The sequence below is a fragment of the Dasypus novemcinctus genome, chromosome 5 (assembly GCF_030445035.2).
Source record: "Dasypus novemcinctus isolate mDasNov1 chromosome 5, mDasNov1.1.hap2, whole genome shotgun sequence".
Classification (NCBI taxonomy): domain Eukaryota; kingdom Metazoa; phylum Chordata; class Mammalia; order Cingulata; family Dasypodidae; genus Dasypus; species Dasypus novemcinctus.
In genome coordinates, this window is record NC_080677.1 from 84,916,961 (window position 1) to 84,989,049 (window position 72,089).

A 72,089-nucleotide genomic window follows, 5' to 3' on the forward strand; every position below is an offset into this window, starting at 1 on the left:
CAGAAACCTAAATACCTCTGAATTAGAGAGAGTTGAAGAAAATGGCCAGGGATTGGAAACAAAAATATTCTATCCATGGCTGATCTGATTGGCTTCACTATGGTTGGATTTACTTATGTGCATTTGAGTTCTTTGAAATATATTAGCACATACAAATTGTAGCTGAGACAATTTGACTTAATGATAAATACAGACAAAAAATAATTGATTATTCAGAATTAATAAAGAGAATGAGAGAGGTCATGGTTTGAGGGGTCAGCAGAGTGCTAGGACACTGTACTAGCACTGAACATCTGGTAGTCCCCTAAAATTTACTGAGGGGATTATTAAAGTTTAGACACTTTTAAATAAATCAGATTCCATATCCTTACATTTCATTTACAGTCTACTATAAAAGTAATCAGCCTGAAATGTGTCTACCCCTTTAAAAATGTCAGTTTAAAAAATAAGATCTGCATGTATCTCAAAACTCACAAGTATATGGTTTGATGTATAAAAATCTCCAGAATGTTAAATAAATGAAGATTTCTACAATCACTTCAATCAAGCCACCTACAACATCTCATTAAGAAATATGTTTAAAAACATTGCTTAAAAATTTCATTTTAAAAGTTTAGTATTTATTGAAATTTATAATGTATGTTTACTGTTTTAATAACTATCTACTATTAAATACAGTAAAACACAATATAGAAGATATATAGAGTCTTAAAATATTTAAAAAGAAAGTATTAAAGTATAAAATCATATTACATTAAGATAAAATTATGATTCATATTTGGAAAAGGAATACAAGTTCAAGGAGACAGAATGAATAATATAAATTTCCCTATTATAAGTAATAGCTTATTTGTGCATTTTTAAATAGGTGGTGGTGGTATCAGTTTATGATGGTTTTTATACTGAATCGGTGTCAATATTTAAATTACAACAATTCTTATGGCAATTCAAATTATTTTCTAATCTTTAAACTTAATATAAAAAATTTAGATGTCACTTGAAATGTGTGAGGAATAAGATGGTTTTTAAAATTCTTTCAGGGGTAACAATAATGTCTGGATACCTGTGTTGCATTATTGAGTAAAGTATAAGATTGACAATTCTAATACAATATTAGCAATAATTCAAAAATTGATGTCCTGATAGCCTGGTTTATAAAACATTTCAGACATATATTTCATTGCAACCTTCATATAATGAGGTAGGCATCATTTCCCCAATTTATTAATGAGGTAACTGAGCACTGGAGTAATAGGCAAGTTTCTTGCTCAGAGTGATATACCTTGAAAGGTGGAGCCAGGAAAATAATCCTGTGATTAAAATGTTTACTCTTCCTACCAATCTTCTGCCTAAATATTAAAAATGATTGAACATAGGTTAACGCCATGTACTAATTTCATTTTGCTTATCTGTATATCATTTTTAGGGCTGAAAACTCCTATAGAATTTTATGAAATCCTGTGTTTGGATTTCATAAAAATAGCCCAATTTAAAAATCTTTAATATTTGTTATGTGGTAATGCCACGTGTTTCATTCCTAGAACCCTGATATCTTCTTACTGTTCTTCTGCAATTAATTTATGTCACACTTTCAGCTTTTGTTAAATTACTAGTGAAGCCCCAGTGGATTCAATGTCATCGAATCCAATGAAGTTGTGGCTCATAATTCTTGAATTATTTCTGAATTCATTGGGGGTATTAACACTTAAAATCACTTTTATTTCAAAAAAACACTCTAAATTACTTCAGCCAAGAGAAAGTGATACAATATTTTGCATTTGACTAAAATGTTGCCATTGGCTGTACTAAAAGAGAGTGTCTAAACTGCCAAAAATATTTGCTATGTTGCAACTATTTTGCTTTCACATTTCTTTCTATCCAAAGGTATCAGAATCAGCCTTCATTTTGATAACTAGGTATTCTCAAAGCTCAAACCAATACCAGCATGCAAAAACCCTTGTCGATCACTGTGACTTTAAAAGGGAATCTTGAGTGTTCAAGTGTCAACCATCCTCCTTCCTTTTGCCTTCAAATATCTATTAAGGAGTATTATTAAGTGATGAAATAGCATGCATTGGGGAAATGAATATATAGTACTCAGAGTTCCTATAAATGAACTCACTGATTTAATGTAATCAAAACCATCAATTTCTATATCTTAAAAAAATGCCCCTTCTGGGTACCTAAGTGTCTTTGGGTCACAGGATCATTATAGTTCAGCACTTAAGGAATAACAAAGCTCTTCAATTCATTTTAGGCATTTCTAATATTTATGCACATGGCATAAGGAGTAAACAGCTCTTATAACTGGAAAATATTTCAAGATGATTTATTCCATTTTATCATCCTAGAAAGGCACGCTTAAAACTTGCTATGTCATTACTGGTCAGAGAATATAATTTTTAAAAAATCATCACTCTTTTCTCCCCAACACTAGGTAATTTTATTTGTGACAAGGAGCTTTTTCACACACAGAGAACGTGAGAGACTTTAGTGTGAACAACATGCTGTCTACATTTCATATCACTATCAAATAATGTCAGTTGAAAAGTTATGGAAGCCTTTGTTTTTGTAAGAAATATTTTTTATTTTTCTCATTTAAGTAAAGAATGCTATTTTGGTTGTAGCAAATGAACAATATAAAAATTATTACATATCTGTTATTAACCAGTTATACATTATCCCTGAAAGACAAGTTTAGACAATGTAATGATAAAAGATGTCTAGAAAAAGAAACAGACAAGAGCATGTGACTGTTTGTAGTTCTTTATGAATTTCAAAAAGAAAAAGATTATATTTTTTAACTAATCCATTCCTGTGGGTATGAGATCACCTTTTTTGATTGGACTATGTCAGTGAGGTGTGACTCAGGTTGAGTCCCCATTCTCTTACTGGAGCTGATAAAAATGGATACACAGAGAAAAACAGACACACAGAGAAAAGGGAGCTGCCCTATTATATTGATCCTGCCATGTGAGAGAGGACAACAGGAAAACAGAAGCCCCAGGTGATTGAGAGAGGTCCTGGAGTCTGGAAAAAGCAGAGCACAGAGGCAAGGAAAGAGGTTCCCGAGGATCTGGGCCCACTAGCAGCTCAAGAAGAGATGAGCTATATACCTGATAGCTCATAGCTAAGCTCAGGAAGAAAGTGAAGCAGTCGAGACTGAGAGAGGAGGCCTGGTAAGAAACAAATCCTATTTCTGGTTGACTACAGCTGAGCTCCAGGAGATGGTAGATTCTGGAGGGAAGGCAGAGACTTTAGCAGAGTTTGGCAGCCATCTTGCTTCACCACATAGCAGGACTCTTGAGAAGGCATCTCTGGTGATACCTTGATTTGGACATTTCATGGACTCAGAACTGTAAGCTTTTGCCTCACCTATTATAAAAGTCAACCCATTTCTGGGACTTTGCATCAGCAGTCCTTTGGCAAACTAAGACAGAATGGAAGAAAGAACCCTTAGGTGAACACTTGCCCTTTGAGTGAACCTGGGTAGTAGACTTGGATCACAAGATTGAATGAGGTGAAAAGTATTCTCTAGAATAGTAGAGGGGACCTTTTTCTACTTATTATTAATCATAGTAATGTTCGTGACATTTTAAATCCTTAGAGTAGTAGGAATTCATAATAAATTCAATCACTTTTTAACAATTATTCAGCCAGAAGACACCTACATGAAGGCATTTTAAAAAGTTCAGAATGGAGTAAAATTCACTTTCTAAATATTAAATAATTATTTCAACTTCAATATTAAAATAGTCCTTCGTAATTAACCAGAATAAAGGCATCTCTTCAACAAACTCGGTAAATGTGTTTATAAGAATTAGGGTCCTATGTTTTTATACAAAAACAATTCATCTAAGGCTCATTGCATTGCAAGTATAGTCAATTGCTTTTTTCTTGGTTACACATTTTTGGCAGGAAGTCTATTGTGGCTGCAACATTTAGGTTTTACAAGCAGGCATGTTTTATAGGAAGCACTGGTCGTATTTTTAAAGAGAAGCTATATAATGCATTTTAGAGTCTCTGAAGGTGAAGATTTATTGTATGCAATGGTGCCAAGAATAGATAGCATGGGCTGGCAATATACAAACATGTCCATGGTCATGATACAGTAGTCCAGTGTCAGTATACAAAGTATCTCCTATTTCAACCCCTGGTTCCTCAATGGGGATTGGCAGTTCAATCTCATACTAACTCGTTCATATATGAGGCACAGTTCTAAAATATGAACCTAACTATGCAAATAAAAATCTAAATGTATTTAGGAATATATGGCTTCTCTATACAAATTGCTTAATATATTGAGTTCAAATAATACGTAAATGGAAATTCATGATTTTATTTCTCTTTTATTAATTAACTAATGACCACATGTAAAATATTTGCTTGAACAGCATCTGATAATTATCTTAGAATTGATGTTTTCAAAATAATATTTAATCAGCTATTGGAAAATTTTGAGCTTTAGTGAGTAACTCAACTCTATTGTCAAATGCAATTAGGTCAAAGGGCAAAGATAGGACAGAAATATTAATGATTGCAGTGAATACGAATTTAAAAGTTGTGACAAGTCACTTTAAGTCTTTTAATAAGTATTTTATTTGCTTTATTGTGTAATAGAACATAGTAGTAATCTGAATTATCAACACAGAGAAGACTGTTTGATACCTAGTTGTGTTTACATAGAGAATTGAATGAAATTGTATGTTGTTTAACAAAGTTTTTAGCCTAGGAGAAAAGTATGTCATTTCTAACCAACTATATTAAAATATAATATCAGGATGAAGATATTAATTTATGCATTTGAGCATGACTGATACTATTAGTTACTTGCCATACTAATGATCTCATTAATTAAAGAAAATATAGAAAGTACAGAAGCAAGAATAGCTCCATGACTACTTAACAAAAGGCTCAAAAGCATTAGATCCTTTGAAAATTGGAACATATGTGTTAGCATATTTTCCTTTATTCAGTCTGATTGAAGCATGCTACTTTTATAGGTATATATAATGGATGAATGGATGAATAAGTAAATAAAATGAGCTACCAAACAAGTTCCATAGATCAATTAAGTTAGACAACAATATTTTGACTAATTTATTACATTTTCATATCTGCTTGACCCTGGAACAACTAATTTGTAATTCTCAACCTAGATTCAAATTACCCTTAATCAAAAATATTACTTTACATAACAAACCTTGTGAACCAAATTCATATAAAAGTTTTCCTCATATCAGTAAACTTTTGAATTAAAAACCTGCTGACCCATTAACTGCTGAGATGTGCATTTTGAAGTTCATTTATAAAGCAACTTTTATTGATTAGCCTATAATAATAATACCAATTTAATTATATTTCAAACTTGTGACCTGCATTGACTAAAATACAATGAAAGATGAGTTGATGTGTTAGGTTTTACTATTTTTGAGAGAAAAAACAAATGACCTTGTTATTAACTCATACTCTATCATTTTGAATTTCTAACTTTTCTTCCCCAATCTATGATATTTAGACATCTAGCATAGGCACAACACACATATTATAGCTACCCCCATTGGCAACATTTCCTTTATCTCAAAAAAAAAAAAAAGAATCATATGTCATTCTGTACTGCATATGTCATTTTTAGTTAGAATGGTGCTATATGTAGGGCATATGCCTGCCTCAAATTATGTCAAAATTTTAAATTTCAAATGAAAAATCCTTCAAAATTTTGCCAGTGCTGTACAGAGTTAGAAAAGTACAGTATTGTTTCTAGATGAACCATATGAAAATATATGATAGGCATTGGACAGGATATTTTAAAATTAGATCATGCCTATATATATATATTTTAATACAATACCAGGAATGTAGGAAATGGCTAATAGGTGTTAATGCTCATGAATTTTTTGTGATTTAATTTTGAGCACACAGAAGATTGTATTATTTAGGGGACAAAATTCACTTGTAATAATTCTTTTAATAGTCAAATACGGACAAGATGATTCCCTAAAAGAAAATATTTCAAAATTCAAATTCTTTCCAATACAAATACATGATGAAGATAAATAGGTATTGATTAGTAACTTGGAATTTACTAGGAAAAATAGAAATATATGTGTACATCAAACTATTTCTATATTAATCAAATTGAAACAGATGGCTTAAAATTCAATGAAGACTTTTTAAAAGGCTTTAAAATGTCAGAGCAGATGTAATATGCACTATTTTACATAATAAATTAATAGGAAGAATATGAAATTCTAAATAGAAAATTTAGAAGGAGGGACATTTGGCAAATTATTTAGAGTCAATTAAGTAAAATTTTTGGCATACTACAAAATTATTTTTATAAGATCTTACTAAAAACAAAAAAAGACAAAAGAAAAAGAGACAAACTATTTGGAATTAAAAATTACTTTTGAGCAAAAAATAGAGGTTATAAGATATAAAAGAATAAAGAAAAGGCTCTTGATAATAAAAGTAGGGCAATTTATGGTGGAAAAACAATGCAATATGCACAATGACCAGCATCTAATAAAATATTAAAACACATGAAAAAGCAGAAAATTTTATCCAGGACTAGATGAAAAGTAAATCAATAAAAATGATACACAAATGATTGAGACACTAATACAGAACTGACATAAATATATTTCAGTATTTAAAGGGAAATATTAACATCATAAGGAGAGGTGAAATTATAAATATTACAATTTCAACAACTGAAAAAAAAATACAATACCAAAAAAGAAAAATTCACTGCATAGGTCTAGGAAATATAGGACACTACAGAACAAAATATTAATGAATTTTATGCCAGGGCAATAGAAAAAATCCAAACTGATATTAAAAAATATATATTTTAAAGCTGAATACAATGACTGGAGCTTTAGTGTCCTGTAGAACTATATCAAAGAGTTTAATATATATGTGATTTGAGTTTCAAAAGAGTGGAGCACAGAAAAGGTATTTCAATAAAAGAATGCCTAAGAACATACCAAGTTTATTCAAAAATTAAATTCAGAAATCCAAGAAGCTCAATGGACCCAAAATAATAGGAAAATGCAAAAAACAACACCAAGGTATATCATAATCAAACTGCTTAAAGGCAATGATAATTGCATAATCTTAAATATAACAAGGAAAAGAAACATACACATAACATAGAATAGATAAAAGAATACTGTAGACTTCCTATCATAAACAATGCTAATCACAAGACAGTGAATTGATGCTGTGAAATTGCTGAATAGAAAATAAAATGAACTGTCAACCTAAAATTCCATATCCATCAAATATAATGTTGAAACAGAATGTAAAATGATGACATTTTCAGATAAACAGAGCATGAAATAATTTATTGCTAACAGAGCTGCACTACCTAAAATGTTATAAGAAATTCTACAGTCAAAAGGTGAATAATTTTAGAAAGACTTTCGAAGGAATGCAAGGATATGAAGAAAGCAAAAGCATATGAGTAAATATAAAATTTGTTTCCTTTGAAATTTTTAAATTATAAATATATCATTGGCCACTTAAAGCTAGTAGTAATGTATTCTGGAATTTGTAACATGAAGAAGTTAAGTGTCTGACTAAAGTATTAAATTTGATGAATTAAAAAGATAGAAAAAGACAAAAAATCTTAATATTTGAAATAAAAGAAGGTTCACTATTATAAATTCTTGACAAATTAAAAGGAAAATAAAAACTTTTATCCCACTAAAATCTACCTGGATGAATTGGGCAAATTCTTAAAACATGTGCATTACTAACTGAAACAAGAAAAAAAAATAGAAAATCCTACTGGATATCTCTATCTCTATAATACCTATCTCTTAAATAAACTGAATTTAATTTAAACCACTCTCATTTTTAAAAAACTCCTTTTCTATGTCAACTGATTTGGAGTTTAATCATATTTGCAAAATATAACTAGGTTAGTGTTTGCCTGACTTACTGGGGACTGTAGCCTGAAAAAGTTAACACATAAAACTGACCATTCTCATACTTAATTTCCAAATAATGATGATAAAAATGATACTTCTGCCTAACAGGATACAATTATCCTGCATACAACCAAAAAACCTGTTAACAGTTTCCTCAGAAGAGGATGCAAAGTTCTTGGGTAACGTTCACCCTTCTCCTTTGGTATCCAATAAATTAGATGCCTGATATAAAGTTAACTATTACTAATACATTTATGCTAAATGATAAAGGAATTAGATAGACAAGAAATCAATATATTTGGTATATATATATATATATACACACAAACATGTTCATAACAACATAAGGAATAGATATTTATAACTATCACAGTTCACAATTTTGCAACTGATCACATGGTCATAGCTACCTTTTTCAACTATCCATTTCATATTCCCTTTGCCCTCAGCAATCACCTCAATGGGCTGTGGTTCTTTGCCTGATAGGTTGACTCAAAACTGCTTTCATGTATGGTCTGGGCTATTTTAAGTCTTGCCCGAATTGAGTCACTGTAGTTTTTCATTGACTTAATCATGCAACATAATAGTACTAAGAGATGCCTTATGGGTTTTCCTATATTTCAGACATACTCTTCCTTATATCTATTATATTGCAGTAACAAAATTTCCCCTTGGTAACCAGAATAAGTCATCCAAGACAGCACAGTAACTACCTTCTTTGCCTGTACCTTTTTTGGTTGATTGGTAAATGAACCAGAGTAGCACACCAAATGAGTAATATGTTGCTACCTAAATCTAAAGAGATATAGTAGGCACTGTGCTCATTTTTGACCATAGGAAGAGCCAGGCCTAACTTACCCTTCATTTAAGAGGGATATCTTAACATGACCCACACCACTGGCTTCTTGAAAATTTCACGGACGTGGAAGTCTCCTGAATTTTTGTTGAATGAATTTCCTATTTTCTGGAATGCAAATGTATTACCAATATGTTAGAGAGGTTGCTACTTTTTGCTCATCAGCTCTAATCAGCATATTATCATCAATAAAATGGGCCAGCATAAAGTCTTTTTGAAGGAAAAGGTGATAAATTTTCCTGCAGACTAAACTGTGACATAAGGCAGAGAATTGTTGTATCCTGAGGCAAGACAGTGAAGGTGTATTGCTGGTCTTGGCAACTAAAAGCAAACTGCTTTACTAACAGGTATTGAGAAAACATATTGTCAGTTCAAAAGTTGCACACCAGGTATCAGGGGGTGTGCTAATTTGCTCAAGCATTGCAACAACTTCTGGATGAGTAGCTGTAATTGGATTTACCATCTATGATTAAGTTAACAATAATTCACCACTATTCTCTAAGATCCATCTGTTTTCTGTGTAGGCAAAAGAGGTGAGTTGAATTGAGATGTGATAGGAAATACATCTTTCAAGTCCTTGATGGTGGCAATAATTTTGCAACCCCTCCAAGAATGCAGTATTGCCTTTGGTTTACTACTTTTGGAGGTAAAGGTAGATCTAGTGGCTCCTACTTGGACTTTACTACCGTAACTCTCTTTCTATAAATCAGGGAACCAATGTTGAGATTTTGTCAGTTTTGAGTATAATAATTATGCATTCTGGAACTGGCAAAATAATCACAGAATGGGTATGGGGACTTATTGGATTCACTGAGAGATGACTTAACTAAAACTCCATTGATTACTTGACGGACTTCTAAAAACCCCTGGTGGACTAGTGACATTTTGGCAGTCCTTGATTAGTATTAGTTCAGAGTCAATGTCCAGTAATCCCCAAAAAGTCTCATTATTTCCTTTTTTTCCCAATGCACAGCTACCTGGGGAAAAGTCCACTGGTACCTTTGGGGAAAACTGGGAGAAAATAACCAGAATAAATTTTGGCAGCATAATAGGCTGTTTCCTTTTAGAGGCTTTCCCTCACTAGGTTTGCAATAATTAACAAGCTGTGACTCAGTTCCCCTTGACATGCATTGAGGAGAGACAAGCCCCTTCCCCATAGCCTATGTATCTAAAAGCACAGCACTTCACCAAAGGTTGAACAAAGAAACCACGTGGAAATGGGAATAAAGGGAGATAGAGATCTTCACTCCCTCCAGATCAAAGTGCCACCTGCTCTTCCAGCATTCCAAGAAAAATAACTCCCTAAGCCACTACCCTCTAGCCATACAAGGGAAAATTTTCACTTCTAGGGCTTCCTATTGGACCCTGCTCTTGACCCTCAGACCCTCAATACCCTTCCACCAACTATCATTTCCTCACCTAGGAAGGTAGTGTATAAATTCATAGTCCCTCTTTCAGGGTCAGGCTGAAATCTATTCTTCAGACCCCTTCCACTGGCAGAGCTTCCCAATAAACTTTCTGCCTGCAATCATCAGTCTCCACATTCCAGTGAGCCCCACCTTTTCTCCAACATTTGGTGTGAAAACCTGGGACTGGGGGTGTGTTGAGACTGAATGATTAGTGAGTAATCCCCCCTACTGCCACTGCTGAACTCCCATCCAACACCAGACATCGGATTTTGGCTGGGTGAGTTAAGTATTTCTCCACCAGAGGATCCTGTTCTCTCTCTCTCCTTTTTTCTGTTGTCCAGGACAACCTGCCAAAAATCCTAGTGCTAGGTCAGTGATCCCCACTGTCCCTGAGGGCCATGGTGGGTGGAAGACCTGCATTCTCATAGGAAGAAACCCCTTGACTCCAGAGATGTCTGGCTCCAAGTGCAGTTTCCTGTTTCCTTGGAGATTTCTGACTGATTCAGGGATGGCTCTCATTCAGAATCTCCCCTGTTCTAGAGATCCTTAGTCTCACCACAGCCACCTAAAATGGGAAATTCAATTTATGCACCCCCCCCCAACCGCAAAACCATGTCTCTGGGCTCTCTCATTCATAACCTTAACACTCTGTACCCAGAAGAGACATCAGGCCTAAAAAGCTCATTTTCTATTTGATCTCTGTGTGGCCACAATACAAACTGGACAATGAAAGTCAATGGTCAAAAAATGGCACTTTTGGTTTCTAAGTAATCCAAGACTTAAAGAACATTATCCAGTACAATGGCAAATGACCAGATATCCCTTACATTCAGTCCTTTTTATGTTTACAATCACTCCTCTCTTTACCAGTCCTGTTCTTCCTATCAAATTCTTCTTTTGCACCAGAAACCTGCTCAGAAATCTTCCTCCTCATCACTTCCACCCCCTAAAACTTCTGAACACTATAAGCTTGGTCCCTCAAGTCATGCTCCCCTGTACCTTTTCATATAATCCTCCAGTGTTATCTCTGAATTCACCTCCACCCCTTCTTCCTACCCCTTCATCACTTCTTCCTTCTACTCCTCCCTTCTTCCCTTCCCATACTTATTCATGGGGACTACCTCCCCCTCCTGTACTACAGCCCTCCACCTCGATCAGCATGCAGGCTCCTAACTCCACCAGATGTCAGTCCTCTCTTACCCCTCCAGGAAGTAGCAGAAGCTGAAGGAATAGAGTACTCTTTCCTTTCTCACTCTCAGATTTACATGAGATAGAGAACCAGTTAGGTTCTTTCCTGAAAACCCTGCTACATACATTAAAGAATTTCAACACCTCATTCACTCATATGACCTCACCTATCAGGACACATGCATTATTATTACTTCCTCCACAACAACAGAGTTAAAAAAAAAAAAAACACATTTGGGCTATAGCTACCACTTTCACAGATTCCATGCATATCCAAGATCCCAATAGGCCCCTGGCAGGCCCCACTGCAGTTCCAACCACTAATCCTCCCTGGAATTATCAACCAGGCTCCACTGACCTTGCTCATATGGCCCATTTCTTAACCTGAATAATAGAAGGCATGAAGAAGGCTGCCCTTAAAGCAGTTAATTATGATAAAATTAAAGAGATCTCACAGAAACCTGATGAAAATCCAGCTGCCTTCATGAATAGATTAACTGAGTCTCTCCTTAAATGTACTAATTTAGACCCTTACTCAGATTTTGGTCAACTGTAGTTACACACCCACTTCATCACTCAATCTTATCCCAATATTAGAAAGAAACTACAGAAGTTAGGGTACAGCCCTCAAATCCCTTAGAAAGACCTAATTAGAGTGGCTGTCAAGGTCTTTAACAATGGAGAAGAGGAAGCCAAATTGGAAAAGCATAAGTGAGATCAAATTAAAGCCTTTATCCTTGCTGCTGCTCTCAGGGTCATTTCTTGAAGACCCAATTCCTCTTCTTCTCTTCTGCCACCACCTGGAACCTGTTTCAAATGTGGAAAGGAAGGACATTGGGCATATTTCTGCTCTGATCCAATCTTTCCACCAGGGCCTTGTCCAGTGTGTCAGTACAAAGGTCATTTGAGGTCGGACTGTCCTGAAAATTCTGTTTCCAGAAAAGTTCCTGCAGGTCACCCTACAGATCCAGAGCCAAAATCTTCCTTTCCAGACCTTCTCAGATGGGTGAAAGAGAGCCGACAGTGCCCAGGTTCAGAATGGCCCCTCATCTCCATCAGTAAGTCCAAACTGAGGGTTATCATTGAGGTTAGAGGTAAACCAATCTCCTTTTTAATTGACATGGGGGCCACATACTCAGTCTTCTTAGAACATTCAGGACTTTTATCTACTTCTTCGATCTCTATTATTGTTTTTATATTAGCAGAACTGGACAGATAGAAGAAAATCTTAAGGTCTTGAAAGAAAATATAGAAATCATTCATAGAGCGTGAGATAATGACTGGGAATCAATCATGGCTATCCTCATTCCTTTCTTACTGTTTTTCACCCTTAAAATTGATCCTTTTACCCATTATAACACCATTGTTGATAGTATTGCTACTTCTCCTTATTGATCCTTGTCTCTTACAGTTCATACACTGAATTGTACAATCAGCAGCCCAGGAATATGTGGATAGTGTCTTCCTGATACATGACAATCAATATTAACCCCTGCAAGACCTGAAACCACAGCCTACTGGACAGAACAAAGGGAGCTTTACTTTGCCCCTTGACAGCAAAAAGTAGCCAGATCAAACTGACACCCCGAATCCCCTCCCCCTCCCATCCTATGAGTACCCAATACCCAGGTCCCTATATATATATATATATATATATATATAAACAAAGAGTTAGGAATGTTAAAGGTTTCCTCTCACTAGGTTTGCAATAACTAACAAGCTGTGACTCAGTTCCCCTTGACATACATTGAGGAATAACAAGCCCTCCCCCATAGCCTACATGTTTGAATGCATGGCACTTTACCAAAGGTAGAACAAAGAAACCACGTGGAGATTAAAATTAAGTGAGATAGAGACTTTCACCCCCTCCAATCAAAGCATCACCTGCTCCTCCAGCATTCCAAGAAAACATAACTCCCTAACCCACTACTCTCTAGTCATATGAGGGAAAATTTTGCCTCTAAGGCTTCCTATTGGCTCCTGCACCTCACTTGGACTCTCAAACCCCTCCCACTGACTATCATTTCCCCACCTAGGAAGGCACTGTATAAATTCATAGTCCCCCTTCCAGGGGCAGGCTGAAGTCTATTCTTCAGACCCCTCCATTGGGAGAGCTTCCCAATAAGCTTTCTGCCTGCAATCATAAATCCCAGCAAGCAGCAACTTTTTTCCAACATTTCCTAAAAGGGACTCAACCTCCTTTTCATTAAACTGTAATCTAGCTCAATTCTGAGAATTTATTGATTCTGTTTCATTGAATCCAGTTAGAATTGTGTTCACTTGACCTAGAACTCTTCTTTGTGTACAGATAAAGGAGAAATTTAGTAAACTTCACATCTGTTTCTCTTCAAGGGACACCAGTATCAACAATCCAAAGCCATAGTTCTCTGTTAGGCAGGCTATTCTGATTATGTTTGACTCCCGTCCATTACAGTAACTTTTGATGATTAAGTGCTGCATAGTTGGCCCCTGCCATTCCAATATCCTGTTATCTCTATTGTATTTAAGGATCATAGCTCAAAGGCAGTAATATCTGACCCACAGTAATATCTGACCTACAGATAATAACAACCACAGAGATTTTCATGGATGCTGGGGATCTCTCACAATTTTTTTTTTCATTTTTGAGGTGAAAGGTGTGTCCTCAGGACCATCTTGGGATGGATGATTAGGTCTTACATGCTAAATCTACTCTAACATCCCAGTCTCCCTAATGAGGCAGGCTAGTAAATTAGGAATCATAAACAGATCTGGAACCTGCCAAAAAAACTGCTGCCATTAAACACATGGCCCTTAGTACCCCAAGATGGCTGCTGGAAGAACTTGTGAGAACTCCCATTCATAAAGAGATTTCTCCAGAAGCCAGGAGAAGTCCCAGATATTCTCCAGGGGCATTACCTCCACCGCCCCCCCAGGGAGACTGAGGCATAGGATAACCAATCAAAACAGCAAACAGCTGGGACTCCTCCCCTGTCATTAACAAAGGGGCAGAATAATTAATGTTTTAAAAGCAAGTGCCAAAGCAAAACCCCCTGTTCTGGCCTTCTCCCCACCTCCACCCCCACCTGGATCAGCATGCAAATAAACCCGGGGATTTGTAATCTGTAATGAGAAATTATAATCTGTAAATCAGCCTTCTTTATCACTTTTCAGTCCCTTCCTCTCTACCTGAGACCCTTAATCTGTTATTTTCTCCCATTTCTTTTCTCTCCAATCCTTCATAAATTACTGGCCTAACTAACCTGGCTTGCTCTTGAAATTCACTTCTTGTAGTTTAGCCAAGAGCCTAAAGAAAATCTGACAACACTAAGACTTTAGATACCTTCTTCTACATCATACCAGGACAATCCTGGCATTTCTACTTCATTTGCATAGACACAATTTGGTCCATGTAACAGCCCATATTAAAGCATTGTCCAACTCATTGAGCTATAATATTGAATCCAGAATATATGCTTAGTGGGCCTATATCATAAACTCAGCCTAATTCAAATTTATGTTCCTTCCACTATTATTCCATACACTAATATCCATCACCACACATGTTGTCCAGATTTCCATCTACATAAATTCAAAAATTCATGCATTTCTTTTGCAGTGTAGTACATCTCCTAATGGTCACACTTAGTACAACATCTTTTGGGGCCTGCTGGTACTTAAGTCTAGATACATGTCTGGAAGGAAAGAGGGGTAGTGAGTGTGGGTCCTGAGATAGTGTCTTCAAAGTCAGCTATCTCAGAGAATGTCAATATAGATTTATTAAGCAGAATTTAGGGATTCAATGTCCCCAGTTTCATGAAGACCTGCGCATAAGTCCCCACTTCAATTTTCATGGTCTTATTTTGTTACAATAATGCCTTCACTTTAATAGCAGATCCTCTGCAGGGTTCCAAAGTCAATTTGCATTGTAATTCAGCCATACACAGGGAGAAAATCTGGGTTTGGTTTTCAGAAATCTCAGGTCTGTTAGTTACAGGAGATAAGCTTTTTGTTTTGTTATGTTTTGTTCCTTTTTTTTTTCTCATGGCAGCTATAACTTCACGTCATGTATGTTGAAGCCCTGAAGTTATCCTTTTTTTCCCCCAGTTTCTCTTGGATGGTTCAAAGTAACCAGTCAATCTCATTATAGTCAAGAGTCTGGAAAAAAAAATGCTCTAAAGCATCGAATACATGGTCAGCCAGAACTTTGCCATTTTAAGTATTTGATCAGGAGTAGCCAATGGTGATATTTTGCATGTTTCCATCGACAAATCATGCCATGGACTGTCAGTGCATTGTTTTAATTTATACTATTACAAAAAATAAATGTTTACAGACTAATAAAGGGAAACAGGGTAGATATTTTCTTTAGGTAGAATGAATTTTCAGTGGTTGAAACCATTAACTTTGAGTATCATACAGATAATAGATTTCCCATATTTAAGTGTTTTTTTTTTCTCTCTTTAGTGAAAGAGATCTCCGTAGAGTCTTTTTGGGATACCAACAAATGCCATTATACAAATGTTTACGGTTGTAATTTATGCATTGAGATTATCCCAATACAATATTTAAATTCCAATTACATTGCCTTAAATTATAAGCCAGTTGATGAGTTGATAGGAAACATAATGACTTTCTTTAATGGCGCTAGAAGAATAAGGTGGACAAATGTCTAATACAAATGATATTGCCCAAATTTTATTTTCTTGTTCTGTTTTCAGCTTTCTCATTCCCATATTTGTATTACATAAAACATGGGAACTATGATTCACAGATTTCATCCTTACTATGTCTTTTAACTGAATATACTGTGCGTTAATTTATTCAATACACATTTATGTTGCACATATTTCACAAGCACCTCACTAACCCCTGGGGATAAAAATTAGATGATCCCTGCTTTGGGTCTTTAGAAAAGGTAGACATTGTTCAAATAATCATATAAATACAAAACTAAAGATGATTAAGTGTTATGAAGGGGAAATAAAGGGAACTTTTGGAATTTATAATTGGATAGGTGACCTATAATGAGCAAAAAGGCAGGCTTCTTTAAGGAAGTGGCTTTTGTGGAGAGATTTGAAGGATGAGTAGGAGTTGCCTAGGCAACAAGGTGTAGGGAAAATCATTCTAGGCAGAGGGAACAGCCTGTGCAGACATAGCAAATTATGTCATATTTGAGTAACAGAAGAAAAGTCCGTGTAATCATGGGACAAAAGTAAAGATGAAGTTGGATGATGGTACACGTTCAGCATGTTAAGTGCAATGGGAAATCATGAAATGTTTTTCAGAAGACTTGAAATTTGATATTTTGAATATGAAGGCCATCCATATAGAATGTCCAGTGGGTAATTGGGATATTAATCAGGAATTTGGAGGATTCAGTGCTAGTTACTTCCTTCTCTTACCAAGTTTCAAACACATGAAGGAGACAAAAGAGATCAAAATATCACTTTTATCCCTAGGTAAGCAGATTTGTCTTTGCTCTATGGTCTAGCAGCCTTGCTAATATTCCACCCCCCACACAAATTAGATAACAGTATAACCATAATTCTGGTACATATATATGAAATGCACAATCTATATGTATATATAGTATACCTTTATGTACATATATAAGAAATAAATATGCAAAAATATTATCATTGCTTATTTTTACATTAAAGGTTTTTTTTTTTTTTACAAATTGCATATATAACAGAGGCTTGATTTAGTACCCTGGAAAACACAGACTAACACTAATAATAAAAGCTAAAAATTTTAGATAGAGTTTTCTTTTCTTCCTTATACATACTATACTTTACAATAATATACACAACTACTACGATTACTTTCAGAGTATAATATTGTGAATAAAAAGTAAATAAATCAACTATTGGCTAATGTTTAATCTGCAAAGATCACTTTCAAATCTATACATTATAAAAATCAAAATTTCATGTAACCACAATATAAAAGTTATTATATTATGAAAATAACATAATGCCAGCATTCTCAGATTATAAGTTTGTTTTTCAGTTTTCTGTATCAGTCAGTAATTTTGGAAGGAGTACAGTTATCCCTTTAAAACATAATAACTATGAAGAAGGAGGTAGTGGCACCATTAGACCAGAGAGTTCCTTTGTTGGTGAACTCTTTCACTACTTTGCAAGTACATCCTATACTTTTACATTTTAATGTGGTCTGAATTAGTGCAGTAAAAAGGAAGGGAGCATATTATTTCTGTCTTTTATGCAGTGGCCACATTAAATAGAAGACATCTCTCACCACCATTCTTTTCAGGTGTGGACATTTACTCATGAAGCAATAAAGGATGTGGGTGTCAGAAAGACATCTTTACTAGCCCTGCTTTCAACCATTGAGCTGGTTGCCAGAGACCAGAATCATAATTATTTCCCAGTTGTAATTGCTCTGGTTAGAGAATTGCATCTGCCAATATAAATGAATCCAGTTTTGACTTCTGGGGAAAGTTTACCTGATCTCAGGCAAATTAACCTCCACTAACAGTGTTCAAATTCCCAACCAAACCAAGGTATATTTTTCGAGTTCTACAAAATAATTTTGTTTTGTTTTGTTTTGTTTTGTTTCCTACAAGTGATATACACTGTATGAACTAGATGCACTTTTCAAATGCCATCAAGCTTTTAGTACAGACACATGAGTGCAAAAGAAGAGCAGGGCAAATAAAATAAAGCAATATAGTTTTATAGATAATTTGATAAAGGTTCTTGCTTTGGAAGAATTTAGGAAAATAATGATTTACCAGGAGGTTTAGTTTTAAGGAGCAAACCCATTTACAATACAAATTATACATACACAATCCTTGAAAACATTTCATTTATCCACCTAGAACCCTTTTTACTATTAGATCAAGCCATATGTAACTGGCATTTCTGTAGTTATACAAACTGGCTTATAAAGCAGATGGATATGTGAATTTTTATAGGGTGCAACTTCATAATTTGCCATCTTTTATCATGGTGTAGTAAGTTACATTGGTTTAAGTTAATTATACTACTTTTTACTTACAGGAGCTCCTCCTTTTTTTCTGCAACAATTTGTATTAGATTAAAATTATATTTGAGGAAGTTTTAGGGAAATGAACCTTAAGTCATTTTGAATGACTGCAGTTTTTCAATTTATCCCCCTGATGACTTTATATTTGCTAGTCAGAGTCCCAATATAGGAGTTGCAGTATGTTTTACATTTTATTTTATATTATTTTATTCATTATTATTTTTAATAAACTTTTATTAAAGTATGCCATTCATACATGAACAAGTATGTAATAAAAGTTATGAAATTACTAGGGAAACATGTATATAATCATTCAAGTCTCCCTTACTTCACCCCACCACCCACACCTTACATTGTTGTGAAATATTTGTTACAAACTATGAAATAGAATCATCAGAATATTACGACTATGTCCCCATGTTTCTGAAAAGTAATATGGGGAAGCGGACTTGGCCCAATGGATAGGGCATTGCCTACCACATGGAAGGTCCGTGGTTCAAACCCCAGGCCTCCTTGACCCGTGTGGAGCTGGCCCATGCACAGTGCTGATGCACGCAGGGAATGCCGTGCCATGCAGGGGTGTTGCCCGCATAGGGGTGTCCCCCGCGCAAGGAGTGCACCCTGTAAGGAGAGCCGCCCAGAGCGAAAGTTCAGCCTGTCCAGGAATGGCACCGCCCACACGGAGAGCTGACGCAGCAAGATTACGCAACAAAAAGAGACAAAGATTCCCATGACACTGACAATAACGGAAGCAGACAAAAGAACACGCAGCGAATGAACACAGAGAATAGTAACTGGGGTGGGGTGGGGAAGAGGAGAGAAATAAATAAAAATAAATCTTTAAATAAAAAGAAAAGAAAAATAATATGTACATGGGAGGGGGTATGTAATAAATATTATTTCCAACCAAAAAAAAAAAAAAAGGAATATTACTACTAACTAAAGCCCATATCTTACATCTAGTGTATTTTCCCCCCAACCCACCTGATTATCAACACCTTGTATTACTATTATACATTTGTTATAGTTCATAAGAGAATGTTCTCACTTTTGTCCTGTAAACCACAGTCACTCTCCTCCACTGGAGTCCCTGTGTTACTGTGTTATACAATCCTATACTTTGTACAGTCCATTCAAAGTGTATGCACAGTGGCTCTCCTTTTCATTACAGAGTTGTGCTGTCACCTCTGTCAATTTTAAAATGTTTTCATTACTTGAAAAGGAAAAATCCCATACACCTTATATCCCTCTATGGTTGCCTCTTAGAATTGATATAGTATCTTCTTTACTATCACTAAAAAAATCACAATTTTACTATTAGCTCTCCCATAAGTTAAAATAATTGTAATCTTCCCATTTATCACCATATACTTAACACTTTGTAAAAGAATACCATTCTTATAATTTTATTATTTACTGCAATTTTCATCCACCCCTGAAATCACTTATTAATATATATACCCTAGTTTATTCTCTATTTTACTTTCAGTTGACGTTAGTGTCCACAGTCTATCGCTTTTTGCCACAATCTCATTTATAAACCAGCAGTGTTAATTATACTCACTATAATGTGTTACCATCAACTCTATTCATTTCCACACTTTTACAATGATGTATTAAAAATTCTATATACGTTAATCATCAACTTCCATTCTCAACCCACATTCTATTTCCTTGTACCCTATACTCTAGAGTTTACCTCTGTGAGTTTACTCATTCTATTTAGTTCATATTAGGGAGATCATGCAATATTTGTCCTTTTGGGACTAGCTTATCTCACACAACATAATATCCTCAAGGTAATCAAAGTTGTAATATGCATCACAGTTTCATTTCTTCTGACAGCTAAATAGTATTCCACTGTATGTACCACATTTTGTTTAGCCATTCATCAGGTGATGGATACTTAGGCTAGTTCCATATTTTAGCAATTGTGAATAGTGCTGCTATGAACATTGGTTCATGAGCAAAGTCAGTTTACATCCTTGCTTTCAGTTCTTCTGAATATATTCCTCATAAAGGGATTGTTGAATCACATGGCAGTTCTATATTTAGCTTCTTGAGAGCTGTCTTCCACAGAATCTGCACCATTCTACATTCCCAAAATCAGTGAAGGATTGTTCCTATTTCTCCTCATCTTGAGCTCTTGTAGTTTTATGTTTTTTATGTTGGCCATTCTATAAGGTGTGAAATAGTATCTAACTGTACTTTTGATCTACATTTCTGCAATAGCTAGTGATGTTGAACATATTTTCTTTGTCTTTTCACCATTTGTACTTCTTTTTTGGAGAAATGTCTAAGTCTTTTGCCCATTTTTAAATTCGGTTGCTTGCCTTTTTATCATTGAGTTCTATGATCTTTTTATATAACATGGATATCAATCCCTTGCCAGATATATAGTTTCCAAGTATTTTCTTCCATTGAGTAGGGTGCCTTTTTACTTTCTTGACAAAGTCTTTTGAAGAACAAAAGTTTTTTTTAATTTTGAAGAGGTCCCATTTTTCTATTTTTTCTCTCATTTCTCATGCTGTGTGTGTAAGGTTTAAGAAACCACAGCCTACCAGAAGAGCTTGAAGATGATTCCCTACATTTTCTCCTAAGAGTTTTACAGTTGTCATTTTTATAGTTAGGTCCTTGATCTATTTTGACTTAATTTTGTGTAAAATGTGAGATAGGGGTCCTCTTTCTTTTGGAAATGAGCATCCATTTCTCTAAGCAACACTTGTTTGTTAGATGTTCTGTTCCAGCTGAGTGGGCTTGACAATCTTGTCAAAAATCACTTGACCATAGATGTGAGGGTCTATTTCTGAGTTTTGATTTGGTTCCATTGATCAATATGTCTATCTTTATGCCAGTATCATACTGCTTTTGCCACTGTAGCTAAGTAATATGCTTTAAAATCAGGAAGTGACAGTCCTCCATCTTTGTTCTTTTCTAAAAGATATTTTTGGCTATTCAGGGCCCCTTACCTTTCCAAATCAATTTGATATTTGACTTTTCCATTTCTGCATAGAATAAAAGATTGTTGGGATTATTATTGGGATTGCATTGAGTTTGTAAATCAGTTTGGGTAGAATTGACAACTATATTTAGTCTTCCAATCCATGAACAAGGAATGCCTTTTTGTTTATTTAGGTTTTCTTTGGTTCCTTTTAGGAATGTTTGTGGTTTTTAATGAATACAGTATCTTTATGTCCTTGATTAAGTGTATTCCTAAATATTTGATTCCTTTAGCTGCTATTAACAATGGGAATTTTTTTCTGACTTGCTCCTTTAATTGTTCATCAGTAACATATAAAAACGTTACTGAATTTGCATATTAATCTTGTATCCTACCACCTTGCTAAGCATATCTATTAGCTCTAGTAGCTTTGTTGTGGATTTTCTAGATATTGGATCATAACACCAGCAAATAGCATTAGTTTTACTTTATCTATTCCTATTTGAGTGCCTTTTATTTCTTTATCTTGCCTAATTGCTCTAGCTAGAACTATTAGCACGATATTGCAAAAATTGTTGACAGTGAGTGTCCTTGTCTTGTTCCTGATCTCAGCAGGAAAGCTTCAGTCTTTCACCATTGAGTACATCATTGAATACAATTCTCATATATGTACTTTATGTGAAAAGCTTCCTTCTATTCCTATTTTTTGGATTCTTTTTTTTTTAATCAGGAAAGGATGCTGTATTTTATCAAAAACCTTTTATACATCAATCGAGAGGATCATGTGGTTTTTCTTCTTCAATTTATTAATGTGGTTTATTACACTCATTGATTTTCTTGCATTGAATCACTCTGGGATAAAACCCAGTTGATCATGGTATGTACTTCTTTTAATGTACTTTTGGATTTTGTTTGCAAGTATTTTGCTGAGGACTTTTGTATTTATAGTCATTGGAGGAAATTGGTATATAATTTTAATTTTTTTGATAGTATCTTTGTCTGGTTTTGAAATTAAGGTGAGGTTGCCTTCATAGAAGGAGTTTTGTAGAATCTGTTCCTTTCAATTTTTTGAAAGAGCTTGAGCAGGATTGGTACTAGATCATCTCTGAATGATTGGTAGAATTCACTTGTGAAACTATCTGGTCCTGGACTTTTCATCTTGGAGAAGGTATTTTATTTCTTCTAAGGCCAGTGTAGGTTATTCATGTGTTTCTAGAAGTTTGTCCATTTCATCTGCATTGCCTAGTTTGTCGGCATACAGTCATTAATAGTATCTTTGTAAGATCTTTTTTATTTCTGCAGATTTGGTCGTAATATCTCCCCATCTCATTTCTGATTTTATTTATTTGCATATCCTCTCTTTTTCTTTGTCAGTCTAGCTAAGGGTTTGTCAACTTTGTTGATCTTCTTCAAGAACCAACTTTTGGTCTTATTGATTCTATTGTTTTTGCTGTTGTTCTCAATTTAATTTATTTCTGGTCTGATCTTTATTATTTCTTTCCTTCTGCTGGTCTAGGATTAGTTTGCTGTTATTTCTCTAGGTTCTCCAGCTCTTCAGTTAGGTCTTTGATTTTAATTGTCTTCTTTTTCAATGTTAGCTTTGAGGGGTATATATGTGCCTCTCAGTACTGCCTTTGCATAAGTTTTGATACGTTGTGTTTTCATTTTCATATATCTGAAGATATTTACTTTTCTCTTGCAATTTCTTCTTTGACTCACTGATTATTCAAGAATGTGTTGTTTAATCTCCATATATCTGTGAATTCTCTCTTTTTTCCATTTGTCATTGATTTCCAGCTTCATTCCATGATGAGCAGAGAAAGTGTTTTGTATGCTTTCAAGCTCTTTACATTTATTAGGACCTGTTTTATAATACTGCATATCACAAGATAGGCAGTGCTCATGGAGAAAAATCCATGAGAACTGCAACTGCTGTTTTGGAGTGTAATGTTCTATAAATATCTGTTCAGTCTAGTTCATTTATCATTTTATTCAAGCTCTCTGTTTCTGTATATATCCTCTGTCTAGATGTTCTATCCAATGCTGAGAATATTATATTGAAATCTCCAACTATTATTGTAGAGACATCTAATCCCTTTCATTTTGCCAGTGTGTGCCTCATGTATCTTAGGGCACCCAGGTTAGGTGCATAAATATTTATTACAACTATTTCATCTTGGTGAAAGCCTTCATTTATTAATATATAATCACCTTCTTCATCTCTTATAAGAGTTTTGAATTTAGTCTATTTTGTTTGATATTAGGATAACTCCTCCAGACCAATTTTGATCACTCTTTGTGAGGAATATTTTTTTCCCAACTTTCACTTTCAACCTGGTTGTGTCCTTATATCTTGTTGACAGTATATAAGTGGCTCATATCTTTTTAAATCTATTTTGTCAGACTATGTCTTTTGATTGGGAAGTTCAATCCTTTAACAGTCAATGTTATTGCTGTAAAAGCATTACTTACTTCATCCATTTTATCCTTTGATTTTCCATTGTCATATCTTATTATTGTCTTTTTACCCTTTTAGTTACTCTTACTAATACTCTTCATTTCTACACTTATCTCCTAGTCTCTCACCCTTGGTTTTTCCTTTCAGACTGTAGAACTCCCTTTAGTATCTCTTATAAATCTTACCTTTTGGTAGCATACTCTCTGCTTTTTGTCTGTGTGGCAGTTTGATAAAATTGATGAATTCAAAAAGGAAATACTGATTATGTTTTTAAACTGGTCTGTTCCTCTGAGCTCTCAATAGCATTTGATTATATTAAATCCACAAGCTTCACTTTTCCTTGATTAAATTAATATTAGGGCTTTGATTCGGTAACATCAGTAGGATGATGAGTCCCCACCCCCTTGGTCGGTGGATGCTCACACAGAAAACAATGTGGCAGAGGAGAGAGCTGAGTTTTGATGCTGGAGCCCCAGGGAGAGAGCTTAGCCATTTGCCTCACAGTTTACAGCTGGCCTTGTGGAGAGAGTAGAACTGCTGAGCCTGGAAGAGAGACACATCTTATGTTAGCCTATAGCTGAGACCAGAAGGAGATGGGACCATGGAGCCCTAAGATGAAGAGGAAGGCTGAACCCTTGCAGGAACTGGCAGCCATCTTGCTCCAACATGTGGCAACAGACTTTGGTGAGGGAAGTAATTTACACTTCATGGCCTGTGACTATAAGCTTCTACCCACATAAATACCTTTTATAAAAGCCAACAGATTTCTGGTATTTTGCATCAGCATCCCTGTGGCTGACAAATACAGTATGACCTGTACTATTTACTGATGTCTGGGCCTCTGAATATGTTGGTGAATTTATTCTGATGGTTACTTTTTCTCTCTTGACTACTGATTTTGTTTCATGGCTCTCCTTTATTTTTTATTCAATTTATTCTAAGTTTTTAACATTGCCTGGCTTAATTTATCAAAATAAGACTAGTGCCTCACTTATGTAGTGAAGACCAGATCAAGGACAGTGGGACAGCAGACATCTAAAAGCAGTTTTTCTCTTTGCAGTTCCCCAGCTGGCCATTAGATGGTGCTCATCATCAAATATTTATGCAGCGGTGTCTCAGCCTCCACCTGCTGAGGATTCTGGTATAGCCGGAGCTGAGATGCAAAGCAGGATCTGCTGGCCAAAATGACAGAAGAGAAACCACTCTCTCTCTCTCGTCTCACACTCCTTCCTGGGGAGGAAGATGCCTGTTCCCCTCTCAGTTGGCTGTTATGAGCCATGGGTTTTATCCAGGTTGTCTGTCTAGAAGGTGGTGAATGGGTGCTGTACCTGTGTATGGCAACTAGTAACTCATGGATTTATTTTGTTTTCCTCTTCTTTGCCCTCCTGGGAATGTGCAACAATCTCCTGATCTCCTGCAAAGTCCCAAAGCAGGTTCCTAAGATAGCTTTCTACTCTTTCTCCTTTGTTTTAGAAAAGGAGTTGAGCCCTGCCTACGTATTCCAATACCATCTTCCTTAAAGTCCCTTGGGTTACAGTATGCTACAAAAAAACTCTGGCTGATCACAGCATACTAAGTTTCTGTACTGTTCCTACAATTATAAATTGTAGTGATCATGAGACAATAGTCAGATAAGTTTGAAAATGCAATGTGCCACTTTTCTAGGAGTTTCCAAGATGCAAAATTCAAATCCCATGTAAGGTTTTCAGCTCTCTCCTCATATGCACTGTGATTCTCATGTCTCTTTCACTGCTTGAAGAGTTGGCAGTCAACTTGATATTCAGCTTTGTTTACTTTTATCCCTTTGAAACACAATTGATACCCAAAAGGAGAGATGGAGAAGCAAAACAGAGCATGCAATTTAGTAACACCTGACTCAAAGGGCAGACATACAAACAAACTAGAGTGGCTTTGGTTTGGGAGGGACCCTGCTAATAAAATATTCCCAATTGCTTTCACCAAAGTGGAGTTTTCAAGGTCACAGATGGGTAGGGGTATAATCACTTTACAAGATTTTTTACAAAACCTTATTTTTGTTTTAAACTCCATCATCTTCTTCTCTTCATCCTTCTTCTCCTCTTCTTCCTTCTCCTCCTCCTTCTCCTACTTTTCTTCCTTCTGCAGCTTCTGTTGTTGCTGCTGCTTCTGCTGCTGCCTCTTCTGCTTCCTCCTCCTTTTCATCTTTTCTTTTTCTTCCTCTTCTTATTGTTACTAAAATCAGTTTAAATAATTTACCCTTATTTGTCCTTAATATTCTTCTCTGCAAGTACATAGCAAATAATACTTTAAAAATAATGATTTATTGAACTGAATAATATCAGTCCTCACCTTGGTTTGACAAGCCCTGTCAAAATGACATGCAGTGGACATAATGATGCACTTATGCTGTAGCAACCCATGATTGGAGGCTTATTTTGCCATTTGATCTTTCTATCTGCTAGGTCTCTGCTGAATTTGAGTGAAGGATTCAAACTGACAGGAAGAGCAAGTTGGTGGCCTTGCATTTCAATGGTAGGTAGCACAGTACCTCTGCCTGGGTGTTTGTACTGGTTTGAATCTTGATGTGGTATTGGCAAGAATCTGCCACAACATATGCTCACCTTCCTTCGATATGGTTTTCAAATTTCTGATTTGTCACTTTGACATTTGGCAGAGCCAAGGAAAAAAATAAACAAAACTCAGTGACAGCTAACAACTTTCTCTTCTCTCAAAGATTTTGTATGTTTGCCTGAGGAGACTTGAATTTCAGCTATTTGATTGTTAAGCAGAACTGCTATGTGAACAACTACAAAATCAAAACAGACATAATTTGGTTTATGTCATCTCATGTTTGTGATTGTTAGGCAAAATCATCAGTTTACTGCAATTAATAAAGTATTGCTTCAAGGACTGTAGAAGTGATTTGTCACAAAGAGGAAGAGTTTAACTGTATCCTAACTCCAGATTTTTATATCAAACTACAGAGGAGCAGTAAATTTAAATGCTTATATATGCAAACAAATAAAACCCAGACTTCCCTTAACAGCTCCCCTTAATTGTGATTATTTTAAAAGAATGCCCAATTAAACTGATAGTCAAGCATGGAAATATGGCATGAGGATATCAGATAAATACTTTAGTTTTTTAAGATAAGTTAATAAGAAAACTTGATACCTTTTCTGGAAATTTTCCTAGCCCTTTCATGGAAAAACGGTTCATGATGAAGACTGAATCAACTATGGCTAGCCATCACTGGTGATAATTACTTATCACCTCCCTGGAAATGATGAAATTACATAGGGAAATAATAAGAAAGCTACTGAAGCAGCTGAGCTACTGAAGAGACTGAGCACACTTCTTAGATATATTAATCATAATTTCATCTTGTCCAGTTCTTAGATTAAAAGCTGTATTAATCATCCAAAAGGATGCTGATACCAGAAATTGGTTGGTTTTTATAAAGGGCAGTTATTTGGGGTAGAAGCTTGCAGTTACCAGGCCATAAAGCATAAGTTACTTCCCTCACCAAAGTCTGTTGCCGTGTGTTGGAGCAAGATGGCTGCTGACATCTGTCAGGGTTCAGGCTTCCTGGGTTCCTCTCTTTCTGGGGTTCATTTCTATCTGGGATCATCTCCTTTGTTTTCTCCACAAGGCTAGCTGTAGACTATTAGGCATATGGCTTGTTTCTCTTCCTGGGGCCTTCTCTCTTTCCTTAACACTAAGCTCCTCTATGTGCTTACTTCCTGGGGCTCCAGCTCAAGACCCCAGCATCAAAAATCCAACTCTGTCCTTTGTCATGTCTTTTATCTGTGAGTCCCCACCCACCAAGGAGTGGAACTCAACACCCTACTGATGTGGCCCAGTCAAAGCCCTAATCATAATTTAATAATGCCCAGTTTACAAACATAATCTAATATTTCTTTTTAGAATTCATCAATATCAAACTGCTGCAGGACCATTATGCCTATAACTTTCTTTGTTATAAAAGTATAAATATAGTTTTAAAAAGTTATCCGGTCCCCCCACACACACTGGTTTACATTTGTTTTCTTCTAATGTCTCATTTCTTCATTTTACTACCCTGTTTTCAAATGTATAGTCAGACATCAAAACATCACTTCTTAGTCATTGTCTATTATTATTAATCATTTAGTATGTATTAGAAAGCATGAGGGTCTACTCGTTAATATGTGGGTTTTTTGCGGTCTTTCTGACGTATACCTCTTTCAGCCACTCACTTTATATTTCCTCAGTATGTTTATTTAACTTATATATTGTGAATTTTCATCGATATGTTCCCACTGTGTTTCTAACTATCTTTTTTATTTTTTTCAGCTTCTTTAATAATAATAGCCATCATTTTCTGAGATAGGCCCTTTGTTAAGTGCTCAATGAGCAAAAGTTCCTCTCATTCTTTTAATAGTCTCTGTTTCATGGATTAGGCACAGAATAGTTAAGAACTTGCTCAAAACCACATACCTAGCAAGTGGCAAATGGTTGAGTCAGGATTTTGAACCAAGTCCCCGGCTTCTTGACCCTACACTGTGCTGCCTCCCAGCATACCTTGCACTGCAGGGGTCTAGGCCTTACTAATTAATGGCTTGAATTAACAGAGTTTTCCCAATCCAGGGAATTAGGGCTATGATCTCTTTTGTCCACCCCTTCCTTTAAAAATATTTGTTATATACCACATTCCCTTCAGATATTTTTTCAATATTCTCTTTCAACTAATGTACAATAGCTCATCACAGCTTACAGGATAATGGGGTAAGACATTTGCATTTATGCAAGAGCCCCTTGGAAATCATTACTTAGTCAAAATGAATGACTGTAATGGAAATATTTCAGGTATGCCTTTGATAAAAAGCTACTGTGGGCATGGAAAACTTCAAGAAAATATCACATTATGATGGCAAGCTGCTTACTTTATTTTTATACTGGAAATATGCACAGCTTTTCTCTGTCTCTCTCTGTCTCTATTGCCTACTATTGTCTTGATTTAACCAACACATTAACACAAAAGAATTATTCTATTTGTCTGATATCTAGTTGCAAATAAAAATATCAGGATTCAAAAGGTCATTGAATAAGCCAATTTATGTTATCTATAGGTCTATTTGTAAAAGTGAAATTGATGTGTGTATTCAAGATGAGAGGAAGAGTATGCTAAATAAGGATTATATACTTTTCTGTCTTTGGTACTTCTCCCTTTAACTTCCTTTTAAATATCATTGTCCCTTATATTTCTTGCTCCAAATGCCCTTAATTATAATATCTACAGAATGATCTAATGACACATATTTATATCTTCATCTTCTTTCTTAAACTATACACTCTTATTACCATAGACTTTGCAAATTAATATATCAAATAGATCCCTACACTCTCCAAACATTTTCTTTTCTATTCTGTTTTCACCTACTCCTTCCTGTCCCTGCCTATTATCATCTTTCTCCTTAATTCTGACAATACCCTTCTTATTGATTCCCTGCCCCCAGCTTTTAAGACTATTCGACAATCATCAAACACACTAACTACAAATTATCTCTCCAAATATATAAATGTTATCATGTCACTCATCTTCTCATACTTGAGTCCAAACTCCTCAGCAATGCCATAATATAGAGTTATTCTACCTAATCTCTTTCTTAATTCTTCCTCATACTTTTGAAGATTACAGAAGGCTTAATACCAATTTTGTTGTATTGAATGAATGTTTTTCTTAAAGAGTCATTTGGTAAAATTTATTTTTTTCCTTCCAAAGCTTTGGTTGTCAAATACCTGAAGTGGCTTGTTTATTTACTTTTACCACTTTTTGTGACACCAAACATTTTATGAAAATGAATTATCTTTTGATATATAGAATTTTAAATGTGCAAGGAGGAGAACATCTGCAAAATTTAAGTGGAAAGAGAATGAGATTCATGAAATGAATTAAATCAGAGGGCACCCTTTACATGTCAGATCTAAGGTCTTTCTAAAATAACTGTAAGTCATAGTATAAAATGGAAAACTGAGCAAAAGTGCTTGTCTACATTTCTTTCCAATATCACATTATATTATTGTGTTTGATTAAAAATAAATAAAATCTGATTCCAGGTTCTTTCTTCCCCCAACATTGCCCAGTCAAAATCAAGGTACTAACGCCATGGCTCTTAGAGCTATTCAGACTAGCAAGCAAGTTCCAGATGAACGGAAGTATCACTTTTTTTTTTTTTTTAAGATTTATTTATTTATTTATTTTCCCCCCTCCCCTGGTTGTCTGTTCTTGGTGTCTGTTTGCTGCGTCTTGTTTCTTTGTCCGCTTCTGTTGTCGTCAGCAGCACGGGAAGTGTGGGCGGCGCCATTCCTGGGCAGGCTGCACTTTCTTTTCACGCTGGGCGGCTTTCCTCACGGGCGCACTCCTTGCGCGTGGGGCTCCCCCATGCGGGGGACACCCTTGCGTGGCACGGCACTCCTTGCGCGCATCAGCGCTGCGCATGGCCAGCTCCACACGATCAAGGAGGCCCGGGGTTTGAACCGCGGACCTCCTATATGGTAGACGGACGCCCTAACCACTGGGCCAAAGTCCGTGTCCCGGAAGTATCATTTGAACCCACTAGTTCCAACATGGTCCTGGATAAGGTGTTAAAGAGCTGAATCTTATTGATGAGACCACAAAAATGCTATCACAGTTTGTCCTGTTCATCCCAAATCAAAACGTGAAGGAGATTGCTTCCAACATTTTCAAGTACCCAGAGGTATCAGTATTCAAAGTAACCCTCAACATAAAATGAGACAAGCCTAGTGTTTTAGTTTGCCAAAGGCTGCCAAAACAATATACCAGAAATCAGTGGGATTTCACAATGAGGATTTATTAACTTATAAGCTTACCATTCTGAGGCTGAGAAAGATGTTCAAATCAAGGCATAAGGCCAAGCTCTTTCCCTACAGACATAGCTGCTGGTAATCCTGTCACATGGAAGAGCACAACAGAGGCATCTACCAGTCTCTACCTTCTCCTCCAGGCTTTGTTGCTTCCAACTTCTGGTTTCTTCTTCTGTGGTCTCTTTCCCAGGTTCTGCTGATTTCAGTTTCTTGCTTTCATAGCTTTCTTTTTCAGCTTCTATGGGTTCCTCTCTGAGCTCCTGGGTCTTTTCTCTCTGTCACTGCAGGCCCCTTTCTTCATATTCATCCCATTTAGAAAGGACTCTGGTAAGAAGATTAAGACCCATTCTGCTTCACACATTACTGAGGTAAACTAAATAGTCCCACCTATATTAGATTCATGCCCATAGGAATGGACCAGTTTCAAGAACATGATTTTCTGGGGTACATAGTCTCAAACTACCACATCCAGCAAGCCTCTAGATCATTTGTAATGAACTAATTATCACTGTACAGAAAAAATTATAGTAATATAGTGTCAACATTACCTTTTGGCATAATTTGAACCACCTAAAACCAAACAGCTCAGCTGAAATGAACATTTATGTGCTTTCCAACATATGTAATACAAACCTCTTTGCAATGGCATCTCAGAGATAAGCTAAAATAGAGAGATAGAAAGAGAAGAAGGTAGTGGCTAGCAAGTTGCTTTCATTGAGATATGCTATGGAATGTGGACAAGCCAATGTTAAATTGTTTTGTGAATATTACATCTTCATCTCATCTTGGAAGAGATAGGGAGCATTGACAAAGAGATAAAAATCCTGAGAAAGAGGATTTATGAAGTAGGCATCAGCTTTTCACTCATCTTGTTAGGACAGATCTTCAATTAAATCATTCATTCTTACCTGCAAAATAAGCAATTCAAGTAGGGTATTTGGAACTGGTTGTTTAAATTAGGGAACTATGGAAGAGAGTGACTAGTGTGATCAGCATCAGAAAAATGGAGCATTGCCAAATCAGGAAATAGCACAGAAGAATACAAGTATAAAAGGGTGATAAGAAGGTAGAGATACTGTGAAGGGGTCTGTAATTGAGTTTATACTTGTGGTCCCCTACTTCTTAGCAATAAAACTCATATCAAGTATTTTTGCTCTTTAAAAGAAGCAGTAAAATGTGGGTTAAGACTGAGTTATAGATAGATTAGAGGCAATATTGAGTATATTGTACAACCTTCATCTATAACCTACTAATTTGAAAAGATACCAACTTAGATTCAATAGCGTACACATTCTCTGCTCCCAAATCCCTCTATTTCCCATCTTTATGTTGCTTTTCTCCCACTTTACCACTTCAGTTCCACTATAAGGAAATACGTTTTTTCTCCTGTTCAATTGTATTATATTCTGACTCATAGAAATTAAAGAACAGAGTTGTATATTGATGATACAGTGCTATTTGGTTTTAAATTTACACTATTAGTTACCCTTACTGATAATCTTCATTTATTCAGGGTACTTTAAGCCATTGTCTCCTGGTCTTTTCCTTTCAACCTGCAGATTCCCTTTAGAAATTATAGTAGGGCAGGTATTTTGTTGAAAGACTCAGTTTTTATTTATTTGTGAATATTTTAAACTCTCCCTCATCTGTGAAGGATAGTTTTGACAGATAAGAATTTGAGCTGGAATTTTTTCTCTTTCCATACCTTAAATATATCATACCATTTCCTGGTCACCTCCATGGTTTCTGATGACATATCAGCACTCTCATTGAGGATCCCTTGTATGTGGCAAACCAGTTTTTACTTGCTGCTTTCAGAATTCTCTATCTGTGAATTTGACATCCTGCTTAGATTTTGGAGATTTGTTTGCACTTCTTTAATTAGTTGTTTCAAATTCTGTGTTTCTCTGAAATTTTAGTTTGTTTCCTTTACTGAGTCATATATTCCTGTTTTGCTTGTAAATTTTTTCTGATATCTAGACATCTGATTATCTTGATTAAGTTATCCAGATGGCCAGTTTTCCCCTCTTGTGTAGAGTTTTTTTTGCTGATTGGCTTTGTGTTAAGACTTTCTACCATTGGTCCAACTTATTTAGGCAAGTTTAACTGATCAGATTTTTCTTAGCTCTCCTTAGCTGATTCTTACCCTGGATATGTGGTAAAATTCTTAAGATTTCACTTTTTTTGGGAATTTTTTTTTAACCCCAGGAGAAAGCTTCCTTTCCTCTATTCCTTATATGGAAATTTGATCTCTTCTGTTTGTTTTTGTGCAGAATCTTACCCCTAGCCTCTACTGTTTGTTTAAATTATCTCCCTCATTCAGTACCCCATGTTCCTTACTCTTTTCAGCTCCAGTTTTACAGCAGTTCAGTATAACCAACCCTTTTTACTTCTCTGTGAGGCTTTTCTGCCTCCAAAGTGCTGAAAGAATAAAAAGACCAATGGGGAGACTCAATCAACAATATGGCAGTAGAGTAAGGAGCTCCTAGAGTCAGCTCCTGCTACAGGGAAGCTAGTAAACACCCAGAAATATCTGGAGCTAGCTGAAGCACCTGTTTGGGGGCTTCAGGAGACCAGAAGAGCAACCGGTAACATCCTTGAAGGAATGGAAGGAGGAAACTGCCCATCTGCAGAGAAGATTCATAAGTAGAGCAATCCATGCCATAGAGGCTGTTGCCCATCCTCCATTGGAGGCACAAGCCACCTCAGGAGCTCTTCCATGGATGGTATTGAAAGCTCCACTTCCCAAAAAAGGGGGAGGAAGAGATAGTCAGGCACTAACTACAGCTATTGATGAGGAAATTAGGCTGGCTACAGTATAATTCTGAGAACAGCTGAAGTTTGAACCTGTCCAAGTCAGAAAGAGGCCAGGAGCCACCATCTTAGCTCCATGCCTGGTATGAGGGGAAGTGGGGCTGCCTGAAAATCACAGTGTTTTTAAGGATCAGCTTCTTCCCATCCAGGTCAGATTGTAGCTCTAGCATAAGTCCCAACCCCACCTCTGGCAGGAAGAAAGCCCAGGCTCTCCGGGAAATTACTGGCCAAGCATGGAGGCCAGTGACCATCCTAATTTGACAGCACAAGCCACCTCAGGAGCTATTTTGTGGCTGGAATTGGAAGCTCTATTTCCCAAAAACAGGGGAGGAGGAGACGGTTAGCTAACGATTTTGGCTATTGATTGGTAGTGACCTAGGTTAAGGTATAACCCTAGGAACAGCTAGGGTGTGAATTTGTCCAAGTTGAAAAGAGGCTGGTAGCCACCATTTTGACTCAACCCCCAGCATGAGAAGCCTGGCTGACTGAAAATCACAGTGATGGTAGGAACTGGTTTCTTTTGCCCAGATGGCCTGCAGCCTGAAGCTAGGCTTCAGCCCCAACTCTGGCAGGGAAGAGACTGGTGGGCCCTGCACCCGCCCATCCAGGTAACTTCAGGTACATTTAGCTGGCACAGACTGAATAATAAAAAGTCTACTGGAGAAACTATGGTCATCATGGACTCACTGCATAGATTGCTGACCATACCTCTAGTTCCACTCCACCCCAGACAGAAGAGAAAGGGGCGTGAAGCTTTATCAGACTCTTTGGGCAACTACAGCCTAGGCCTGCATTACTTGGATTATTCCACACAGCTGTGACTCTGTGCCAAACTCTGGCAAAGGAAAAAGGGAGAAGCTTCATTGGTCCCTGGGGCATTGAGGACAGCTTGAGCCTCCACACCTTATAGCACTAACTACATCCTTGGCTCCTACTGCACAACCAGCAAGGGAGAAAGGGCAGGAAGCCATAAACTAAAGAGAAAAGCTGCACCCAGAATAAATACTCTAGTAAGTCAGATGCCAAGACACCAAAAAAATTTACAATCCACACCAAGAAACAAGAAGATATAGCCCAAATAAGGAAGAAGATAAGCCTCCAGATGACATAAAGGATTTGAGACAACTAACCATAGATGTTCAAACAAATCTCCTTAATAAATTCAATAAGATGACTAAAGAGACTAAGGATATTAGGAAGACATTGAATGAGCACAAGGTAGAATTTGAAAGCATACATAGAGAAAGAGCAGATCTTATGGGAATGAAAGGCACAATAAATGAAATTTTAAAAATATTGGAATCATATAAAAGCAGATTTGAGGAGGCAGAAGAAAGGATTGGTGAGACTGAATGAACATATGAAATAACAAAATAATGATGAAAAGTATTGAAAAAATTGAGCAAGTTCTCAGAGAACTAAATGACACCAAATGACATGCACACATATGTGTCATGAGTTTCCCAGAAGAAGAGAAGGGAAAAGGGACAGAAGGAATATTTGAAGAAATAATGGTAGAAAATTTCCCAACCCTTTAGAAGGACAGAGATATTCATGTACAAGATTGCACAATGTACTCTAATTCAAAAAAATCTGAATAGACCAACTCTGAGACACACACTAATCAAAATGTCAAATGCCAAAGACAGAGAGAATTCTGAAAACAGCAAGAAAAAAAACAATCTTAACATGTAAGGGATACCTAATAAGATTATGAGCTGATTTCTCACCAGAAACCATGGAGGTAAGAAAACAGTGGTATGATGTATTTTAGATACCACAAGAGAAAAACTTCCAGCCAAGAATCTTTTATCCAGCAAGATTGTCTATTAAAAAGGAGGGTGAGTTTAGAATATTCACTGTATTAGTCAGGGTTCTCTAGGGAAACAGAATCAACAAGTGATATCTGTCAATAGTATGCATTTTTATAAGTCTCTCACGCAGCCGTGGAGATGTACAAGTCCAGGTTCCACAGGCAGGCTGCAACCACGGGCTCCAATGAAAGTCAAATGAAGGTTCTTGACAAGTTCTGGGAGATGTTGACTGTCCAAAGACAAGCTGGGAAATTCTCTTTCAATGCTGAAATCACTTCCCCTTTTAAGGCATTCAGCTGATTGGGTTAAGTGTCACTGATTGCTGATGGCAATCTCCCTGATTCATGTAACTGTAATCAGCTATCTATGAATTACCACTGCAGTAAAGTCAATGGTGACTAAAGTCCATAAATGCCCTTGTATTACAGTTAGCCCAGTGCTTGCTTGACCAAACAATTGGGCACAATTTCCTGGTCGAGTTGATACAGTAGTCTATCCATCACATTCACAGATAAACAGAAACAGAGATTTTTAACCAGAGACCAGACATTCAGGAAATACTAAAGGGTGTGCTATAGCCTGAAAAGAAAAGACAAGAGAGAAAAGCCTGGAAGAGAGTACAGAAATAAAGATTATATTTAAAAAGTAACAAAGTGTCAAAAGAGTGGTGAAAATAAAATATGACCGACAAAACTCAGATAGTCAGGAATAAACTTAACCAGCAATGAAAAGCACTTGTATTTAGAAAACTGCAACCTAATGTTAAAACAAATCAAAAAAGGCCTAAAGAATTGGAAGAACATTCCATGCTCATGGATTGGAAGACTAAATATCATTAAGATATCAATTTTACTCAAATTGGTATACAGATTCAATGTAATCCTGATAAAAATTCCACCAGTATTTTTTTTAAACTGAAAGCACTATTATCAAGTATATTTGGAATGTTAAGGGGTCCTGAATAGCAAGAAACATTTAAAAAGGAAAAGTGAACTCTCCTCTCTGGACTTTAAATCATATTACCTAGCTATAGTGTAAAAACAGCATGGTACTGGCATAAAGACAGAGACATAGACCAATGGAAACAAAGTGATGGTTCAGAAACAGACCCTCATATGTATGGTGAAGTGATTTTTGACTAGCCTGTTAAACCCACACAGCTCAGGCAGAACAGTCCATTCAACATATGGTGCTGAAAGAACTGGATATCCATAGCCAAAAGAAGGAAAGAGGACCCCATCTCACACCTTATCCAAAAATTAATTCAAAATGGATAAAAAACCTAAATTGAAAAGCAAGAACCATAAAGCTTCTAGAAGGAACTGTAGCGAAATATCTTCAAGACCTGGTGGTAGGTGGTGGCTTCTCAAAGGAGATAAAAGGAGGACTGAGATGGACTACTGATATTTAATGTATGTAGAAATTTTAATTACCTTTAATGTAAAAATATGGAGATATATAGAGTGGATGGAAACACATAGTGAGTAACAGCTAGTTTATAAATAGGAATGTGGCTGAAAATGGTAGTCTAGGTATATAAATGCCAATTGACAGAATGCTAGAGAATAATCTAGGAACTGAATAGCACAGTAAACCAAGAGGTGGATGAGAATTGTGGTTGATGGTACAGATGCAAGAGTGTCCTTTGTTAGCTAGAGCAAATGTACATCACAATTGCAGGGTAGTGGGAACGTGGAGAAGTATGAGAAAAATACAACTGTAGTGACCTATGGACTTTGGTTAGCAGAAATAATATAATATTCTTGCATCTATGCCAAAGATGTACTGTGTTAATAATGGGGCAGTATGGAAAATGCATGTCAAATGTATATATGGACGTGGTAACAATCAGATGATATTATCTTACCTGTAACAAATATTCCACAATAGTATGGTGTGTTCATACAGGGGTGTTGTTTGGGAATTCTGTCCACGTGCATGATCGTTTATAAGTTTACAACTTCTGTCACTAAAATATATTTTAAAAATAATAAAAGGGTGATTTGGGGGAAAAATAGATCCAATTGTAAGATGAGAACTATAATTAGAAGTAGGATTTTGACAATATTCTTTCATAATTTGTAACAAACATCTCATGACAATGCAATGTGTTGGTGGAGGGTTGATGTATGGGACCCCTGTATGATGTTATGCACATTTGCTTTGTAAGTTCACAACTTTTACTATACTCTAATTGTTTATGTATGTTCATATATAAGTGATATAAAGATAATAATAGGGTGGGGAAAATACTTTGTTTAGTAGTAATATTTTGACAATGCTTTTTAATCATTAGTTATATATGTTTAACAACAATGCAAGGTATTGGTTGTAGGGTGAGGTATGAGAGTCCTGTATGATGTTATATATGTTTGTTTTATAAGTTCACAACTATTACTATATGCTTATTGTTTATGTGTATTTGTGAATGAATGATATACTTCAATAAATTTTTTAAAAAAGCAAAAAAGGTCACTGGATAGTTCTTTGATCAGTAAATATATTCTTTAGGAATGAAGGCACTAAACATACTTGTTTTCTTTTGTTAGAAAAATTTTAAGAGAATTGGTCAACAATATACCTTTTTAAACAATATGTGAAAGAAAGCTCTTCAGGTTTAAAGAAATGATGACTTCAGTAATTAAGAGCATGATAAATGGTATATATAGAAGACTATCTGCAAAGTATGTATAAACGTTTGAAGCAAGTATTATATTAACATCAGAAAATGCATTGCATATAAACTTAATAAGTATGACAATTAGAATATAAAGGAGAGTTTAGGTGGGAATATATATATATGGTTGTATGTTTTTCACATTAAAAGTACAGTAATACAATATCACCCACCAGCCACCCAGCTAGATGAAACAGTCTGGTGCTGGAAGAACTGTGTATCATATCCAAAAGAAAGAAAGAGGACCGCTATCTCACAAATTATATAAAAATTAACTCAAAATAGATAAAAAACCTTAATATAAAACCTAGATCCACAAAAGCCCTAGAAATATATTTGAGGAAACATCTTCAAGACCTTATGGTAGGTAGTGGTTTCTGAAACCTTATACCCGAAGCACAGGTCATGAAAGGAAAAAAAATAGAAAAATGGGACCTCCTCAAAATTAAACACTTTTATGCTTCAAAGGACTTTGTCAAGAAGGTGAAAAGACAGCCTAACAATGGGAGAAAATATTTGGAAACCACATATCAGATAAGGTTTGATTTCCATGTTATATAAAGAGATCATGCAACTCAATGATAAAAAGACAAGCAGCCCAATTGAAAAATGGGCAAAAGACTTTAATAGATACCTTTCCAAAGAGGAAATACAAATTTCCAAAAAGCACATGAAAAGACGTTCAGCATCACTAGCTAATAGGGAAATGCAGATCAAAAGTACAATGAGGAGGGCAGCGGATTTGGCCCAGTGGTTAGGGCGTCCGTCTACCACATGGGAGGTCTGCGGTTCAAACCCCAGGCCTCCTTGACCCGTGTGGAGCTGGCCCATGCGCAGTGCTGATGCATGCAAGGAGTGCCCTGCCACGCAGGGGTGTCCCCCGCGTAGAGGAGCCCCACGTGCAAGGAGTGCTACCCGTAAGGAGAGCCGCCCAGCGTGAAAGAAAGTGCAGCCTGCCCAGGAATGGTGCTGCACACACGGAGAACTGACACAACAAGATGACACAACAAAAAGAAATACTGACAATGACAGAAGTGGACAAAGACAATGCAGCAAATAGACACAGAGAACAGACAACAGGGGTGGGGGGTGGCGGGAGAGAAATAAATAAATAAATCTTAAAAAAAAGTACAATGAGATATCATCACACAACTTATAGAATGGCCATTATTAAAAAAAAAAAACAGAAAGTTGCAAGTGCTGGAGAGGATGTGGAGAAAGAGGAACATTCCTTCACTCTTGGTGGGAATGTAAATGGTGCAGCCTCCATGAAAGACAGTTTGGTGGTACCTCAGGAAGTTAAACATAAAATGACTGTATGATCCTACAATTCCACTACTAGTAATATATTCAGAAGAACTGAAAGCAGGGTCATAAACTGACATTTTCACACTGATGTTCATAGCAGCATTATTCACAGTTACTCAAATGGATACCACCCAAGGGTCCGTCAATCAATGAATGGATAAACCAAATGTGGTATATGCATATGACTGACTGCTATCCAGCTCTAAGAAGAAATGAAATCAGAATGTATTTGCCAACATGGATGAACCTTGAAGACATTATATTGAGTGAATTTAGCCAGACATAAGAGGACAAATACTGTGTGGTCTCACTAACATAAACTAAATACAAAGTTTAAAGTAATGAAGTTAAAATCTAGAGTATGGTCACGAAGGCATAGAATGAGGGCTAAGAAGGGGGAGCTGATACTTAGTGTAGATAGATGTTTAGTTGATAGTAAATGTTTGGAAATGAATAGAGTTGATGGTAGCACATTATAGTAAGTATAAGTAACATTACTGATTTATAGAGGTGAATATTGTAATCTAAGGATGTACATGTCAATAGAAAGAAAGCTAGAGGCTGATCTTGAGATCATATAACATAGTGAGCTCGGTGGTGGATGAGGTTTGTAGATAATAGAACAAATACAGGAATGTTCATCTATGAGCTAGAAGAAATGTATGCCACTTTTACAAGGTGCTAAGGTTATTGTGATACAGGGGGAAATACAACTAATGTAACTTATGGACTACAGTTAACAGTAATATTATAATATTTTTGCATCAATGGCAACAAAGGTACTATATCAAGGCTAAGGGTCAATAATAGGGATATATATGAGGGTAAGGCATTTTTTTTCTGGATTAATGAGAATGTTCTAAAATTGACTGAGGTAATGAAAACAAAACTCTGTGATGAAACTTAAAGCCACTGAGTGTATGTACATTTTGGAAGGATTGCACAAAATATGGGAATGTATAACATAATGAACCCTATGGTGGATGATGGATTATGGTGAATAGTACTAATGTAAGAGCATTCTTTCATGAATTTTAACAAATGTACAGTACTAACACATGGCATTAATAAAAAGGAGGTATATGGGGAAAATACTGTTAATGTAAGCTATAAACTATAGGTAGTAGTAATATTTGGATATAATTTTATTAATTATAATAAATATTCCATACCAATGCAAGAAGTTGGTAAAGGGGTGGTGTACAGGAATCCTTTATGTTATAGTCTGTTTTGTAAACCCACAATGTCTATAACAATTTTTTTCATGTTGGGTATGTCTATTTCAATCATTAAAAATACTGGAAAATAGAGACAATGAGACTATTAAACTATATTAAATTAATAATTAATCAAAATTGAAAACTAAAAATATTTAAATAGTCAAAGAAAGGAAGAAAAGCATAGGAGGTTAAAAAGTAACAGGGAGAAACATAAAAACAAAGAAAAAAAATAGTAGACCTAAAGTAAAGCATAGCAATAGCATAGCAACAATGTAAATATTCATCAAATAAACATCCCAACTGTAAGACAGTGATTGAACAATTAAATTAAAAAGCAAAACCCAACTATATGCTGTTTACTAGTCTTTAAATATAAAAACACAGATAGATCAAAACTAATGTGGCACTCAGAGTGTGTCCCACAAGGAGAGTTGCCCTGTATGAAAAAAGCGCAGCCCATCCAGGAGTGGCGCCACACACATGAGAGCTGATGCAGCAAGATGACACAAAAAAAGAGGGATGCAGTTTCCCAGTGCCGCCAGATAATGCAATCGGACGCAGAAGAACACACAGCGAGTGGACGCATAGAGCAGACAACAGGCGGGATGGAGAGAGAAAGAAATAAATCTTTAAAAAAAAAAACTAAATAAAACATACATCATGCAAATAATAAACATTAGGCTGCGGTTAATATTTTTTATACTAAAATAAAATTTACTTCAAGACAAAGGTTGTTATCATAAAAAATGAGGTGATTTCATAAAAATAAAAAGAACCCTTTATCAGGAGGACAGAGCAGTTTTAAATGTGTATGTGCCTAATAATAAACCTTAAAAATCCACAAAGCAAAAATTGTCAGAGTTAAAAAGAAAAATAAAGCATCATAATAATGCTAGCAGATTGTGATGTCCTTCTCTCAGTAAAATATTATAAAGATATACAAGATCTGAAGGAAATTAATGACTTTGTTTATGTAAATGACATTTATTGAGTTCTATTCAATAGCTACAAAATACACTCATATTAACTGAATTTGATATCTAGACCAAGATAGACCACAGGCTGAGTCTTAAAATTTATCTCATTAAATTTAAATTATTTTTTTTACATCTTACAGAGTATATTCTCTGAAAATGAAGAAATTAAATTTGACAATCAATTTTGATTGAAATTTTGATAAGAAATCAATGATAAGGCATCTAAGAAAATCCCAAATATGTGGAAAGTAAACAACATGCTTCTAAATAATTAATGGGTCAAAGTTTAAATAAAAAAGGAAATTAGAAAGCATTTTGAGTTAAGTGACACTCCAGTTTACAAAATAATTGCATATCAAAATGGCAAATAGAATTTTTGCTAATAATATGTTTACATGCACAAAAATCCAGAGACATTTTAAAAGATTCCTTCTGTGAAGGGAAAATAATCATTTCATGATACAAATTATTGTGCCTCCTTCTATTAATGCATTAATAATTTTGTGTACCTGTGTACATGTGTATGTGTACACACATAAATGTTTGTGAAATAAATATAGGAAGCTGTTCTGTGATTAATTGTGCTTACAAGACTCCCCTACATATGCATTTATTTTAATAATTAAATTAACTAAGTAAAACATGCTTTCAAAATTCATTTTATTAATATCCAAATAAATTATCATAATGAATTATAAAGAAAATACAGATAGGCCCTGTATTTCAGATGAAAGACAATGCAAAAGAGAGAAAACATTCTGAAAATTGTTTAGATTCAATTATTTTATCTTTCCTATTCAGATGGAATTCTTAAATTTGCACACTTAACAATTGCCCAAATGAAATGTGAAAATAACTTCATGCCTCAAGCCCAAACCTTTACTTCTTGACTCTTCATTGACCATTATCTTTATATACTTATATCAGAAGCCCTTAGCAGGATTCTCAGAGCCTTTCCTGTTACACACCATACTGGTGAATGCATTCTGGTAAAACTGCAAACGGATATGTTTGGAACTGAAGCAACTGCAATGGTAATATTTCAATACCAGTATCGTCCCACTGACAAAGATGAAAATCAGATTCACATTCTTTTTCATTACATTTTCAGCCTGTTCTAAACATGTGTTTATTTTCTTTTACCAAGAGGAATAATTGACTCCTAAAGGGCAAAAAGATACAAAAAATAATCAGAGAAAACAGAGGTCTTCCTTGCTACTTAAGGCAACTGATTTTCGATTTTTTCACTGGGTATTAATGTAGTTTATTGAAATGATAATTTTGTATTCAAGGAAAAGTCAAGAACATTTTAGCAGTGCTGTACATTAAAATCGATTTTTAAAATTTTTCCCTGCTTACCTTTTTATTACCAATATTTGGAAAATAGCTTACTATTTCATATTGAGACCATTTTTGGCCCATTTAAATTATTTTATATTTATGCTTTTGAACCTACTTTCTCTGTCAAGGGAAACCACATTACCACATTAATGCAATCCTGTTATCACTGCTGGGTTTAGTCCTTACATTTTGTAGCCATTAAGAAAACTAGATGCATGGAATTCTTCATTTAGTCAAACGCTTATTTTGCATTTTAGAAATTAATTTGCCCTATTTTGTACAACATTTTTCACACTGTGGAACTCCAGTAATAGTTTATGTAAAAGGATATGTACACTCATTTATTCAACACATAATTATATTGATGAAGCTTCGAGGATATCATTCTGCAAAGTTGATGGGTACTCTGATTTCTATATTTAAATTTGCTAAAGGCAGACAAAATTAGATTCTGAACTCTTTTTGACTATGGCAAAATTGAGTATTATATACATGACAAAGTTGCCAATAAAATTATTTTTGCAGTTTTTGCTCTTAGAACAGTGAAAAGAAAGTCATATCCATCTCTCTGGGTTTGCGGACGCCCTCATTCTCTTCATTCAAAATTTTTTTTCTTTTTTTGGTCCACTTCTCAGTTTTTATATTATAATAAATGGGTATTGACAATTGAGTCAATAGATATTTATTGTGTACTAACTATATGTTAGGCATGAATCTAGGGACTATATTTACAAAGACAAACCTAGATTCAACTATACTATGGGGCAGATATGCAAATGAAATGTAATTATAATACAATATGATAATAGCAATAGTTACACCATGAACAGAGAGATGTAGGAGTACAAAAAAGAGGGACTGTGATTACTCTGGTGGGAGCTGTTTCAGAAAGCTTTATGGAGAAAGTGCTGTTGAACTGGATCTTGGCATATGTGGTGGCTTGAAGCTATATACCATAGAAAAGCATATTCTTAAACTTCGTCTTTTCCTGTGGGTGTGAATCCATTGTAAATAGGACTTTTTAATGAGGTTACTTCAGTAAGGTGTGGTCCAAACAAATCAAGATGCGTCTTAGTCCCAATACTGCCTATAATCCTATTCTATTTATAAGCGGAATGAAATTCAGACACACAGAGAGAGCGAGTCATGGGAAGAAGCCAGATATCTGCGGAATCCAGAAAAGCCAGTAGAGGCTAACATACGCATTGCCATGTGAAAGAAGAGCCAAGGACCAAATGTTGCAGGCAGCCAGTCCCAGAACATCACAGACTCTTGGGAGAAATCACCGCCTTGATGATGTTTTGATTTTGGACTTCTTGTAGAATCAAAGTGGTGAGTTAATAATATTTGCTTTAGTATCCAGGAAACTACCACAGTGTATGACAAACTTTTTGCTCCTATTCTTTCTTTTTTTATTTGTTTGTTTTATTTATGATGTTAATTTTCCTTAGACCAGTGTTTCCTAAGATGTTATCCAAAAACCACTTGGTCAAAATTTATTAGTATTTATTAACATGTAACTTCTTATACTCCCCCAATTTTATTCAATAGCTATGGTATAGAGAATTTTAGCAATCCTCAGGGCATTTTTTTTTAGCACAATACATTTGTTCATGGAAATGATAACAATTATTTCTCCTTGCATCATGATTATAATTATTTTCATAATTGTATTATGCACCACCACTGTCTCCACATTTTGTTAGCAAGAACCCATAGTTAGTTAGATATCACTGTAATGTATTATATATCCAACAAAGATTGGTTTTCTTGGAAATAAATTATATTCAATGAGTTAAGAATCCTGGGATTGGTGAGTCAATCAAAATAGCAGGTCGATGAGGGCAGGGCAAGATGGTGGCTGAGTAAGGCATTCTAAGAGCCAGCTCATCCTACGGGGCACTTAGTAATGTAAATGGAGCTATCTAAAGCACCTGTTTGGGAGCCCAGGAAACCAGAAGAGCATCTTGAAACATCTTGAGAAAATGGAAGGAGGAGACTGCACATCTGCAGTGAAGATTCATGAGTAGAGCACTCCACATCATGGAGGCTGGTGCTCATCTTCCATTGGTGGCACAAACTGCCTCAGGAGCTACTCTATGGCTGGAGCAGGAAGCTCCATTTCCCAAAAACAGGGGAGGAAGAGACAGTTGGGCACAGACTTCAGCTACTGAATAGTAAATTCAGCTAACTAAATATAATCCTAAGAACAGCTAAAGTTTCAACCTGTCCAAGATGGAGAGAGGATACTAGATACCATTTTAACTCTGCCTCCAGCTTGAGGGGAAGCAGTGCTGATTCAAAATCACAGTGATGGTAGGGACCAGCTTCTTTCCACCCAGATCAGATTGCAACTGAAGCCTAGTCCTGAGACCTATCTCTGGCAGTAAAGAAGCTTGGGGGACCTGCACCAGCCTCTCTGGGCAACTGTAGGTGCTTTCAGTTGGCACAGCTCCATCAGACATCAGACATCTGGGGCTCCATCCCCATATCCCAATAGAACAGGAGAGGAGCTATGTTTCCTCCATCTCTCTAGGCAACTGCCAGTGCTTTTGGGTCATAAGAACTGGTTTGCTGAGTACCTTCAATTTCATTTTCACCTTTTCACCCCAACAAGATAGTAGGGGTCTGGTGTTTCCTCAGCCACTCCGGGCAACTGCAGGCACTTTTGTCCCTCATGAACTGATTGTTAAGTGTCTTCAATTCCATCTCCACTCCCACCACCCCCCTTAGAGTAGGAGGTGGCTGGTGTTTCCTCACTCTCAGGGCGAACACAGGTGCTTTTGGCCTGCAAAAACCTGACTGTTGAATGCCTGTGTCTCCACTTCCCACCTCCAATACTATAAAAGAGTGGGTGGTATTTCCCCAGCCTTTCTGGGTAACTGCATGTGTTTTTGGCCTATCCAGACTGAATAGTTGGACACCTGTAGTCCATTCCCACCCCTGAGCAGGAAAGGAGGGGTTGGTGTCTGGCCATCTTTCTGGGAAATTGCAGGCACTTTCATTCTGAACAGACTAGACTATTGTGTACCAGTGGATGCACCCCTTCCCTGAATAGAAAGAGGTGGTTGGCATTTCCTCAGCCTTTCTAGGCTGGTTAGAAATGGGTTGTGGTTGAAAATGATAGTCTAGGGATGTAAATGCCAATTGAATGGAAGCTAGAGAATAATTTAGGGACTGACGAATATAGTGAACCCAGAGGTGGATGAGAATTGTGATTAATAGGACAAATGCAAGAATATCCTTTTGCAAACGTCACTATTACAGTGTGGTGGGAATGTGGAGAAGCATGGGAAAAATACAATTATTGTAACCTATGGACTATAAGTAACAGCAATACTGTAATATTCTTGTATCAGTGCCAAAGACGCACTGTGTTAATAATATGGGAGTATGGAAAAATATGCCAAATGTACACTAGGGACCATAGTTAGTGGTAATAGTCTGATGATATTATCTCATAATCTGTAACAAATGTTCTGCAAAGGTATGGTGCATTGGTGAAGTGGTGTTGTATGGGAATTCCACACGTGCATGATTGTTTTGTAAGTTCACAACTTCTGTAATAAAAATATATTTAAAAAAAAATAGTAGGTCAAGGTAGTTTTATCAAATGTTGAGATCCTCTTTGCAATACCCTACCAAGTGGTCTAGTCTGTGTCATGTCTTTGCCCTTCCTTGTTCCTCTACCTGGAGTATATTCTAATCCTCTCCTGCTGTCAGAATTTGCTCAGTTTTTACATTCAGCCCAAGTCACTCCTCCGTGAAGCCATCCCTAAAGGATTGACTCTTTCTTCTGTTGTGCTACATATACCACATATATTTTTGCTATTGTTCAAAACACACTGCATTGGAAATTTTGTTGGTAAAGCTGTCCTAGTCTTCTTCAGAGTAGAAATTGTTCTAATTATTATTTGTTTATGTTCTTTGCATAGCGAAGTGCCTTGTATCAGTGTATAAAAATATGCTTTTAAAAATGTATTTGAAATAGTAACCTAGTAACCATTAATATATCTATGCTGATGATATTACTCATAAAATGGCTAAAGATTAAAGGTAACATTAATTTTTTCAGGTTGAAAAATATTAGAACTTGAATTTAGTGAATAAACCAGAAAAACTCATAATGATTAAGAAAAGAGGAAATTTCAAGAATCTGTAATTGTAAGAAAAATGTCTAAATTTTTAAGAATCATTTTGCAATGATAAACAGGCAAATTATTTTTTAAGTGAAAAATAAGAATATAAATGTATGTTTGATGTTTCTTTAAAGTGACTATGTAGGATTTTGTATTCTAAATCAAATAAGAAAAATAAAGTATTGAAAATACTCTGTGTATAAAATATTAATATGGGTATTTTATAGTATACAGTGTTCAATTCCAAATGATTAATTTCTGTTTTCTTTTTTATAGTGAAAGTTTTTCAGCTTTATAGTGTTGATAGAATTTGTTTAGGGGATATCAATTTGGGAGCATTTTCTAACTATTAAAATAGGAAAAATCATTATAGGATGCAGTTTTTCTTGGGAAACTATGATTATTCTCATTGGTGTCTATTTCCTTGAGAAAACAATCCAATCCTGGAGCCATAGAGATTCCCACAGATGACACATACAAATTCTGCAGACAACTCAGAGCTACTTTAACATTTATTCCCTCTTGGTCTTTCACGTGTTTAGTTGTAGGTAAAATCAGTAATTATTTCCCCGAGGTATATCATTGCAGTGACACTGAACCTTTCTGGTTATATTTACTAATCTATTCTTTCACTTTGGTGCATTAGTGCAAACACTCTAGACAATCTGAAGAATATAATTATGAAATAAAATCTACCAAAAAACATGTAATTTGTAGTGCCTTTTAAAAAGTGAAATTTTCATCCATGGCTATAAATACTAAGTTATAGATTTCTGAGTCTTTCTCATCCTCATCATTCCTGAACCTCTTGTCAATGCTTGGGGCTTCCAGGGATGCTCCCAATTTTTTTATTCTGAGAGCAAGTGAGACAGTGAAACTCACAGTATTTATCTTGAGCAGAAGATGTAAGAAGAAAGAAAATAAAAAATCTTTGCTAATCTATCGAAAGGCAGTGAGTTAAAATTTGGTTTCAAACTGTCAAATTGACAGGTCAGCAGTTCTAAAGCCTCACTTGATCGCCTATTTTTTTCTGGGAAAGTCCCTAATAATTTCATTCCCTGGGTTAATTCCCTGTCAGAGAGTACCCCTACTCCCCTTTAATTGAGCAAAGTCACATTGAATATTCTTCCTTTGTAGCCAAGAAAGTGAGTGGTGGATGATTGTCAGTTTTGATCTGTCAAAACTTTCAATTGTCCTTCCCTTAGCAATGTTAGCTGTCTGGCCAAAATTGTTCAGCCATTCTTGGCACTCAGAGGTGACTTTTAAAATAAAATTTAAAGGTATATTTTACAAACAATAACAGAATCCATTTAATGTGTACAATTCAATGACTTTTGACAGATGCACATACTCATGAAACCACCAGCACAAAATACAGAACATTTCTCTCACTCTCAAAGGGTCCCCGGTGCCCTTTATCAATTTGTTTTTATTTTGTTTATTTTTAAAGAAGCTTTGGATTACATAAATCATCAATATTGAGGAATACACAAACATAAGGGGAGAATGCAACTAGGGACTAAAGTAGACTTATTATTCTAGCAATGGAAGAACTTGTAACATTGATAAAAAGACAGTGGCCACCAGAGGTTCTGAGGGAAGGGAGAGGGAAGAATAGGTGTAACATAGGGCATTTGGGGACATTGGAATTGTCCTGCATGACACTGCAGTGACAGACACAGGCCATTATACATTTTGTCAAAACCTGTAAAATTGTGCGGTGCAATGTAAACTACAATATAAACTATACTGCATGCCTAGTAGCAGTGCTTCAATTTGTGTTCATCAGTCATAACAAATGTACCACACTAATGAAAGATCCTGTTAATGGGGAAAAGTGGGGAGAGGGAGGGAGCAGGGTACATGGGAATCCCCTGTATTTTTGAGGTGACTTCTTTTCACAAAGGGACAGGCAGAGGTTAAAGGTAGCTTGACAGAACCTGTGACTATTTTTGTCAGAATCAGCCTGAGCATTTGCCACAGATCAAGACAAATATGTGGAAGACATCACTTGCTAGAGACTCCTCATCTCACTGCTCTTTTGGTCCATTTGTTGTTTCATTTCACTGATTAACTTTGGATGTTTCTAATTTTGAACTGCCGGAACTGAAATGCAAAGAGAAGCCTCATCTTTGAGGTCCTGGAATCTTACAGAAACTGGGCTCTGCCCCCATTAGGCAGTCAGGGAGCATGTGAGACCTATCTTATACATCGTTTTGTCCCTTATAAGAAGTTTCTACTTTGCTAAATTTCTTTGTAAAACTGAAAGGCTGGCTGACTGACCAATAACTAAACATACTATGTTTGAAATAAAAGGAGTAAAATTTATTTTTAGTTGTAATAAATATAATAATTTTAAGGTGTGGTATATTGAATCATGTGCCTGAACAAAATACATGTTCTTAGTCTTAATCCACATTTTGATGGTTGTGAACCTCTTTGTAAATAGACCCTTTTGAACATACTATTATGAGTTAATACATGGTCAAACTGAATCAGGGAGGATCTTAAACATTATGACAATAAGCTTTTATAAACACAGGATGTTTGGGCACAGTCACAAGAAACCAAAAATTGGAAGAAGCCAGAAGACATATTACCAATCTCTACCATATTCCAGAGGTAGAGGTAAAAGCCAAGGACCCCCAAAGATTGTGGCAAGCCATAAGAGAATACTACAGACTGGGGGAGAAATCATGGCCATTTTGAGACCTTAATGTTGGACTTCTAGCCTTCAAAATTATGAGTCGATAAAAATGCTTGTTGTTTAATCCAACTCATTGTGTGGCATTTGTCACAGGAGCTCAGGCAAACTAGGACACAAGGAAAGAACTACGTAAAACCAGCAGGTTCTAATTCTATGTAAAGTTTCTAGAGGCACATTGCAGACTGGCCCTGAGTCTAATTTAGTCTCTGCAGCTCACCCCTCCAAGATGCTGCCCAGATGGGCTCTCACACAATGGGAATGGATCTATCCACAGACATGGTGGAGTTTTCTGAGTCCTGGCTCACCACATCATAATGATATTTTGTTCTTTTTAATATCATCATCAAAGAGTTCATAGTTATTATAAATCCAGGAATAGAAAATTTTAACCTTGTCACCTACAGTCATGTCAATCAATTCTTTCATTCTTTTACTGCATACTATATGTATAGGTGAAAGAAAAAAACTTCATTATAAATTCAGTATAATGCTTCCATGATGTTTTGAGGCTTGGGGCAAACACTGGCAGCATTACTGAAAGGTATGAGGAGAAGAGCAATGGGTGCACAGGGTCCCCATCTGTCAGCATCCTAAGGAGAGGTGGACTGACACCAGAGCAGACCTAGATGTACCATGTTTAGTATGATTTTTTCAGGGTGTTGTAGTAAACACTAGCTACTCTGTCCAGATCTCCTCAAAAGTGTTTTACCATTTCTTTGCACCTGTCCTCTAGCTTCAGAGTGCTTTTGCTTCTAAAAGCCAATACTTGAGACACTAATGTGTGGCTCTCAGACTACAAGAGCTACGTTTCCCACAAGCACCGACATTACACAGTGCCTGATGTCTTCCCCAAGGCAGCTCTTAGCCAATCGCTAACAGTTGTGAGTTAAGAAAGTCCAGCTTGTGCAGGACAAATATGAGGCGTAATTTACATTCCCCTGGGGGATTGGACTAAAGCAGCTCTTTTGTGGATTTTTCCTGAAATTATACCTTTCCTTAGTTCCTTCCCTTTCCATGTCCTGCTTTCCCTACTCCTTTCATGTTTCTCCCAGACAACTTCTTAAGTAAATCACCTGCACAAAATAATTCAGTCCTTGACCCAGGTCTGGATCTGCCCCTTGACCCACTTGATCAAAATCGTGGGGCAAGTGTGAAAGCAGCCTTATACGAACAGATTTGTTTGGTAATCCAGATATCTGGCCTAGTGTCAGCAGTTTTCAGCCCTTGTGAGATGGAATTTGCTGGTCACTTAGAATTCTAGGGGACCCTGGGAATTTAGATGGGTATATTGGTTATTTATTGTTGCATAACAAAAATCCCCCCAAATTTAACTAATTAAAAAATATACATCTATAATTTCACAGTTTTTATGGGTCTGATATCTGGGAATAATCTAGCTGCATCGTCTTCTACAACATCTCAAAGGACTATAACTAAGTATCTGCCAAGGCCACAGTCATCTTGAGGTTCAAATAGTGGAGGGTCCACTTCCAAGTCCACTCAGAGGTTGTTGGCAAGTGTCAGTGCTTTGGGCATTGTTGGACTAAAGGCTTCATTTCCTTGTTATATGTTGGCCCAAGGACCCCCTTAGTTCTTTGTTACATGAGTCTCTTAAATAGGGCATAGAAAACAAGGCAAGAAGGGAAGGAGAACGTGAGAGAATTCCAACAAGACAGAGTGAAAGCTAGAAATATGGGAGTCAAATTCTTTTGCACCCTAATCATGGATGTGATATAGCATCACTTTTTCCATACTCATTTCCATACTCTCAAAATGAAGAGAGTTTTGTTTGTCAGTCCAGTTTCCTTTAATTAAAACCTTAATTTATAATTCAACAATCACATTCAGAGGTAAATTCTAGATTTTATTATTCAATATAAAGAAGTACATATCGTGGCGGACTTGGCCCAGTGGTTAGGGCGTCCGTCTACCACATGGGAGGTCCACGGTTCAAACCCCGGGCCTCCTTGACCCGCGTGGAGCTGGCCCATGTGCAGTGCTGATGCACGCAAGGAGTGCCCTGCCACGGAGGTCCTGCCACGGAGGGGTGTCCCCCGCATAGGGGAGCCCCACACGCAAGAAGTGTGCCCCGTAAGGAGAGCTGCCCAGCGGGAAAGAATGTGCAGCCTGCCCAGGAATGGTGCCGCACACACGGAGAACTGACACAACAAAATGACGTAACAAAAAGAAACAGATTCCCGTGCTGCTGACAACAACAGAAGTGGACAAAGAAACAAGACACAGCAAATAGACACAGAGAACAGACAACCGGGGTGGGGGGGGGGGAGAGAAATTAAAAAAAAAAAAGACATAAAAAAAAAGAAGCACATATATTTACACATAAATACCATTTAGATATCAGGACAAGGGAGAAATACTTGTAATAGTTTCATCCTTGAAATGCTTTATAATAAGAAAATTATTTAAATCCTGTCAAGAAAAATCACATAGTTTAGAAACTCAAAAATCTCAGCTGCCACTCCAATGGCACTTCTTTTGACACTTTCTGAAACGATGCTCAGATAATTTGCTTCTTTGCTCAATCTGGCTTAACAACTGAAAGGTTTTTTATGCTGGTCTTCCATAAAAAGCTCTGTGTCCACTTCATTGGCTCCGAAATGAATCAGCTTGACTCCTGGATATAAATGATTCATTGGATCTTATCATCCCCATACTGGCTGCCTAGGCTCTCACTTTGCTAATATAATGATGCCTAAATACTGAGTCCAGATGTTCCCATGGGATAAGCAGGGCAAAGAGAACACTAATATGTGAGGGATAAAGTTTGTACTATTTTGAATTTTTTATTTAAAATTGTAGTTATATCTTATAGTCAGACTGTACTAAAACTTTTAATGCCATAGTATAGATAATCTTATTTTCTCTGTTTGACTCTATGCACCTCTATATATGCATTTGTGCCTTACCTTTTAGATAGTAAATAACGTCTAGTCAGCAGAACTGCCAAGACAGCCATTATTTAGAAGCTGGTCTTAACACCTGTCTAAAATTTCAGAAAAGATCAAGGCGTCCTTGCCCCCACCAGTTAATGAAAAAACCAAGAGGCATTAAATGAAAAGTAGCAACCCCATGCTCGACTGAGTGGCCTCCTATGCTCAGTGACTCTGGAGTGAGCAGTTATTACTGACTGAGGAGGACCAATGACCTTGCAAAAATAGCAAATATGCATGAAGGTTAGTCCTATGGTTTCAAGAAATCTTTTTTCAATGCATAATCGATTTTAAGGTTGAATCATTGCTGTGGTTAAGCAGTAATTCAAAAAATTAAAATATATGAATTAAGGGAGAAAAAAGAGCCAAGAAAAAGCCTTGTACCAGAATGTTTAAAAAGCACTGGAATCCCAGGGCACCCTCAGCCAGACAGCCATCAAGTAGCTGAACAAAACAGCAGAAACTTGCAATTCATAAAAAATCATACAGATGTGATGCTGGAAATCCATTCTTTTTCTTGCGGGACATTTTCTGCCTCAACAGTAATAAAATTTATACAATTGCTAAGTCAAACAGATGTAGCTTACATTGTGTCTAAAGGCCACCAAATCTGGATTCTGGGAGAATTAGATAAGAGAGAAAGCTCTTGTGTCAAAACTATAAGCCCTGCACTAGTTTCCTAGCTTTTTATGCTAAAATGAAGGGATAAATAGAAGGTAAAAGCCAGATCTCTATCTACAGTTTAAACTTTTCCAAATGAAACAAGCATTTTTGCCTAGCAAGAAGCATGTAATGCCTCTTACCTCAGTTAAGAAACTCTCGGCACTACATTTAGAAGACAGAGATTTCTTAGGTGGGGCACTAAGATACTAGGTGAGCAGACTGAAGAAGACCTTGACTATTTTCTAAAATCTAACAAAATATGTTTATCCAATTTTTAAAAATAGTGTAAGTTTATTATTTAAAATAGAAATAAGTAAAAAAATTATCCATTGTTTCTTTTAACACACAGAAACATATACATTTTCATTTATAAATACACACGTGGGTACACACACATATATATATACCCTAATTTCTTTTGAAAAGCAGAATCATAGTGTTGATTTTGTTTGTAAACTGCTTTCATCACTTTAAAGTACATCCTGAATACCTTCCTGATTATGGCAGACATTGTTAATTACCTAAATAAGGTCGACAGTCCATTTTATCTTCCTAAAAATGATGTGGTCTAAAGCAGCAATGTGCCTGGTCCAAGGAGCTGAATGAGGATTGGTGCAAGCCACTCACAAAGATCCTGTCCCCTGATTTCCTAGCCTCCTCACAATGTAGGGCGACCACATGATCCATTGCAGACTCAGAAGCCCAAAGGGGAGAGAGTTGAAAGAGTTCTGGCACACTGTCCTTTTTCTAACTAAATAAGAGACGTAGCTGGCTTGGTTCCTTCTATCCTCACATTTTTCTGACTCGAGTATAGATGTGAAGGCTTGTGCTAGAGTAGCCATCTTGGGAGCTTGAGAGAAAGGAAAAGAGGATCACAGAAACATTCCCAAAACAAGTTTGACAACCAAGGTTATAAGAGAAAAATAAACATATATTGTTTAATCCACTGAGGTTGGGTGTTCTGTTACTTGAAGCCCAATACATTTCTTTCACTTTTAATCTCTCCAATTTCACTGATGTTAGGGTTACAGATTGTATGTTTAGATTTTTAAGCATTAAATAATATTAGCTCATATAGCAAGGTCTTTATTCTATTTCCTATTTTATTTCAATCATTCTGATAATTTAAAGAATGACACAATAATTTCGTATGTCATGATTAGTCATCTAATTTATGTTAATATCCTTTTATAAAAACCCTGCACAGGCTTAGCTAGCTCAAGATTAATAAATTTATTGTGATTGTATCTATTTTTTAATCATTATATCTATTCCTTTCAAATTCTGGTTTCTCACTTTCAATAAGATAGTAGGTAGATTTAGAGAAATATTTTAAGGAAATATTACTTTAGGTGATGCATACATCTGGCAAAAATATTAACAGTTGAATGGCGAAAGATTAAGTTGCGAATTCTTTCTACTATATGACTTTTAATTGTTTTATACTATGCTCTCACAAGATTGTTTTCATGGGTAATATTTGGAACATTTAATGAGTGTTATTTTATGAGCATCAACCATCAACCAATGGCCATAAAGCAAATAATGGAAATGGATACCAAGAGAAATAACCAGAACTGCTGGTATTCCTTATTGTATTAACAGTACATTTAATCAATTACCTTCTTACTAAATATTTACTTTGTGACACACTAATACCTAAACAATTCACTCAGTGTATTTGCCAAATAAATGTTTGAATTATTTCTTCAGGAAAATGACTATAAATTAAAGTTCTGGGAGGATTAATTACAAATATTTTTAAGCCTTCTCATATATATTACCTAATTTTTCCCTAGAATCCTTGTACCAATGCACTCCTACCAATAAAACAGGAAACTGCAAATTTCTCTTTCTTTTCATCATATTCTTTGTACAACTCAAACAACACAGAGGAATAAGAAATAATATAATAATGATGTCAAATTAACATACACTGAGGAGATCCACTCCAGGCAAAATCCTGTGTGTGGATTTTCAGGCCCAATTATATGCAGTTACAAGGCTTTGCCTGTCAGTCCTCATGGTGGGAGAAGGGGAGAGAAGAGGGGGCACTACTCTCCCCCTTATGCTCCCCCACCCCAGAACTGGTACACAGTCAATGAATTGCAGTTTTCTGGAAGGAGTTCAGTCACAGACTCAGGATGTTCCACCAACAAGCCCCATTCCCTCCCCAGTCCTGGCCAGCCATGCTCATAAGGATATCTGCATTCATAGCCCAGACACCCACACTCAGAGGCCTCCTTACTGGGGGCCTTGGCTGAGGCTCTTTTCTCCACTTTGAATCAGTATCCTTTCCACTCCTAGCCATTTTCCCTCTGTCCCCTCTCACGCCATAGGCCCATGAAGAGGCAGTTGCCTTTTATTTGGGGCTTCTTGGCAGTCAGATGACCTCCCCCCAACTGTGATGCACCCATCTGGCCCTCATCCAATTCTGTTCTGTGGAGAAAAATAGAACACTGGGGAGACTGTGCCTCTTTTTGCTTCCTTTTGCACCGTTTCCGTAAATGTATCAAAAAACGTATTGTTACTTTCAGTTTGGCCCATCATCCAAATTGACCACCCATGACACCTGGTTGCTTAACATATGCAAGTATACACACACACACATATGCGTTTTTTGTTTTAGTTTTTGAAATGATCCTTCTCTTTCATAATACCATTCGCTTCCTTTATTCATAAGACACTATATTGTGTCTCTCTTACCACTTCAATATATGTTGGTCTAGCCAATTGTTTCAAACTTTCAGTAAATTTTAACTTATAAAAGTTATATATGCACTTTCTAACAAATCAATGTCCAGATCTAAAAGTAAAATGTTAATAATCCCACTTGTCCCTCCAAACACACATAGCTTGAATTTACCTTTTTATCATAAACATTGCATAGCATCTTCTTTGTTTAAACACAGAGGTGCAAACATATATAGGCATTTATAGAGACTGATTACATTTATCTTCGAAAAATAGAATTATCTAAATATACAGTATATCTTTTTAAAAAAGTATGTCATTGATATCCCTTATAATCAATAGTTAGAAATGTAACTCTTTTTTTATTTTTAGAGAAGTTTTATATTTTCAGAAAAAAGTTTGCACAGAAAGCAGAGTATAAACTCACTTTTAATACATGTGTAGTATTGCCTGATGGTTATATTCTGGAAGTAATCCAAACATTCCCTTTTTAACATGCAACTTGTTTCTTTTTTTTTGCTGCTATTAAATAAAACATCCCTGTACACACACTCTTGTCAACTTATCTTTATTTGTTTGTTGTTTTTTCTTTAGGATAGATGCTCTCCACATAATTATACATCAATATAAGATTATATTATAGCATGTATATTTTTAATCCAAAATTGTAATAGCCATACTCATGATTCTTCTACCCCTTATATTTGAACCGATAATTATTACTATACCTATTAAATATATGACTCAGAGACTTAAATCTTCAGTCTGTTCATATGTTGGCTTAGCTCAGAATCTCAGTAGAGTTCCAGCCAACACCTACTCTCTAGTTCTTTGGACTTGCCTAGGACAACTAACAAAATAATGATGATGGGCAAGTCCCATCCCATATTACAAAGAGTATCTGCAACTGCAAGCAAAACAGTTCCATCCATCTGCCCCATTATATCTAAGACCCCTTTCAATCTGAAGCAGAGTAGACGTCAGCCCAAATTCCTCAAGACTGAGGAATGAACAATATAAGGGGTGGCGGGAACATAACCACGGGCCAAAGTGGATTTATTCCTATTATAGTTATTAGCCTGGGGTAATGGAAAAATTTGTGACATTGATATGAAGATAGTGGTTACTGGAGGTTCTGAGGGGAGGGAGAGGGAAGATTAGATGGAACACAGGGCATTTTGGGGGCATTGAAATTCTTCTGTATAATAATGCAATGACAGATGCATGTTATACATTTGTCAAAGCCTATAAAACTACAGCACAAAGTGTAAGCCATAATGTGAACTATAGCTCTGGGTTAGTAACAATGCTTCAATATTAGTTCATCAGTTGTAACAAATGTATCATAATAATGTGAGATATTATTAAAAGAGGAAAATGTGGGTGGGCAAGGGTGTGGGTTATATGGGAATCCCCTCTACTTTCGAGGTAACTTTTCTGTAATTTAAAACTTCTCTAGAAGTAAAGTTTATTATTACAAAAAATTAAAAAAAAAAGGGATTGTGGAGCTTATCACACTTAAGCACTACAAAAATAATTGTAATAGAATGTGTGAGGAAATCACATGTCACTGCAAAATGCTCATTCAATACTAGTAATTGGTGGTCTTTTAAATCTTTCATAAAAATGGCATTTAACTGTGGTTTAATTACAATGAGTTTGAGAATCTATATTTGTTGTTGATAATTTGCCATTTTCGCTTGTGATTTACATTCCTCACTTTTTGTCAATTTTCTATTGTAGTATTTCCCCCATTGCTTTTGAATTTATTGAGCTCTTTGTGTATATGTATTACGAATATTAACTTTTGTCTTCAATAAATGCTTCCAGTGCTTTCTTAGTCTCTCCTCTGTCTTTTGGCTATTTTCAGTGTATAATTGCCGTTTCATCTGCCAAGTTTTAATTTTTTCATGTAATAAAATATTGCTATTTTATAGGTAGACACTTAAATTATACAGCATTTATTTCTGTTTAAACTCTACTAAGTATTTATTTTTACTTTCTTCAACTTAGATAGACCATAATCCCAGCTTCACTTATTAAGCAAATCAACATTTTCCAACTGACTTGAAAAGATACCTTTGCCAGTAGTCTGCTGCATAATCTGATTATTAAATTTTCAGGGGTTTTGCAAGCAGGTTGTCATCACATTGGTATCTTGAAATTAATCATGGTGGGGATATGTACCTGGAAAACCACAATCTCTACATCAGGCCTCCCCATAACACCCCCAAACCAGAGAGCTAGTTGTTAATTATTTGTTACTCACCAGTTCTTTTGTCATATGTAGCTTCCTCATATCTTTGAGCCTATTGGTAGGCTCTGCATTTTGATCCATTCATCTGTTTCCTTAATGTCACACCAATCTACAGTAGATTCCTTTCAAAACCTGATATGGCTAAAAGACCTCTTTCCATAAGAAAGGGTTAATGAAAAATGAAATATCCGAAAATATATCTCTTCTCCAGTCCTCCTCAATTAAAATCAAGAGTTCATTTTGTTTGAAGAAACTTACAGAATACTGATGACAGGAACAGTTTGCTAGTTGCACTCAATAATTACTGTTAATATACAATAATGTTATTTTACATTTATCTAGTGTAATCCAGCTCTTCTTTGGTTACTGTATGCATGGAATTCCTTTTTCCAATCTTTCAATTTTAACTTGATTGTGTCCTTATGTCTGAGGTGGGTCCCTTGTAGACAACATATTGATAGCTCTTTTTTTTTATTCCATTCTATCAGTCTATATCTTTTGATTGGGGACAATCCATTAACAATAAATGGTATGACTCCAAAGGCATGACTTACTTCGCCCATTTTGTCCTTCAGTTCTCTCTTGTCATACTGTTCTATTGTCTGTCTTCTTATACTTTAGTTTAACCTTCCTAATAATCTTCATTTCTAAATTCTTCTCCAAATCTCTCACCCTTGTTTTTTCCTTTCAGTCTGAGCATCCCCTGTAGTATCTCTTGTAAATTTGGTCTTTTGGTAACATTCTATCAGGTTTTGTTTGTCAGTGAAGACCCTCATTTTGAAGGACAGCTCCATCTGGATCAATAATGATTTAGTATGATTACTGTTGAAAAAGATTTTGAGTTTTTCTACCTCATAAAATTATGAGTTAGAAAAAAAATTATGAGTTAGAAAAAAAATTCCCAAATAGGAATTTGATTATCCAGAAAGAATTATGGCCTAGATGGAAATTAAATAACTAAACCAATAATTTCTTTCTTTCTTAGAGATTATTCTGCTCATTAGAGCTGTAATATAAAAATTAGAATCAAGTTATAATTAATTTCTATTATATTAGAATTATTATTTACGTTTATAAATGTTTGTTGCCATACTATTTATTTCTTACAATTGATTATATCAAATCAAACCTGGCTTTACGCTCTCTTTTAAAATTTGTAATTTCTTTCAATCTATTTTTTTATTTATTTTACAATTTTACAATAAAGGCCGTTTTAACAGGTTAAAAAAAAAACACTGATTATACATTCTGGATAGATCATATGGTATGTGAATATATCTCAATAAAGCTCCTTAATAAACAAATAAATAATTGTGCAAGAATAGCCAGAAGTAACAACTGTGTACATCAGGGGAAACAGAGAGATTGAGAGGGGAGGAATTTCCTTGTTTGTTTTTTTATTATTATTGAAATAATGAAAATGCTTTAATAATGATTGAAGTGATGAATGCACAACTATGTGATTATACCAAATACTTTGGATAAATTGCATGGTTTATTAATATATATTAATAAAACAGATTTGTTTAAAAAATATAGGATGGATTGGAGGAAAAATACACCAAATGTAAGATATGGACTATAGTTAGTAGTAATATTTTGATGATTTTCTTGCATAGCTTACAGCATTGCAAGTTGTGGTGGAGGGTTGATTTATGAGATGCCTGTATGATGCTATGCATGTTTATTTTATAAGTTTACAACTTCTACTATACATTTATTGTTTATGTATGTTCATATATGAATGATATCAATAAAAATATATTTTTAAAAAATTTCTTTCCACTATTATTTTTCAAAAACTCTTTGACATTTCTCAAACATTTGCTATATATATTTTAATAAAATTTTGGCACATCATCATACTCAAATTGACCAAAAAAAGAGTAAAAATTTTTACTCTAAGAGTGCTTTAAATCAATATATTCATTTGGGAACAATAAATATTTTTATGACATTTAATTATCCCACTCAGGATACTTGTTTCTCTTTCCCTTAATTTAGGGAATTATCATTTTAAGAAATATATTTTTATTTTGAGTTGTATGTGTGTTACTACATAAAAATTAAAAAGCAATTAAATATACTCTTGATTCTCTTTAATCTTACTTTGATAAGTCTATTTGAGAGATATTAAACTTATGACCCTGAAATTTAAAAAAGAGTCCTGGAATATGGCAGATTAGAAAGTTCCAGGAATCAGTCCTTCTCTTAGAACAACGTTTAAACAGGGAGGAACTATCTGAATCAACAATTTAAAACTCCAGAATCCAGTAGGACACTGCCCAGCATCCAAATAGCAGTAAATTACACTCTCTAAGCAGAGGTTCCTCGTGCCCATCCCCACTTTTGTGCAGGCCACACTGGGATACAGCCCCCTGCTTATCTTGTTGATGCCAGAGAAAGACATAAAAATCCACTTCCTCAAGACTTGGGGTGGGGGTGGGCCTATTACAGATCACTGCTTTTGAGTAGTACTTCAAATGACAGGGCCCACCGCACTGAGGGCAGCTGTTGTTTCAGTCCACCTCAGACAAAGGTAGTGGAGGAGACTTTAGTATGGTCTACATCCTCAGAGTTGCAGAGGACAGTTGAAAGGCTGCATTGGCTGGGCACAAGCAGAGTCAAGAAAGCACAGCTTTGGGGAGTCATGTTAGATACTGCTGGCACCCTTCCTGACCCCTCTCTCATCTCTTTCCTGGGGCAGTTCGGAGGTGGGTGGACAGCGCTTGTTTTGTGGGTCCCTAGCCTCCTTCCCATCTGGGAAAGATTGACTTGGGAAACTCCTCAGGTGTGGCCACTTCCAGAATTTTCCATCAAGGCAAAAGCAGCTTGAGACAATGAAAGTAGTGTGAGGATTCTTGCAATAGTGTCTGTGTATGCTGTTAAAGATAAGTTGGTATCAAATCAAATATTATTGTTATATATTTAAGATATATTAACCCGATGGTAATCACAAGATAAATACGTGAAAACTATATTCAGATGAAAATGAGAAGGGATTTAAAATGTTGCAATACAAAAGCCAAATACATATGAAAGTTGGCATCAATGGAAAATTTGGGGACATAAAATGTATAAGACTTACGAAGACTAAATAGGAAAATTGCACAAGAAAAACCTGCATTATTAGTATTTACATTTTAATTGTAAATGGATTTAATTCTGCAGTCAAAAGGCAGAGCTTGGCAAAATAGTTTAAAAAGTACTACCCAACTGTATGCTGTTTAAAGAGACCTAACTTACATTCAAATACACAAATTTTGTCATTAATGTAACACATAACGAAATAACTGGTCAAAATTGCTGCCCACCTGGTAATTTTAAAGACTGTGTCCAAGCCTTTCCGACGGTTCCCAAACACCAAGCTATTACTCTGTTTCCCTAGTGACACTGCTCATACATCACTGCTGGTTACTAACGCCTGAGACCAAGCTACATGATTTTTCATCTCTATTCATTACAGCGTCTATAAAAAAGGAATCAATTTAGAGAAATGGGGGCATTTATATAATTTTATTTTTTCATTTGTATAATTTTAAATCATTAAACTTTAAGAAGAAAGATAATAAAAAACACTAAAAAGTAGCTAGTGGCTAAAGATATTTATGTAATGAGGGGAAGTAAACAATGCAGATATACCTTTGTTCTTGAAACAGTAGATATTGCAAGTGAGAATAAAACCTAGGAAAAATTGACAGTGGGCTTGATTTTCACAAATGTGCTCGCATTTAGTTGTTTTCATCTGATATCTTCTGTGTACCTCAGGAGAGATTTCAACCGACAGTCCGAAATGTCTGAAAATAATGCTGATGTCTTTGTTTGTTAATAAATGTTTGAGATCATTCTCAAGGTGTTTTTTTGTTTGTTTGTTTGTTACTTCATTTAACAAAGATGAAGTGGATTTGTGTGTGAGAGTCTACCCAATAAAACTGAAATAAAAATCTGTTGTTAATCTTAGCCTTTAAGGCTTATTAAAAGTTCTCTTAGTATTAAATCATTAACTGGCCTAAGAGATGTTTGTGTCATCTTGGTGAGGCCCAGGCTCAGGTGACCCTAAGTACAGAGATCACTAATTAATCCACCATTCCTATCATATTACCTCAAAATTGTGGGTAGAGTTGTGATGGTATATGTGTCTTTGCTGGAGAGATCTGAGTGACCATTTCTTTTTTGGAAAATAAATTGTATTTCAACTTTAAAAAATAAAAGACAAAAGGCAACTTAACAGACTATAGGCCAGGCACCCAACCCCCCAAAATCAGCACCCCATTGGTGGGTCTTACCTTGAAATACATGGTAACCTAGTTTCCCAAGATAACGCGTATAATTTCCCTACACATGATTCTTCTACCACTTTTATTTGAACCTATAATTAGCACTATATTCATTAAATACATGTCCCAGTGACTTAAATCTTTGGTCTGTTCATATACTGGTTGAGCGCTGAATAGCAGAGTTACAACACCTACTCTCCAGTTCATCAGTCTTGTACAGGGCAACTATCAAAATGATGATGATGGACAATCTGCATTCCAAAAAACGAAGAGTATCTACAACTGCAAACAAAACATTTCCTTCCATCTGCCCCATAAGATCTAAACCCCCTCTCAGTCTGAAGCAGAGTGGGCATCACCATTCCCAAATCTTCAATATTAAAGAATGACCAAACATAAGGGAGAAATACAACTGTGTTCCAAATAAGACTTATTATTGTAGTCATGAAAGAACTTGTAACATTGATATACAGAGGTTCTGAAGGGAGAGGGAGGGAATAATAAATGTAACATGGGGCATTTTGGGGACATTGGAATTGTCATACAAGATGTTACAATGACAAATACAGGCCAGTATACATTTTGTCAAAACCTATAAACTTGTATGATGCAAAGTGTAAACCATAATATAAACTATAGATTTCAGTTAGTAGCAATGCTTCAATAGCTGTTCATCAATTGTTAAAATGTACCACACTAATGCAAGATGTTATTAATAGGGGAAAATGTGGGAGGAGGAGTGGGTGTGGTATACGTTACTTTTGGTATAACTTTTCTGTAATCTAAAACTTCTTTGATAATAAAGTTTATTATACAAAAAATGATTCTGCCCTGGCACAAAATCCTGAAGCATTGTTCCTCTAGTATTCAGAAAGATACATAAATAAGCATAGATTGGTTAAAAGACATGACCAAGATCTTGTTAATGAAGAAAATGAACAAAAAAATTTCTTAATCATATTCATATCTCATAAAACTAAACCCAATATTGTTTTTTTTACTTTTAGCATTGATATAATACCTTCTTTGCCTTTGCAATAAAAATATTACAATAGTACCATTAACTATAGTCTATAAGTTACATTAGTTGTATTTTTCCCATATATCACCATATTCTTAAAACTCTGTAGTAGAACAGTCTTGTATTTATATAATTAACCACAATTCTCATTTACTATCAAAATCAGTTATACAGTCCCTAGATTAGCCTCCAGCTGCCTTTAAATTAACATTTACCTCCCTAGACTACCCCTTTCAGCCACAATCACATTTATAAATCAGCAGTGTTGGTTATACTCATTATAATGTGGTACCATGAACTCTGTCTATTACCACATACTTATGATTGACCTTATTAAACATTCTATACACATTCAGTAGCAGCTCCTCTTCTCAACCAACATTCTGTCTCCTATTAACCTATACTCTATAGTTTAACTCCATACGCATACTCACAATATTTTGTTCATATCAGTGAGACCACACAATATTTACCCATTTTTGTCTGGCTTATTTCATTAACATAATATCCTCAAGATTTACCCATGTTTTCATGTGCTTCCCCAGTTCACTCCTTCTTACAGTTGAATAGTATTCCATCATATGCATGTATCACATTTTGTTTATCCATGCATTGGTTGACAGGCATTTAGGTTGCTTCCATCTTTTAGCAATTGTGAATAATGCTGCTATGAACATCTGTGTGCAAATACCTGTTTGCATCCTTGGTTTCAGTTTGTCTGAATATATTCTTAGTGGTGGGATTGTCAGATCATATGGCAGTTCTATATTTAGCTTCCTAACCATCTACCACAGAGACTGCAACATTTTACACGTCCATCAGCAGTGAAAGTGTCCCTATTTCTTCACATCCTCTTCAGCAGTTGTAGTTTTCTGTGCCTTTTTGTTTGTTTGTTTTTAAATAATGGGCTTCCTGTATGGTGTGATGAGTGGCCATTTCTTTCATAAGAAACTGATGAGATGGTTATAGTCACCATTACTATTTGTTGTAGTAGTAGCAACAGCAGTAGTAGAAATAGTAGTAGATTAAACGTGTGTGAATGTGTTATTTTGTTTATTCAGGAACCCTTAATTGGTACCTAAGCAAGTCCAGTCTGACAGCCCAAGAGGATCTATGCTCAGAATACAACTTGGATCCCAAACTGACCTGTCCCTTTGAGCCAAATTTGGAGCTCTGTTGACCCATAAATATAGACCCTTCAAGGTAGACATAGGTCTCCAATCTCTACAAATGCTTGTGGCATATAAGGTACCCTTTTCTCCACTGAGAGCAAGTAACAGGGAGAGATTTCACATGTGGACAATGCAGCTGAATTGGCTGGATTCAAATCCAGGTTCCTCAATATCTTCTCTGTCATTCTACTTTTCTTTCTTTCTTTCTTTTTTTTTTTTTTTTCTGTCATTCTACTTTTCTGACATCATCTCATCGCTCTCTTCCTAGCTCACTACACTCAGTCCTGCTGGCCTTTTTGCAATACCCTGAAAATAGCAAGCCTGACAAATTTCCAAACCAGGAACTTTGAATTTGTTCCCTTTTCTGGAATGAACTTCCCTGATCAAATGGCATCTTCCCTGATCAAATGGCATCTTCTCTGAGAGGTTTTCTGAGCAACCTATGTAAATATTCTCCTTTAATCTTCTAACCTTATACTCTTTTACCCTTATTTTTCTTTCTAGCACTTACCAATTATTCCTCCCTATCCTGTCCCTCCCCTCCACCCCCAACACACACACATTCCCTGCACAATGGGTAAAATGTGAAAATGAAGGAATGAAGGGCAGGGACGTCTTCTCACCTGCAGCTTCCTAAGTATTCAATAGCTATCAGTGTTTAATAAATATTTGTTGAATGGATCCATAATTCATTATACTTCCTTCTCACCTCCGCCACCATCTACTACCACCACCCAGAATGAGAAAAAGAAAAGCATTCTCAGGGAAGGTAAGTTGTTTTAATTGCTAACTACAACTATACAACCCCATGGCCATGTTTTTATTCTTTATTTACTTGTCCTGACTTCACTTTTCATTGTTGATGGTCCTTCCCTGGTTAAACCTATTTTCTTCATTTGGCTTCTATAACACTATGCCCTCCTACATTTTTGAGGATAAATCTAAATGATAACATTAAATGTTAGTGTCCTACAGGGCTTCATGTTCAAAAATGACTCTTCTCACTGCACCTTTTTCTGGGAAATGCCAACTACACTAATGGTTTAAATGTCCCATTATGCTAATAATGCCTGGCCTTATATCTAATTCCAGACACGCAATATAAATTTTCTAGTCATTGTATCTGCCTGGACGCTCCACAGGCTGCTCAAATTCATTCAGTCTTAACTGAGGTGGTTATATTCACTACCAATCTATTCTGCTTTGGTTGTATTCTTGTTCACTTGGTCAACGAAGTATACATCCATTCAGCCGCTCAAACCAAAAACAAGAAAGACAACTCAGGTCATGTCTCTGTTAAAACAAAAACAAACAAAAAAAATATATATATACAAACAAGGATAAAACATATACATGGAATTTAAAAAATGAAATTGAAATGAATAGCTGTATAACCCCAACACAGGCAAATATATAGAATATTAACCTTCAACCGAAGTCCACCAGAGGGAACCACTCGGCTGAAGTCTGTGTAAATCAACCATTTGCTTTTGGTTATGATTACCACCACCTGTATTTATCTCTCAAAAAATGCATTATGAAGGGTTGTCTATGTGTAATTTATGTAAATGAAGTCATACATTATATATTCTTCAGTGAGTGATTTTATTTTTCCTTTTTCTCTCTCTATATTTTTAGTATCCATCCATGTAAACACAAATAGGTGTAGTCTTCAAGATCATTGTTATATAATGTCTCATGGAAAGAATAACCATAACTTATTTATGTTATCTTGTTAATGATAACATTCCAGTTGCATGTTTTTCATTTGTGTGTTGTTTTTGTTGTTTGGTTATTTTTGCCATTAGATGAACTATGTTGTTCACAGACATTCTTGTATATGTTCCTAGATGCACATAAGCAAAAGTTTCTTAATGCTTATACCTGTTAGTGGAATTGCTGCCTCACAGAGCAAGTACATGTTCAACTTTGCTGAGAAATGCCAAAAGTATTTCTAAAATGGTTCTATCAATATACATTCACAATAGCAGAGGAAGAAAGTTGCTGTTGTTTCACCTTCTTGCCAAAGCTTGGTACTATCTGACTTTTTAGTCATTGCTAATTGGTTATTAGATCCACATCTCATTGTGGATCTAATTTCTGTTCCTTTGAGTGCTGATTGGTTGGAACACATTTTCAATTATGATAAAGACTGATAAATTAGTCTTTTCACTATAGTTAAGATGTTTTTTGATAAAGAAATAATTTTAATTTAATGTAGTAAAATTCATATTAATATTTCTTTATGGTTTAGACCTTTTTTACATCTTAAGAAAGCATTTATTATCTGGAAGATATGGATATCTTCTACTGTAATGACTTTTGTATGTTCCTGGTTTTAAATTTTACATTTAATCTTATTGGAATTGATTTTTTGTCTATGTGAATAAGTATCCAGTTTTAGGTTTCCCATATAAACCCAACTTATTGTTCTAGATTTTTATTGAGAAGTCTATATGTGTCCTGCCACATCTGCAGTATTTTTAAAGTTCATGCATGTGTGGTTCCAGCATTTCTCAGCCTGTATTCTATCAGAAAATTAATAAATCCTGATGTCCTAAGGCATTTAAGGAGGCAATGAAGTAATTTCTAAGTATCTAGACAGGTACTTTCTTGTACCAGTCTTGAGAGAACTAGAAAAACAAATGAACAGACAAACATTCAAATCATTTTCTGTTCTTTGATTCAGAAAGTAACCTGAGAAAAGAATCTTCTCAACCAATTTATCCATGCCTGTCTCAGTACCACACAGTTTTGAGGATTGTAATTGAATACCAAATCCTGATAATCTGGTAAGGCTTATGCCTCCACATTTCTTAATCAGTATCTTTATTTTTCCAATTAATATTTAGAACTGATTTACCAAATTCTAAAAGGTCAAAAAAATAGAAATTTTGACTATCATTACAGTAGATTAGCATATCTATATACAGAAAACTGAAACAAGTATTGAATTTCTTAACAAATGAATGGTAAGGCATAAATTTGAATATTTATTTTAAAATGCATTTGTTTAGAATTTTGTATTGAGTGTTTTTACAAAACTTTTATTTGTATTTTTAAGTTGCTTATGTACATTTTTCCATTTTTTAAATGTTTTTTCTATTCCTTGTTAATGATTAATTTGTATGGATGTATAAAATTCAATCTTTTGTCGCAGCTGTGTAATCGCCATCAGTGTAAAGACATAGAGCAATTTTGTCACCACCAAAATTCCCTTTTTCCCTTTGTAATCGTCCTTTCCCCACTCTGAGGTGTTTAGTGAATCAGCATTGGTTCTTTTTGTACTGCTGTGTGGTATATCAGTATTTGGATGCACCACAGTTTATTTACCCTTTCATTTGTTGAAGGTTATTTAGGTTGTGTACACTTGTTGGCAATTATGAATAAAGTCATTATAAACATTTGTGCCCAGGTTTTTGAGTGACATTAATTGTTATTTCTGTTAGGTGACAACCCAGAAGTGGGATTTAAGTCCTTTTTTGGGTTTGTGTTATACAAATAGTTTCTCCCTGTCTATAGTTCGTCTTTTAATTCATATTTTTCAAAGAGTAGACATTTTTATTTTGATAAAGATCAAATTTATCACTTTTTCTTTAAGGATCATGATATTAGGGATTAAGAAAGATTTAGCTACTTCAGGTTCAAAACTATTTAAATATCTTTCTTCCAGAAGTTTTATCATTATATCTATTATCTGCTTTAAGTTAATTTTTATAAGTGGATTGAAGTTATTTATTTATTTCATGTGGATAACCAATAATTCCTGCACACATCATTGAAAAAGCCATTTCTTCCTGATTTAGTCAATGTACTTTGGTTGAAAATCAATTGATCAAATATGTTTGGGTGTATTTCTGGACTAACTATTCTGTCAAATTGGAATATGAAGTTCTCCTTCATCAAAACAACATCTGGTCCACAGTACCACACTAGGGGACCTAACCTCAGCTCAAACTTGTGAGGAAAATGAGAAATAAAAGAAAAACCCACGTCCCCATTTAGGTTGGTTCTACATATTAGGCTCTTTACAGTCTACTTATTACATTTACTCTTCAGAGTCCTCAGGTAGTTGTGTTTTTGTGTTTGGTCCAGTACATTTAGCAGCAATGAATAAGAAAGATATGGTGGGCTAACATGGACATGGGAGAAATGATTGATTTATTTTTGCATACTGATTTTGCATTCAGCAATTTTGGTAGCTCCATTATTGAGTCTCATAAATTATCCACACATTCTTTGTGTTTTCTAAATATCTTTCAAAATATTGAGAGTTCTTTTCTTCCTTTCTAGTTTTTCTTTCATTTTCTTAGTTATAATTATTTTTGCTGTAAGCATCAGGCAGGAGACAATGAATTCTTTAAATTTTATTTTCTTAAATAAGCATTTTTATTAAGATATGGCAGGAGGCCTATTGAAAGATATATAAGTTATATGTATATAAGCTTAAGGGATATATTAAAAATGACTGTAACAACAATCTTTTAGCAGATCAAGAAAGAACATAACCAACACCACTGAAGTTGCCTTTGTACCTCACTTCTAGTAATTCCTAACTTTTTTCTCCCCAAATTAACCACTCTTCTGAATTCTATCACTATAAATTCACACTGCTTGTTTGTAAACTCTATTTAAATAGAATCATGTAGTATAGGTAATTTTGCTCAACAATATGGCTGTGGGATTCATCTTTCATGTGCACATATAGCCATCTTCATTCATTTTAATGACTTTCTGAAATTCATGGTATGAATATAGCATAATCTATTGAGCTATTCTTTTATTGATAAAAATTCACATTGCCTCTTATTTTAGAGTATTATAAATACCCTACTATTTACATTATTGTATGTTGTTGGTGGATATATTTATGCATTTCTCTTAGTTAGGTATAACCTGTGGAATAATTATTAAGTCTTAGAGTGTGCACATATAGTCACTGTATTAGTCAGCCAAAGTGGTACTGATGCAAAATACCAGAAATCAGTTGGTTTTTATAAAGGGTATGTATTTGGGGTAGGAGCTTACAGATACCAGGCCATAAAGCATAAATTACTTCCCTCAGCAAAGCCTATTTTCACATACAGATAGCAGGCCATAAAGCAAAAATTACTCCCCTCAGCAAAGTCTATTTTCATGTGTTGGAGCAAGATAGTTGCTGACGTCTGTGAGAGTTCACACTTCCTGGGCTCCTCTGGGCTCAGCTCCTCTCTTTTCTCCACAAGGTTGGCTGTAGACTATGAAGCTCTCTAGACTTTGCCTCTCTCTACAAGGTCAGCTTTACATTATCAGGTGAATGGCTCTGTCTCTCCCCCTGGGGTTTCTGCCGTGTCTAAGGAGCCATCTCTACTCTTCTGTGTTCTCCTGGCTCAGGTCCTCTCTTCCTGGGATGTGTGTCTCTTTCCTTTGTGTGGCTGACTTCCTGGGTCTCCAGCTTAAGACTTCAGCATCAAACTCCAACATCAAAACTCCAACATCAGAAATTCTCAACTCTGTCCTTTGTCAAGCCTTTATCTGTGACTCAACACCCTAATGACATGGCCCAATCAAAGCCCTAATCATAACTCAATCATGCCCAGGTACAGACCAGATTACAAACATAATCCAATACCTATTTTTGGAATGCATAACCATATCAAACTGCTATAGTCACCTTTGCTTGACAATGTAGTGTTTTCTAAAGTAGTTTTTATAATTTATGCTACCTGTAGCAATGCATGAAAATTCCACTTCTATCATATTCTCAACAATATTTGGTATTGTCATTGTTTTTTATTTAAACCATTGTGATAGTATATTTCATTGTGGTTTGATTTTCATATTTATTCTTATTAATGATGTTGAACACATTTTCAACAATTAAACATTCAGACATCTTTTGTGAAGGACCTATTCATAATCTTTAATCAATTGAGCATCATTCATTAAAAAGATTATCCTTTCCTCAATTCACCATACTTTCATAAATTAAGTTACTTTATATGTGTGGATTTTATTTTGTTTTACTGGTCTGTTGATTTATTTTTATGCCAATACCATATTGTTTAATTACCTAATAAGTCTTCATATCTGGCTTTGTAAGTCATTTAAATTGTTCTTTTAAAATATTGAACTATTTTGGTTCTTTGCATTTCCATGTATATATTAATGTCTACTGAAAAAATATATATTACACATTTTAGTTCAATTTACAGACACATAATCTTTCAAAATTAGCTGAGGTCTTTTTTTTAAGATAAAATTGAAACTATAAGTAAATCTATTAAATAATCCACTCTATGACCGTAGAACCCCTCTATTATGAGTTGAATTGTGTACTTCCCCCTCCCATAAGGATATATTGAAGTCTTAATCCCCTGTACCTCAGAATGTGACCTACCTGGAAAGATGGAATTAGTTAAATTAAGGTGAGTTCATAGTAAAGTAAGATAGGCCCTTAATCAAATATGACTGGTGTCTTTTATACAAAAAGAAGAGACACAGAGACAGGAAATAAGATCATGTGAACACAGACACAGAGATTGGAGCTATGCTGTCACAAATTGAAAAACAGTAAATATTGCTGATAATCACCAGAAGCTAAGAAGAGGCAAGGAAGCATTCACTTCTACTGGTTTCAGAGGGAGCATGGTGCTGTGATAATTTGATTTCAGATCTCTAGTCTTCAGAACAGTAAAACGATAAATTTCTCTTGTTTTAAACCACTCAGTTTGTGATATTTTCTTAAGTCAGTCATAGGACCTAAGCTATCATCTATTTATTAATAGTTAAGACTTCTTTAATTCATGGTACTTTAGTGTGCAAATGCCTGATACATCTTTCTTTTTATTTTTTCTTGTATATTTCTAAATCCAATGATCAATTGTTATGGTTTATATGTAGATTGTTTGGAATATTCTTCATGTAAAATATGCCATCTTCAAATAATGATGGTTTCATTATTTCCTACAGTCTCAATTTCCTGTTCTTGTCCTTTAAAATAAAATTTTAAGTATTTCAACAGTAATAATGTTTTTGGTAATTAATTTTTCCCTTAGTATATCTTTTTCAGATTGAGAAATTTCCCTTCCCATTTAGGTTGTTTTTTTTTCAATGCTGATTGAATATGGGGATTTTTATCAACTCTACTGAAATAAAGTTTATTTAAAATAAACCACATCAATTTGAAGGGTTTAATTTGATGTATTTTAATGATGTGTATTCACCAGAAACTATAAACAGTCTAAGGGAGACATTAGCTTTCAGTCATGAGAAAACAAACTACCCATAAATGGAAAGGCCTAACAGTGCCTTGAACCCAAAACCAGGAGAAGGCAGTTCTAACTGCTTGGCAGGGAAGAGACTCTGCACAAAGTTTGCTTGATGCATGATTTTCGCTCAGTGGTAGGACCTCCTCCCCTGTGGTATTTATAAAATCCCAACACTCAGG